Source organism: Hordeum vulgare, chromosome 2H (genome assembly GCF_904849725.1).
Source record: "Hordeum vulgare subsp. vulgare chromosome 2H, MorexV3_pseudomolecules_assembly, whole genome shotgun sequence".
In the NCBI taxonomy this organism is placed as follows: Eukaryota; Viridiplantae; Streptophyta; class Magnoliopsida; order Poales; family Poaceae; genus Hordeum; species Hordeum vulgare.
In genome coordinates, this window is record NC_058519.1 from 61,698,359 (window position 1) to 61,770,447 (window position 72,089).

Sequence of the window (72,089 nt, forward strand, 5' to 3'; positions counted from 1 at the left end):
CCCAACAGACACCTTTGAAGATACCTGTAGAACACCTTTATAGTCACCCAGTTATGTTGCGACGTTTGATAACACAAAAGGTATTCCTCCGGTGTCCGGTTCTTGCATGATCTCATGGTCATAGGAACAAATACATTGACATGCAGAAAACAGTAGCAATAAACTGACACGATCATATGCTACATTCATAGTTTGGGTCTTGTCCATCACATCATTCTCCTAATGATGTGATCCCGTCATCAAGTGACAACACTTGTCTATCTCCAGTAAACCTTGACCATCTTTGATCAACGAGCTAGTCAACTAGAGGCTCACTAGGGGACAGGGTGTTGTCTATGTATCCACACATGTATTTGAGTTTCCAATCAATGCAATTCTAGCATGGATAATAAACGATTGTCATGAACAAGGAAATATAATAATAACCAATTTATTATTGCCTCTAGGGCATATTTCTAAGAGTATCCCACTTGCACTAGAGTCAATAATGTAGTTCACATCACTATGTGATTGCAATGAATCTAACACCCATACAGTTCTGGTGTTCGATCATGTCTTGCTTGTGAGAGAGGTTTTTAGTCAACAGGTCTGAACCTTTCAGATATGTGTGTGTTTTACAAATATCTATGTCATCCTATAGATGCTGCTACCACACGCCATTTGGAACTATTCCAAATGACTGCTCCACTATACGAATCCGGTTTACTACTCGGAGTCATCCTAATTAGTGTTAAAGCTTGCATCAACGTAACCCTTGACGACGAACTCTTTTATCACCTCCATAATCGAGAAAATTCCTTAGTCCACTAGTTACTAAGGATAACTTTTGACCGTTGTCCAGTAATCCATTCCTGGATCACTTCTGTACCCCTTGACAGATTCATGGCAAGGCACACATCAGGTGCGGTACACAACATAACATACTATAGAGCCTACGTCTAAGGCATAGGGGACGACCTTCGTCCTTTCTCTTTCTTCTGCCATGGTCAGGCTTTGAGTCTTACTCAAATTCACATCTTACAACACAGCCAAGAACTCCTTCTTTGCTGATCTATTTTGAACTCCTTCAAAAACTTGTCAACGCATGCATTTCATTGAAAGTTTTTTAAGCGTCTTAATCTATCTCTATAGATCTTGATGCTCAATGTCAAGTAGCTTAATCCAAGTCTTCCTTTGAAAAACTCCTTTCAAACAACCCTTTATGCTTTCCATAAATTCTATATTATTTCCGATCAACAATATGTCAACCACATATATTTATCAGAAATTCTATAGTGCTCCCACTCACTTCTTTGGAAATACAAATTTCTCATAAACTTTGTATAGCCAAAAACTTTGATCATCTTATCAAAGTGTATATTCGAACTCCGAGATGCTTGCTCCAGTTCACATAAGGATTGCTCGAGCTTGCTTACTTGTTAGCATCCTTAGGATTGACAAAACCTTCTGGTTGTATCACATACAACCTTTCCTCAAGGAAACCGTCGAGGAAACAATGTTTTGACATCCTATCTGCAAGATTTCACAAATAATGCAGCAACTACCAACATAATTCCAACAAACTTTTAGCATCGCTATGAGTGAGAAAGTCTCATCATAGTCAACTCCTTGAACTTGTCGGAAACATCTTTGCGACAAGTCGAGCTTTCTTAATGGTGACTTTTCACCATCATCGTGTGTCTTCCTTTTAAAGATCCATCTGTACATAACAGCCTCACGACCATCAAGTAGTTCTTCCAAAGTCTACACTTTGTTTTCATACATGGATCCTACCTCGAATTTCATGACGTCCATCCATTCGTCGAATTCCAGGCCCACCATCGCTTGTCCATAGCTCGTAGGTTCATTGTTTTTCAACAATATGACCTCCAAGACAGGGTTATCGTACCATTCTGGAGCAGTACATGACCTTGTCGACCTACGAGTTTTGTAGTAACTTGATCCAAAGCTTCATGATCACTATCATTAGCTTCCACTTCAATTGGCATAGGCGCCACAGGAATAACTTCCCGCGCCCTGCTACACTCTGGTTGAAGTGATGGTTCAATAACCTCATCAAGTTTCCACCATCCTCCCACTCAATTCTTTTGAGAGAAACTTTTTCTCGAGAAAGGACCCATTTCTAGAAACAAACACTTTGCTTTCGGATCTAAGATAGGAGGTATACCGAACTGTTTTCGGTGTCCTATGAAGATGCATTTATCTGCTTTGGGTTCGAGCTTATTACGCTGAAACTTTTTCACATAAGCGTCGCAGCCCCAAACTTTAAGAAGCGACAGCTTAGGTTTCTCCAAACCATAGTTCATACGGTGTCATCTCAATGTGGTTCCCTACTTAAAGTGAATGCGGTTGTCTCTAATGCCTAACCCAAAAACGATAGTGGTATTTTGATAAGAGACATCATAGTATGCGCTATATCCAATAGGGCGTGTCTATGACGTTCGGACACACCATCACACTATGGTGCTCCAGGTGGCATGAGTAGCGAAACAATTTCCACATTGTCTTAACTTTGTACCAAACTCGCAACTCAGATATTCATCTCTATGATCATATCATAGACATTTTTCTCATCTTGTCACGACGATCTTCACTCTGAAATAGCTTGAACTTTTCGATATCTTGGACTTGTGATTCATCAAGCAAATACTCCTGTATCTACTCAAATTGTGAGTGAAGTAAGAACATAACGATATCCACTTCGTGCCTCTGCACTCATTGGATTGCACACATCAAAATGTATTACTTCCAACAAGTTACTTTCTTTTTCCATCTCACTAGAAAAACGAGGCCTTCAGTCATCTTTCCCACGTGGTATGATTTGCATGCATCAAGTGATTCAAAATCAAGTGAGTCCAAATGATCCATCTGCATGGAGTTTCTTCATGCGTTTATACCAATAGGCATGGTTTGCATGTCTCAAACGTTTCAAAAATGACCGAGTACAAAGATCCATCAGCATGGAGCTCCTTCATGCATTCTATACCAATATAACTCAAGTGGCAGTGCCACAAGTAAGTGGTACTATCATTACTACTTTCTATCTTTTGACATTAATATTATGAACATGTGTACCACTACGATCGAGATTCAATAAACCATTGAAGGTATTTATTCAAGCAAATATAATAACCATTATTCTCTTTAAATGAATAATCATATTGCAATAAACACGATCTAATCATATTCATGCTCAACGCAAACACCAAATAACAATTATTTAGGTTTAACACTAATCCCCATGGTAGAGGGAGTGTGCGATGTTTTGATCACATCAACCTTGGAAACACTTCCAACACATATTGCCACCTCGCCTTTAGCTAGTCTCCGTTTATTCCGTAGCTTTCATTTCGAGTTACTAACACTTAGCAACCGGATCGGTATCTAATACCCTCGTGCTACTAGGAGTACTAGTAAAGTACACATCAATATCATGTATACCCAATATACTTCTGTCGACTTTGCCAGCCTTCTCATCTACCAAGTATCCAGGGTAGTTCCTCTTGAGTGACTGTTCCCCTCATTACAGAAGAACTTAGTCTTGGGTTTGGGTTCAACCTTGAGTCTCTTCACTAGAGCAGCAACTGGTTTGCCGTTTAATGAAGTATCCCTTCTTGCCCTTGCCCTTCTTGAAACTAGTGGTTTTACTAACCATCAACAATTGATGCTCCTTTTGGTTTCTACTTTCGTGGTGTCAAACATCGAAAATAGCTCAAGGATCATCATATCTATCCCTGATATGTTATAGTTCCTCACGAAGCTCTAGTAACTTGGTAGCAGTGACTTTGGAGAACCATCACTATCTCATCTGGAAGATCAACTCCCACTCGATTCAAGCGATTGTAGCACTCACACAATCTGAGCACATGCTCAACGATTGAGCTTTTCTCCCTTACTTTGTAGACAAAGAATCTTGTCGGAGGTCTCATACCTGTCAACAAGGGCACGAGCATGAAATCCCAATTTCATCTCTTGGAACATCTCATATGTTCCGTGACGTTCAAAGCGTCTTTTGGCGCCTCAATTCTAAGCCGTTAAGCGTTACGCACTGAACTATCACGTAGTCATCAAAAACGTGCATGTCAGATGTTCGCAACATCCACATATGATGCTCGAGGTTTAGCACACCGAGCGATGCATTAAGGACATAAGCCTTCTGCGCAGCAATGAGGACAATCCTCAGTTTACGGACCCAGTCCGTATAATTGCTACCATCATCTTTCAACTAAATTTTCTCTAGGAACATATCAAAAACAGTAGAGCTACAACGCAAGCTACAACATAATTTGCAAATACCTTTTGACTATGTTCATGATAATTGAGTTTAGCTAATCATATTACTAATAACTCCCACTCAAATAGACATCCCTCTAGTCATTTGAGTGGCACATGATCCAAATTCACTAACTCAAGTCCGATCATCACGTGAGTTGAGTATAGTTTCAGTGGTGAACATCTCCATGTTGATCATATCAACTATATGATTCATGCTCGACCTTTCGATCTCTTGTGTTCCGAGGCCATGTCTGTACATGCTAGGCTCGACAAGTTTAACCCGAGTGTTCCACGTGTGCAACTGTTTTGCACCCGTTGTATGTGAACCTTGAGTCTATCAAACCCGATCATCACGTGGTGTCTCGAAACGACGAACTGTCGTAACGGTGCACATTCGAGGAGAACACAATTTTATCTTGAAATTTTAGTGAGGGATCACCTTATAATGCTACCGTCGTTCTAAGCAAAATAGAGTGCATAAAAGGATTAACATCACATGCAAATCATAAGTGACATGATATGGCCATGATCTTGTGTTTCTTGATCTCCATCACCAAAGCACCGACATGATCTTCATCGTCATCGGCGCCACGCCATGATCTCCATCATTGTGCCGCCATCGAGGTTGTCATGCTATCTATGCTATTACTACTAAAGCTACTACCTAGCAATATAGTAAACGCATCTGCAAGCACAAACGTTAGTTTAAATACAACCCTATGGCTCCTGCCGGTTGCCGTAGCATCGACGTGAAAGTCGATATTTAACTATTACAACATGATCATGTCATACATCCAATATATCACATCATGTCTTTGGCCATATCACATCAGATGCATACCCTGCAAAAACAAGTTAGACGTCCTCTAATTTGTTGTTGCATGTTTTACGTGGTTGCTATGGGTATCTAGTATGATCGCATCTTACTTACGCAAAGCCACAACGGTGATATGCAAATTGCTATTTAACCTTCTCTAAGGACCGCCTCGGTCAAATCCGATTCAACTAAAGTTGAAGAAACACACACCCGCGAGTCATCTTTATGCAACAAGTTGCATGTCAGTCGATGAAACTGGTCTCTCGTAAGCGTACGAGTGAAGTTGGTCCGGGCCGCTTCAATCCAACAATACCGCCGAATCAAGAACATACTAAGGAGGGCAGCAAATTGAACATCAACGCCCACAAACTCTTTTGTGTTCTACTCGATATTTCATCTACGCATGAACTTAGCTCATGATGCCACTGGTGGGGAACGTAGCATGGGAAACAAAAAATTTCCTACGCACACGCAATACCTATCCATAGTGATGATTATCAACGAGAGGGGAGAGTGAATCTACATACCCTTGTAGATCTCTAAGCGGAAGCGTATATAACGCGGTTGATGTAGTGGAACATCTTCGCGATCCAAATCGCAGCCTGTCCCGCATTCTCATCACGATCCGTCCCGCGATCCCATCACGATCCATCCCGATCTAGTGTCGAACGGGCGGCACCTCCGCGGTCAGCACACGTACAACTCGATGACGATCTCCGCCTTCTTGATCTAGCAAGAGGGGCGAAGAGGTAGATGAGTTCTCCAACATGGCGGCATGGTGGTGGTGATGGTGGAGCTATTCCAGCAGGGCTTCGCCTAAGCACCGCTGAAACTAGACTAGAGGAGAAACAGATCTAGAGAGAGGGAAGCACGTGGCTGTTTTTCTGTTTCTCAAAAACCCTCAATACCTCTAGTATATATAGGAGGGAGGGAGGGGAGGAGGCAGCCTCAAACCCTCAAGGTTTGGCCGAAATTGGAGGTGGAGGAGTCCTACTCCAGTCCTACTAGGAGTAGGATTCCTCCTTTCCACTTGGAAACCCTTTCCACCTTTTCCACCTTTGGGTTTTTTGCCTCTCAAACCTCATGGGCCTTAGTGGGAGCTTATGTAAGCCCACTAGGGGCTGGTTTGTATCCTTGCACAGACCATAAGGCCCCTCGGGGCGTGACAACCCTCCCGATGGTCCCTGGTATCCTCCCGACACTCCCAGTACACTACCAATGAGCCCAAAACTTTTCCGGTGACCAAAACAGGACTTCCCAATCTTTACCTCCGGACCATTTCGGAGCTCCTCGTGACGTCCGAGATCTCATACGGGACTCCGAACAACTTTTAGTTACCAACACCTATAACCCAACTATATCGAAACGTCATCGAACCTTAAGTGTGCAGACCCTGCGGGTTCAAGAACTATGCAGACATGACCTGGGACACTTCCTAGTCAATAACCAATAGCGGGACCTGGATGTCCATATTGGCTCCTACATATTCTACGAAGATCTCTATCGGTTGAACCTCTATGTCAAGGATTGAGTTAATCCCGTATGTTGTTCCCTTCATCCTTTGGTATGTTACTTGCCCGAGATTCGATCGTCGATATCTCTATACCTAGTTCAATCTTGTTACCGGCAAGTCTCTTTACTCATTCCGTAATACAAGATCCCGTGACTAACTCCTTAGTCACATTGCTTGCAAGGCTTATTGTGATGTTGTATTACCGAGTGGGCCCCGAGATACCTCTCCGTCACACGGAGTGAAAATTCCAGTCTTGATCCATGCCAACCCAACAGACACCTTTGGAGATACATGTAGAACACCTTTATAGTCACCCATTTACGTTGCAACGTTTGATAACACACAAGGTATTCCTCCGGTGTCCGGGAGTTGCATGATCTCATGGTCATAGGAATAGATACATTGACATGCAGAAAACAGTAGCAATAAAATGACACGATCATATGCTACGTTCATAGTGGTCTTGTCCATCACATCATTCTCTGTGATCCTGTCATCAAGTGACAACACTTGTCAATGGCCAGGAAACCTTGACCATCTTTGATCAACAAGCTAGTCAACTAGAGGCTCACTAGGGACAGTGTGTTGTCTATGTATCCACACATGTATTTGAGTTTCCAATCAATACAATTCTAGCATGGATAATAAAAGATTATCATGAACAAGGAAATACAATAATAACCAATTTATTATTGCCTCTAGGGCATATTTCCAACAGGAGCTCCGCGCTCTCTACCTCCACCGCCACCACCGCTCCTAGCAGCGAGCTATCTGGTCCTCCAGCCGCCCTCTCCTCGTTCGGCCGCCCTGGGCTCGTCGCCGGCTCCGGCCGCCCTCTCCTCTGCCCTTTCTTGCCGGCATTACCTACACCAAGTATGGCCCCACCCGACATCTGCTGCCGTCAGCCGTTCCTCGCGTGGCCCCGCTCGGATCCCGCCGCCGCCAGCTGCTCCTCGCCCGGACATGCCCGGATCCGCCGCCACGAGCTGCTCCCAGCTGCTCCTTGCCCGACCTGGCCTTGGCTGCGCTGCCGCTGGAGCTACCTCTGGCCGGCGCCCCTTTTCTCGTCGGACGCCGCTGCTGCTGCTTCCTGCAGCTGCCGTCTGGCATGCTGCTGCTGCACGCAGCCGTTTGGCCCCGCCTCAGGCTTTCCTGCCCCGTGGGTCGCCGCCGGCCGCTGGTCCGCTCGGGCCCCGATCCAGATCGGTATCGGCTGCCTCTGTGTAAAAAAAGAAAATGAAAAAGGGAGCAGAAGAAGAGGCAGATCAACATGTCCTCTTCAAGCTATATTGTTGTTCCTCAATGCTCGGTGATCTTCGATGGCACTAACTATGCCGAGTTTGTGGCTTCATGCGTATCCACATGCACAGTCTTCTGGTGTGGGGCATTCTCTCTGGTGAGATCCCTTGTCCGCCATGCCCTTTTGCTCCCGTGGCTCCTACCCTGCCGGTGCCGCCTGTTCTGGCTGCTACTGCTTGTCAGGCTGATCGGGATGCAGCCAATGCTCTTGATGATGTTGCGGTTGATGCTTATGATCAACATGTATTTTCTTATTCAAGTGCTCTTTCTATCTACCGGAATGATCTGTCTGTTTACACTCAGTGGTGCAACGATGATGCTCAGGCTGCTGTTGTTCTCACTGCAAGTGTCCTCCCTCAGTTTGCCTCGGAGTTCATGGGCCTCGACACCGTTGCAGCAATGTGGTCTTATCTTTGTCAACGCTATCAGCCCTCTGGTGATGCTCTCTACCTCTCTGTGGTGCATTAGGAGCATGCTCTAGCGCCAGCTTGACTCTCTTCGGACAACTGTTTGTGGCGCTTGCCGTTGTTGCTAAACTATCTAGTCTGACTTGGAGTTTCAACGTGTCCATGAGTTCTTAGCTCGCCTCCGCTCCGAGTTTGAGCCTAGACATGCTCACTTACTTGCTCAAGGCCATGTTCCTATTACAGAGGTTGTTGCTGAGCTGCGTGCTGAGGAGACTCACCTTCGTTATGCTGGGTTGCTTGCGGTTCCCTCTGTGCTGGCTGTCCGAGCTCCTGTGTCATCTGCTCATTCCACTGCACCGCCACTCCTGCCGACACCCGCAGTGATACAGTCGGTGGTCCTGCTCGCCCTCCTCGTGTTGAGAAGGGCCGATCGCGCCGTGATACAGTCTGTGGCTACTGCTCTAGGTCAGGCCACCCCGAGGCTGATTGTCGCCAGAAACAGCGATATCAGAGGCGTTCTTCCTCCAGTGTGAGTCTTGGATCTTCCTCGACTCCGTCACTCACTAACCAAGACATTATCCGGCTCAAGCGCCTCATGGCTTCTTCTGGCTCTTCATCGACGGGTTCCGCTGTGATAGATCCCACCCCTTCATCACCATCGGCACCTACACAGTCAGGTACATCTTCGTGGATTCTGGATTCTGGAGCTTCTTTTCATATGTCTTCTGATTCTTCCGTATTGTCTTCTCTTCAACCTCTTGATTCGCATGTTAATGTCCTCACTGTCGATGGCCCTCCTCTTCCTGTTGCTAGTCGTGGCACTCTTTCTACTCCGTCTTTTTCTGTTCCTAGTGTTTCTCATGTTCCCTGTCTTACCATGAATCTCTTCTCCGTTGCCCAACTTACTGATTCTGGTTGTCGTGTTATTCTTGATGCTGACTCTTGCTCTATTCAGGAGCTTCACACCCAGGCTCTGGTTGGTGCTGGCCCTCGGCGTCGTGAGTCGTAGGGTCTCTAGGAGGTTGACTGGCTTCATGTTCCTTCCGCTGCCACCACTTCTGCCAGTTCCCATGCTCTTGCTGCCTCCTCTTCTGTGACCTTCCAATAGTGGCATCGTCGACTTGGGCACCTATGTGGTTCCCGCTTGTCGTCGTTGGTGCGTCAGGGTGTCTTAGGGTCTGTATACGGAGATGTATCCTTACATTGTAATGGTTGTAGGCTTGGCAAACAGACTTGGGCACCTAGTGAGTCAGTATCTCAGTGTCCTTTTGACTTAGTTCATTCTGATGTATGGGGACCTGCTCCTTTTGATTCGAAAGGTGGACATCGCTACTATGTTCTGTTTATTGATGATTTCTCTCGCTACACTTTGCTCTATTTTATGAAATCTCGTAGCGAGGTTCTTTCTATATACAAACGATTTGCTGCCATGGTTCACACCCAGTTTTCCATGGCTATTCGCACTTTTCGTGCCGACTCCGCTGGAGAGTATATCTCCCAGATGTTGCATGTTTTTCTCACGGACCAGGGTACTCTTCCTCAATTCTCATGTCCCGGTACCCATGCTCAGTATGGCATTGCGGAACGCAAGCATCGTCATCTCCTTGAGACGGCTCGTGCGCTGATGATCGCTGCTTCTCTTCCACCTCACTTTTGGGCTCAGGCCGTTTCCGCATCCACCTATCTCATCAACATTCAGCCATCGACTGCCTTGCAGGGTGGCATTCCTATGGAGTGTCTCACTGGTCGTTCTCCTGACTACTCCGCTCTCCGTATGTTTGGTTGTGTTTGCTACGTCCTTCTTGCCCCGCGACAACGCACCAAACTGACTGCCCAGTCAGTCGAGTGTGTTTTTCTTGGCTACAGTGATGAGCACAAGGGCTATCGATCTGGGATCCTGTTGGTCGTCGGTTGTGCATTTCGCGTGACGCGACTTTCGATGAGTCTCCCTTGGCCCTGTGTGAATGTTAGTTGCTCATTCCGAACAGTCACCAGAATCATCCACAACATTATTTCACAAACATTTGAAGACAAATGAAGAAGCATTTAAACTAATAGTGGTGGCAAGGCACAGACAAATAAATTGCAGATAAAACTATTATCTGTCCAAACGGTTTTTTAGTTCATTCAAGAAATCCTACTACACCATGTATTAATCCTCGTGGTCAGTCACAACCCATAAGTTCTTTTGCTCTTGCCACAAGTTCAGAGAGAGGCGTAATGTACTTCATAAAGCCTTCATCACCTAAGAAGAACCTGTAGTTCTCAGCCTCTGATGGTGTTTGTTCAACCCTTGATAGTACTTCCGGTATCCTGATTTCTGTGAAGCAATCTGCATAGCGAGAATTGAACTCCATCAAGTGTATGAATTGCTCAAGTATAACCCTCCTGATCCCAGGACAATGAGCGCTAGGCTTCATATTTGCATTCACTGTGTCGACAAGCCTCTTCAGAAATCTCTGCTTAATCTGATCATTGTCTAGTTCTCGGGTAAAGTCTTCAGGAATAACTTTACATATCTGTGAAGTAAGCCCAATCAGGATCTCCAGTTCTGCCCCATCCGCATCCATTATTCTTTCCAACACCTGTAATGCGATGTATCTTATCAGTAAAAGATGATGCATAACTCTATCTATAATTCTATATAGCCCAGTGGTAATGATAAATGTTGTTATCCATCTCTAAATTGCACTTGTTGCTTGAATTAGCAGGGCTCACCTCTCGCAAGGTATAAGATAGCTCCTTCAGGTCTGACTCTCTGAGCTCGGATCGAGCGTGCAGGCACAGATTACGCATCAGGGTTGCCACCACATATATGTACTTTTTATCATGGATCAGGATCATAGTTTTGAGTTTCTTCATGAACTCTGGTTCCTTCAATATAACCAAGCAGTTTTGGACACTTTCTATTGTCAGCATTGCCAGCGCTTGCCCGGAGACCTTTCTTAGCAAGTAACTAGCATCGGTACTTGTGATGCCTTCTGCATTGAGAAATGCCTGCACCAGTCTGGTAATGATCAGTTGGAAGCGGCCAATGTCCTGCCTTGCTTTCTCATCAACGGCAATGTTTCTGAGGATTCCCGCCACCAACTTCCTCGATTCCTGGCTGCTCGTGTTGTCTCCAAGGATGTCTGAGAGGTTACTCAATATGAATGGGTGTTTTGATATCTTGTACCGCAGTGTGATGCCAATTTCCCTGCCAATGCTTGTGAGTCTTTGGAGCACCTTCAGTGATGACTCCGGCATGATCTTCTGTTTTTTTCGAAAAGGAGGCGTTGCCCCGGCCAGCAGGATCTTCTGTTGTGCCTCCGTTTTAATTGTGTCACTTCTGTAGCTTATGAATCCTATTATCTTCGGGATAAGGTCAGCTGATTTGCTGATCTCCACACAGTTGTCCTGATCACAACCAGCAAGACTCTCTACAATTGACATGGCCAGTGCAGGTAGAAGATCATGGTCTGTCAGCAGCTGCTCCTTGGGTATTGACCAGAATTCTGAAATGCGCTGCCAACATCTGAGTACGCAGGAGTTCTGTTCGTGGATGCCAACTTGTTGAGTTGAGCTGGTTTGTGTTTCCAACATATTTTCGATGTCCAGAAGTTGGCCTTCTATCTGCAATTGGCTGTCAACTGCCTCTTGATCATCTTCTGTGTTGTGAACTGGATCATGTCTTTCTTCGTGTTTATCATCTGTGTCTAGGAGTGGATTTCCTCTTTTCAGTCTGCTTTCAGCATCAAGCAGTGCCGATACAAGCTGCATTGTACCAGGGATAGTGACAACACGAAGGTTCTTTCCAAGTTCTACCATGACCTTTGCGGCATATAATCTGATAGTTGTATCCTTTGGACTTGTCCAACCCAACATTCCGATTATTCTGGTCATCGTCTTCGTAGAAGTGGTGAGTTTTGAAAGGAGCTGTCCCTTGGTTGGCTCACTTTGTAGAAAGCTGTGCATCGTTCGTATCCCGTAGAGCTGATTCTTGCATGAGTTCGAGCTCACCGAGTCCATGGCAAAGCTGCTGAGGCTGATCTTCTTGGGAGCAAGAACACCCCCTTGCATGCATTTGTCTGACGCATATGCATAATACATATTGACAGATTCCACTCCCCAGTGACCATTAAATCCACCACGGCGGACAAGGGATCTTCGAGGGATGAAAGAAAAGAACTCTAGCATGCAGGCCACGCCATAGAGTATTCCTTGTCCAAGCACCATCCCATAGAAGATTCTTAGAGACGCTTTAATGTTTTTTTGGCCATCCACACTTTCATTATATGCAGCAGACTCGCTATCATCTAGTAGTCCATCTAATGCTAGAATGACGCGCACAACTGCTGCTGGAATCTGAAAGTTTCCAAATGACACTACCAATAGTGCACATAATTGGATTGTGAGCATCATACCATCAAGCATGAACCCCAGCATACATAGAACAGCAATCATGCACACATTTATAACAACGTGGCGCCAAAATTCTTGTTTGCTGCCTAGAACACTGTCGACTACTTTACTGATTCTTGTGAAGCGCAGATTGCTTATTGTTGCAACGAGGACTGCCACAAGAAGTACTAGGAACACTGCCCATTCAATCATCGAGTGGTCGTTGGATTCTTTTATAGAGAGGGCTAGCAATACGATTGCAACTAATGGGCTCCATACTGATGCGGCGCGGCACATCGGAGTGCGTATGAGTAGTTTCAGAGCTCTTGGAGACAAAGCAGCTATTAACCGGCCAAGTGCAAGTAGTAATACCATCAATAAGAGCACCCAAGTGTCCAACAAGTCCTCCTTCCAGAGTATTTCCAGAACACCAGAAAAGCATGCAATCACAATCGGTCCACTCCAGCCAAGAGGCTTAAAAGCTCCTCGGGTATTGAAGAACACTTGATAATCCAGTCTGTTGTTGTCGCGGGTGAACATCCTGAAATATGTATATGGTGTCGTTAGACGTTAGGTAAAAAGAACATATGCTAGTTGAACTAGACGATGCCCCGTGTTGGAACACCGTCCATGGATAGATCACATCAAATCTCGACGAACATGCACGCACAAAACTGATAGCCAAAGACACGTGTCGTGCCTTCTCTTTCTCTTTATTTATTTTCTGTTTTCTCAACTCATGATACAACCCATTGTTAGACAATTGTATAGGATACGGTTGTTGGTTGTTGTAGTTTAAACCCGGTTCTATCTCTTCTCTGATCTCCCTTATCTCATGTAACCTCTTGATAAGATCTTGCCTTGTACTCTAAGATATTTGTGATATAAATACATTGCGGCCCGAGACAAAGGGTTCTACGCTTCATCACATGGTCATCAGAGCCCTTCCTCTCGACGCCTAGCTACCGAGAAGAGAAATCACTCCATCGATCGCAGAGAGAATCGACGATGACAGGCCCCGCGCTCCCCACCATTGCATCCACCCAAATCACATCCGCCGCGCCCACATCCTCCTCCAATACCTCGCTCTCTCTCGGTCCACCTCCATCAGAGAAGCTCACCAGGACGAACTTTCTTCTCTGGAAGGCCGTCGTGCTACCCCAGATCAAGGGAGCACAGATGGAACACTTCCTCGATGCCGCAAGCCCGACGCCTCCTGCCACCATCGCCATCACCAAGGATGGGAAGGAAGAGCAGGTCTTCAACTACGCCAGATCAATCTGGTATGCGCAGCAACAACAGGTACAAGGATACCTCATGGGATCTCTCTCTCGAGAAGTTCTCGCGCAAGTGGCGATGCTCCAGACGCCGGCCGAGGTATGGACTTCCATCCATGCCATGTTTGCTGCACAAACACAAGCCCAAAAGATCAACACAAGGATGGCCCTCACCAATCTGCAAAAAGGTAATCTAACCATGGCAGAATACCTTGGAAAGATCAAAACCCTCACCGATGAAGTTGCCTGCGACGGTGCACCGCTCGGAGATGCCGAGATCATCTCTCACGTCATCGCCGGCCTCGACATCGACTACAATCCCGTGATCTCGGCCTTGGCCGCGCGGGTCGAACCGGTCACGGTTCAAGAGCTCTACAACCAGCTTCTGAGCTTCGACGCCCGGCTCAGTATGCTGCAAGGATCCAATCTACGTCAATCCTCTGTCAATGCCGCCTCCCACGGACTTGGCCGTGGGCGTGGACAACAAGGGCGCGGACGCGGAAACGACGGTGGAGGACGCGCCGGACACCAGGGCCAGGCTCGCCCTAGTGGTGGTGGTGACCGCGGCGGGCGGCGGTGATCGCTGCAGTGGCTACACCAACGGCTACAACGACGGCGCCTACAACAACAATCGCCGACCAAGGTGCCAACTTTGCAAGAAGCCGGGCCACGAAGTCATTGACTGCTGGCACCGGTATGATGAGGACTACACGCCCGAAACATGACAAGCTGCTACCACCACACGGGAACACGATGGAGCCGATGGTGAGACGGTTTGGTACGCCGACTCCGGCGCCACAGATCACGTCACGAATGAGCTAGAGAAGCTGGCTCTCCGGGAGAGGTACCACGGCAACGACCAGATTCACACCGCAAGCGGTGGAGGTATGGATATTCTTCACATTGGGCAATCCTCTATTAATTCCCCTAGCCTCAAACGTGATATTGTTCTTAAAGATGTTCTCCATGTTCCACAAGCCGATAAGAATCTAGCTTCCATGTCCCGTTTGACATCCGACAACAATATTTTCTTTGAAACTCATCCTACCTATTTTTTCATTAAGGATCGGGCAACGAGGGAACTCATCCATCACGGTAGATGCATTGGAGGACTATACCCCATCACATCAAGAGTCTTTAATCGACAGCGTCGTCGCCAAGTTTACTCCACCACCAAGCCGTCACTAGCAAGATGGCACCAGAGATTAGGGCATCCTTCTTCAAATATAGTTAAGCAAGTAGTCAATAAAGGCAATCTTGCATTGTCAAATAGTTCCAATACAGAGTCTGTTTGTGAAGCTTGTCAATGTGCCAAGAGTCACTAACTTCCCTATCCTTTGTCAAATAGTGTCTCTCATGCTCCTTTAGAGCTTATTCCAGTGATGTATGGGGTCATGCAAGAGATTCTTTTGGTAGAAAGAAATATTATGTCAGTTTCATCGATGATTATAGCAAGTTCACATGGATCTATTTGCTTAAAAACAAATCTGAAGTTTTTTCTGTCTTTCAAGAATTCCAAACACTTGTGGAGAGACAATTTGATAAAAAGATCCTTGCAGTTCAAAGTGACTGGGGAGGAGAGTATGAAAAACTTAACTCCTTCTTTCGTAGCATTGGGATTATTCACCATGTCTCTTGTCCCCATGCTCATCTACAAAATGGTTCGGCCGAACGAAAACACCGTCATATTGTTGAAGTTGGCCTATCCCTTCTAGCTCACGCATCCATGCCACTTAAATATTGGGATGAGGCCTTCATCACAGCCACATACCTTATAAATCGTTTGCCTAGTCGAGTCATTGGCAACACTACTCCATTGGAACGTTTGTTTCATCAAAAACCAGACTACAATTCTCTCAAAATCTTTGGGTGTGCATGTTACCCAAATCTTCGTCCCTATAATCATCATAAACTAGAGTTTCGGTCCACACAAAGTGTGTTCCTTGGTTATAGTAATCTCCATAAAGGCTACAAGTGTCTACACATCTCATCCGGTCGTATCTATATTTCCCGTGATGTTATTTTTGATGAAACAATGTTTCCCTTTGCTAACCTCCATCCTAATGCGGGAGCTCTTTTGCGTGCCGAAATCTCCCTCCATTCCGAGCCTATTCCATCTTCCAGTCACGGGGTGAATTAATTAGGACTAATCATGTGAAAAATATCTTTGAATCTGCTGAAACTGACGCTGAAAATGCAGCTACAGGGCATTATTTCATGTCTCCTGATGCAACCAAAACTGTCGCGGAACTCCAAGCTGATCCGCTGGCTGCTGCAGCTCCTGCCGGCGGGCGATCCGAGGCTGCCAGTCTGCCCGACGCGGAGCCCCAAGCGGATTCTCCCGCGCCAACCGCCAGCGCCCCACGTGCGGCGCCCACCCGCGTCAGCGCCGCACCAACCGCCCGCAACCGCGTGGCCGACAGCGCCCCACCTGCGGGGTCCACCCGCATCGGCGGCTCCCACGCGCCAACCGCCAGCCGCGCCGCGCCAACGCCCGCGCCAACCACCTGCGTCGGCGGATCCGAGGAGGATCCTCCCGCGCCAACCGACAGCGCCCCACGTGCGGCGCCTACCCGTGTCAGCGCCGCCTTCGACGAGATCCCAGGCGCGGCGCCCATTGGCTCCACCAACAGTGGGCCACCTTCTGGCCCTGTTGCTGTGGGGGCCAGCCCGACCACGTCGATTGGATCCTCTGCGGCTGACTTCTCTGTGGACAGATCTGCCGCAACTATAGCCCCTCCTCGTCATACACGGTCTCAGTTAGGTATTGTCAAGGATAAGAAATATACAGATGGTACAGTCAGGTATGACACACACAAACGTGCTTTCCTCACAAGTACTGGTGAACAAATAACCTTGCATGATGCCCTTGCTCACAAGGAGTGGAAGAAAGCCATGGATGTTGAGTATGATGCACTAATACAAAATAAAACATGGCGGTTAGTCTCACCAAAGAAAGGTGCAAATGTGATAGAATGCAAGTGGGTATATAAAATCAAAAAAAGAGCTGATGGTAGTATAGACAGATACAAAGCTAGACTGGTTGCAAAAGGGTTTAAACAAAGGTTTGGTATTGATTATGAGGATACCTTCAGCCCTGTTATTAAATCAGCCACTATTCGACTTGTACTGTCTATTGCTATTTCCAGATGTTGGAGCCTACGACAGCTAGACGTCCAAAACGCGTTTCTTCATGGTGTTCTTGAGGAAGAAGTGTTCATGCGGCAACCACCACGGTATGAGAATAAGAACACACCACATCATGTCTGCAAATTGGATAAAGCTTTGTATGGGTTGAAACAGGCCCCAAGAGCCTCGTATTCCAGGTTAAGTACACAGTTACAAAAAACTTGGATTCACACCATCAAAGGCAGATACCTCCTTATTCTTCTACAGTAAGAACAATGTTACTATATTTGTCCTTGTCTATGTTGATGATATAATTGTTGCCAGCTCCAGTCCAGATGCTACAACTTGTCTGCTTAAAGATTTAAAGCTAGAATTTGCTCTCAAAGATCTAGGAGATCTTCATTACTTTCTTGGAATCGAGGTAAAGAAGGTAAAAGATGGCATACTTCTTACACAAGAAAGGTACACTACTGATATTCTCAAAAGAATAGGTATGGAAAAAATGTAAGCCAGTTAGTACACCTATCTCTACCTCAGAAAAACTCACCATTGAGAGTGGAGAAGCACTTGGGCCAGATGATGCAACAAACTATAGGAGTATTGTAGGTGCATTGCAGTATTTGACTCTCATACGACCTGATATTTCATACTCTGTTAACAAAGTATGTCAATACTTACATGCTCCTACTACTTCTCATTGGACGACAGTAAAAAGAATTTTGAGGTATCTTAAGTTTACAGAAGGACTTGGTCTTCAAATTGTAAAATCTCCATCTATGCTTGTGTCAGCCTACTCTGATGCAGACTGGGCAGGATGTGCTGATGACAGAAGATCAACAGGTGGTTTTGTTGTATTTTTGGGAACAAATATTGTGTCATGGAGTGCAAGGAAGCAAGCAACAGTCTCAAGGTCTAGTACTGAGTCTGAGTATAAGGCTTTAGCAAATGCAACAGCTGAGGTAATGTGGATTCAGACTTTGCTACATGAACTTGGAATCAAGGTGCCTCAGGCTGCCAGATTATGGTGTGACAATCTTGGTGCAACCTATCTCTCATCTAATCCTGTTTTTCATGCAAGAACAAAACATATTGAGGTTGATTTTCACTTTGTCAGAGAAAGAGTAACACGCAAATTGCTTGATATAAGGTTCATTCCAACAGGTGATCAACTTGCTGATGGGTTCACCAAACCTCTCATAATGAGGAGGCTAGATGATTTTAAGTACAATCTCAACCTTGCTAAATAGGGTTTAGATTGAGGGGGAGTGTTAGACAATTGTATAGGATACGGTTGTTGGTTGTTGTAGTTTAGACCCGGTTCTATCTCTTCTCTCATCTCCCTTATCTCATGTAACCTCTTGATAAGATCTTGCCTTGTACTCCAAGATATTTGTGATATAAATACATTGCGGCCCGAGACAAAGGGTTCTACGCTTCATCACACCCATGGCTTCATCACACCCATGGCCTTGAACTGACGACGTGCTGCATATATATGAGGCGTACCAAACCGACTCTAACTTGACTCCTAAGCCTACACGACCATGAACACAAACTGACTACTCCAACTCCTACTCGGACTCTATAATTCCTAACCGGACCTAGTAGTACTTCTAGCCAAACTACTAGTACATACACGACATGCAAGTCGAAGTCGTATAGTACTAATACACATTGCTATCCTAATCACCGGCCAGCTTGATATGATTATACTAAACCTATTAGCATTGGGACAAGATTACCTAATAATCACTTCCTAATCTTGACTTTTGTCTTTCCCTCTTCTCCCGTGTTGGCTGGTTCAAGATTCACCCCTTATCGACTCATCCATCTCGCATCACGACAAGTCAAAATTGATAGGCTTCATCGATCACAACAATCTCTCCCCAATTAACTTGACGAATTTACGGATCACTTCAAATATGTCTTGGACTACCCAGCCTCGCTAGTAACCTGTGGAACACACCATTCGGTGAACTACACCATCCACCCCAGCGAGATACATGTTGACTCCTTATGGATCACACCACCCCGTACACTACACCATGCACTCTAGCCTCATGTAGAGACATGGCCTCATTGAAGAGACTCACCTTCACTGGTTTACCGCCCCCACATAGTTGAACTTGATCCTCCCGTCGAGACATATAGACGACATGAGCTTCATCTTCAACACCTCCTCACAGAGATGAGCACTTGGTCATATCGACTCCGACACGATCACGACAACCGACCGACCGACCGTGCAAACCAGCACGACTCCTTGACTCCAACTCCCTTGGACGATGACCTTGATGGCTTCTCGGCACCGCACCTCGACACCATCACTCCCATCAACGATTTTCTTCCACCACCTTGCCGACGACAGCCCACTGTCCCTCCTTGCCGCTTCGCCGAACGACGATCTCCTGAACCTCTTCATCCGTCTCTCCACAAACGACTATTGCCCGCCGCTCCTCGTCGCTGCACCACCCAGCGACTATATCGCCCGCCCCGAGGCGCTAGTCGGGACGCCTCCACGGGGCAAGCACAACTTCACCTCAACCTTGCTCTAGATACCAATTGTTGGAACTCGTCCACGGGATCGATCACATCAAATCTCGACGAACACGCACCCACAAAACTGATAGCCAAAGGCACGTGTCGTGCCTTCTCTTTCTCTTTATTTATTTTCTGTTTTCTCAACTCATGATACAACCCATGGCCTTGAACTGACGACGTGCCTCATATATATGAGGCGTACCAAACCGACTCTAACTTGACTCCTAAGCCTACACGACAATGAACACAAACTGACTGGTCCATCTCCTACTCGGACTCTATAATTCCTAACCGGACCTAGTAGTACTCCTAGCCAAACTACTACTCCCTCCGTTCCAAAATATAAGACATTTTAGAGATTACACTAGAAGACTATATACGGAGCAAAATGAGTGAATCTATACTCTAAAATATGTCTATGTACATCCGTATGTAGTTCATAGTGCAATCTCTAGAAGATCTTATATTTAGGAACGGAGGGAGTAGTACATACACGACATGCAAGTCGTATAGTACTAATACACATTGCTAGCCTAATCACCGGCCAGCTTGATATGATCATACTAAACCTATTAGCATCAGGACAAGATTACCTAACACCCCGCGCGTTACGACGGGAACCTTGTTAAAAAATATATGGATACGTGGTACAAGACTAAAATTAATGCAAAAAATAAATATAAAACTTTCTTACATGACTTAATTTCCTGGGAAAGAATAATGCATGTGGTGGTCTACTTTGCATGAAGAGATTAATGGAAAAATTAACTTATGACTTGATGCATGACTTGATGATATGACATTGTTGCATGAAGAAAAAAATAACTAGTGGGTTATAGCTATTGAAGAATAGAGGATATGATTTTTCTTCCCGATTGCAGGATTTTTTAATTAATGTCTAGGTCTAATTGGATTATACTTATTCAATAAATACCTACAATTTCATTTAATATAAAAAACTAACAAATGGATTCTGAAAAAGTGACAAATTTGGACTTGTGGAATCCAACATTCTCATACTCTAGAAATCCAAAGATACACCAATAATTTTAGAGCATTTAGACCAATAATTTTACTAGTACCTCCGTCACGGTTTAGAAGGCACAGTTAAATTTACGTGCATTTCCATAATAGACAAGGTTTAAGGCGCATTGCATTTACTCCTATATGCTAATTAGTACTCCGTTGTACTACTTCTATATACATGCGTAGTGTGAATGCTATTTTTTATCCCATCTCACAACCAATCAATAATCATCTAGGTTTCCGAGAATTTTCAAGCATGTCTTCTAAACCGTGACAGAGGGAGTACATGTCTTGGTTAATAATATGCAATGACATAATTTACCAATGATGGAAACCCTTATTGCCTGTCACTAGTAAATTAGGCCCGATCCAATACACCCATGAGTGGCCTCTATAAAATATACCTAAGTCTAAGCGACACAACAATGATCCATGCGGGCCCGCTTCCCTCCCTCAAATTACCATCGGCGGCATGCCCCCCTCCCCCGATCCTATTCCTGTTCGTTCCCACTCACCAATTAACGTCGGTGTCCTCCCCCACCACCACCTATGATGGAACCGGCGACATCTCCCATGAATGGGATGGCCATGACAAGTCGTTGCGGGACAACCACAATCGTCGGTCGACGCGGTGTGGCCACATATGCCTTATGTAATGCATCCATGTTTGCCTTGCATAGAATGACCATGACAAGAGTGGGTGAGACCCCCATTATTGTCAAAAGTGGTACAGTTATGTCGAAAACTGATGTAGTCCGCTCGACGATGGACAACTCTCGCTGCAGGGTGGCCATTGCTGCCAGTGAGCTAGCGTTTAATCCTTTGTGATAAACTAGGGTTTGAGCTAGGTCACTCCTACGGATTTAGTTAAAATATTATGCTTAGTTGAATATGCATGATAGTTGCTACTGTTACCGTAGCTACAATTAATCTATATATCTTTAATCTCTCCCTAATAATAGAGCACGCATTGCTTCTTCCGTCCGTCGTGGTTGTTTTGCAGAAAACTCCTTGGAGTTTTCCGAAATCAACCCGCAGTCCGGATTTAAGTGAGAAACGAATCATTTTTTCTGTTTTTACAGGAAACCCCATGTGCTTTCCCGAAATCAACCCGCAGTACATAATACAGTGAGAGAACGAATCATTTTTTTGTAGAAAGCTCCTTCAGTTTTCATAAAATAAACCCGCAGTACATATTTGAGTAAAAAAACCAATCATGTTTCGTATGTTTTCAAAACACCCCTACAGTTTTTAATTAATTAATCTGTAGTTCAATTATAAGTGCAAAATACTTTAAAAATTATATCTTTTAAACGGTAATTCCAATTTTACATTATTATATATGAAATTTTATTAGAAAAATATGTAGAATCTGAATATAATGTTAGTTTATCTATTTAATTTTTTTAAAATCTGTTTATAATGTTATTTTAATCAATAGTGATGCGCACAATCTAAATATAATGTTATTTAATTTATTAATTAATTTTTAAATAAATATTTATGCTGTAATTTTAATCAATAGCGTACAATCCATTTTTCATAACGAGGCCGATCCATGTTGTTAATAAATCCGCGGTTCAATTATAATTAACAAATACTTTAAAAAATATACCTTTTAAACTGTAACTCCAATTTTAAATTATTACATATGAACTTTCATTCAAAAAATGTGATGAATCGAAAGCTAATGTATCTTACCTATTTAATTTTTTAAAATTCTATTTACAATATAATTTGAATCTATAGTGATGCGTATAATCTAAATATGATGTTATTTTATTTATTTAACAATTTTTAAATTCTATATATGCAGTAAGTTTAAATAAAGATCTCAAGTAATGATTATTAGGTTAAGACGTGTTGTATGGTTTGCTTCCGTTGCAACGTACGAGCTCTTTTGCTAGTGATACTAAAGCGGCTATGACTTCTGTGGGAAAACCTGTCGCAACAGTTTTACAAAAACACTCATGCAGTTTTATGTATTCAACCTGCAGTCCCTATGTAGGTGGATCTGCAAAAAATGTTTCGATTTAGCAAATTAACACTTGCGTTATGTAATAATTCCGCCCGTGCTCCTTATCCACTGGCAAACAAGGTGGAAGGGGTGGGGGCGCGAGGAGGTCCATGGCGATGCAAGGGGCGGTGGCCATCCATGGCGGCCTCCCTGAAACGGAGAACAAGAAGGCAGACCTCGTGGGCGCGTGCTCAGGTAAGGGAGGCCACCCTTGTTGTGCTCGTGGGCGTTGATGAAGGGTGGAAGGGGGACAGATTTGGGTGGGTACGCTCGTCGCCGGCATCTGCCGCGAGCACGCGCCGCGGCGGGGCTTGCCGACGACAAGGCGGAGAAGGAGCGCGGAGGACCGCTTTCTTCGAATTCGTCTATAACTCGCACACCTGTGGGAGCAAAGTAAAAGGGGATCGATGGAGTTTAGGTCACGTCCCCCGACCTAGAACCCCGCCCCTACCGATCTGGCTTGTGAGAAAGCTTTGCTGATAATTTGTGCATTCGAGCTAAATGAACACCTCATAATTCCACCCAGCTTTGTAGTACGAATATTCACTCGTATCTTCAAGCACTATTGCATTTCATGATTTTGACAAGTGCAAAATTCCGCACTTATTTCCTTTTTTTTCGAAATGGAGGCTGAGCCCCCGCACTTATTTCCTGATCTCCATGTTTTCATTACTTCTCTGTTACATCGTTTCCTGTATTTCAGTGAGATCTAAATGCCGGCGTACAGTTTAGTTCAACATTGACAAAGTTTATTGTTTCATTGATTGAATTTTACAGCGTCTCCTAAGACGGGAAATCAGCAGGCAGAATTTCGGTTTCTCGCTACTTTTCGTGCTCGTGGCCACTATTCTGGGCATCCTACTAGGCTTTTTCATGAAGAGATGAGCTTGTGTAATAAACTAATAATGCAGGTTTTTTCAGTTCTCTGTCAAGACCTGAATATAATACGTGCTCCCGGTCTTGTTAAACATATGTACAACTCATGGCCTCTTATCTTAGGATCTGGTGCCTCTTATAATTTTTTAATTCATATTAGCTGCTGTAGCGAGTCAATAAGTAGCCTGTCACCCTAAGCTCTTGGTATTTGTCAGCTTGTTAGTGCCCCGATGGTTTAGCCTATTTGATTAGGAAAATATTACTGTATGGCTAATTATTTGCATCTTTTTTGAACCTGTAAACATAATACTTCCTCCGTCCCAAAATAAGTGTCTTAACCTTAGTACAACTTTGTACTAAAGTTAGTACAAAGTTGAGACACTTATTTTGAGACGGAGGGAGTAGTTGCTTTGATACTATGGCTTGCAGTATATGTGCATACTGTATTATATGGAGAGGTTCTCTTGTTACTTTCATCATATGACAACTGCTACAGTATGTCTTTCAGACATCTTTCACTTGAGTAGTAGAAACTCAGACTGGTGTGTGGTTTGCCCAACCCAGTATGTTCATTTTATGCTAAGGTTTGTCCTGGTTGGAACCTTGAAAGAGGGCATTTGGACCTAGCCATAATCTCTATGGAGTATTGACCCACATGATCAGCAATTGAGCACTTGTAGTTCTTGAATTCTGCTGCTTCCTCGTTGAGAATTCGTATATCATGTGGTTATCAGTTTGGTTAATGTGTGTCGATGCGCAGTCGCTGTCCCGTTGATATATGCTGACTTTGATACATAGATGCTCCATTTTTTCTATTTTATTAAACCATAAACTGAATGCTAGAACAAGAAAAAGGTGTAATGTTGCTTACGCTGAAGTACAGTACAAAAAGACACACAAGTCGGCAAGGCAAACAGAAGTATGAGTACAATGTCAAAAAAACCAGAAGTATGAGTAGGCCTAGCTTTCCGTGCTAATACTAAGCTCCTTGAGAATGAAAAAAATGCTCTAAATGTTCAAACACATGCAAAATTGTATGTAACTATATCATACTTTAAACTTCTGCACTTGAGGAAGCAAATAGTCCCTCCGTTTCAAAATAATTGAAGTTTTAAATTTGTCCTAAGTCAAATTAGTTATGCATGTGCCAGAACCATAAGTTGGCTTCGAGATCTTATGCAACTAGCAGAGTTTCTTATTTTCATCAATTGGATTATGACCGAAGTGAAGAACTTATGTGGACAGTCTGGCAGATTTCAGTGGCAAGATTTTTGTACAATTACAGTGGAAGATTTCAGAGGAAGATTTTTGTACAATTATAGTGGCACATTTCAGAAATGTGTAGAGCACATGATTTACAAAAACAACATATTCTGTGAAGCTGTGTACATCTTACCCATTGCACTAATCTTTTGCTTTGAGCGATTGGCTAAAAGAAAGTACTTCCTTTGGAATAATCTTTTGTGCACTCACAAGTAAAATCTCTTCATTTCCTTATTTCTTGTTCTTCCGTCAGTAGTATTTCTTTTAGCTACTATTTGCCCTTGGATAAATCACTCAGCTATTTTAGTGAGGTTTATTCTAGCCATTTGCTCACGAGAACAAAAACATTTTATCTGTTTAATGTGGGTCATAAGTCAAACAACTACTCGTGTAATAGGTTACGGGGTGTGATGATCTTTTTTTCCGATGCAATGCACGGGCATTTTTGCTAGTCTATATCAATATAAAAAGACCCAATGGGGCGATCTAACAAATCTCGACCATCATACCATATCAAACGACTGATCTATATTGCTTCACTTAACATGTTTAGCATCCAATTAATATCATACTAAATATCAACGTCTACACTATCCACATTAATAACACATAACTAATATCGTACCTAATATTAGCATCCAATTAATAATTTTCTCTCTGACATCAACTGCATTGCTCGTACATACATAATTACTAGTAGTTATGATTAGTTAACAATCATTATTATTGTTGCTACTATTTCAGATAATAATTATGTGTAGTTGATAATAGATGGAAGTTGCTATTGTACCCCTAGCTACAAATAATTATTCTTAGTTAAAAATAATTATGATAGTTGAACTGTTTTAGTTAATTAATATGCTTAGTTGAATATACAATAATGCTTAGCTGATATTATTTGTAGTTAAATTTACTTCATAGTTGGTGTTGTTTACTAAATAAAGTATGTTCTTTTCTTTAATTACCTAATTATAGGTAAGCATCTGCATGCCGGGGGGGGGGGGGGGGGTGAATTATAGAGGTGCTTGCGTCATGGCCCTGCCACTAGCGGACCCTGGAGTTTTGAGTTAGGGTTTCTGATAGCTCTAGTCGTGCATCTCTCTCAAATAGGAGGATATCCTTCTTAGAGATATCATTCAATCTTCTGGGGCTGCCATTTGCTAGGGATATGCATTTTAAGGATGATGATGTACCGTGTGTCCGTGAACCATCTTTAGCCAATTCCTTTCCCTTTAACTGGCTTGGGGATTGGATCATACCCCTCCTTCAACGGGTTAGGGTTTTGTTTGACCATTTTCCAGTCAACTGGTGACGCCGTTCTAGAATTCCTTTCCGTTTTATCTCCTTTGAATAAAATAATGTATACTTTCTTATTGTGATAAAGTGGAATGAAATTTTTATTTGTGTAGGTTTGATGAAATGGAACTAAATGTGTGTGTGTATTAGTCTTGTTTTGTTGAAACGGAATTAAGTTTCTATATTTGCATTAGTGTGTGGTTTGCTATAATTGGTTCAATTGGTGTGTCTTGCTTTGATAGTTATGCTTTTTTTAATTTTATTTTCTAATTCCAGCGAATATATAGCGACTAGCATGGAAGGGTTGTGATTGTGAGTCACTAATAAAATAGTTACCAGTGACGTGTTGGGCTTTGCGCTCGTCATCGAAGCGAAAAATGCGCCTATCACCGGTAGCCTATAATGTTGTATTGGCAGACGTGCCGGCCATTTATGTGCTTTTTTGGTCTAGTCATTGATAAGTCCTTCTACATTAGTGATATTTGTTTCCAATTTTGTATAAACTTGTGAAGTGAAGAAATAATATCTGGATATATAGGTTGCAAATGGAAATAAGGTGGAGATATGCATTTCTAGGAAGTTAAAATAACTTGCTACAAATAAGATGTCAGATTTTTAAGCATACTAAATCAATTTTTTTGTGTGGAAATTTTTCTGTCACGAGGATGACATTTTCCTTTAGCAAGCATGATAATATCATGACAAAAACTGAATATGGCAAGGATTTACATTGCTTGCCATCCTCGAGAAGATATAATTTTCCATAATAATGTTTATTTTTTGTTGTTGCAAAAAGGTATTTTATAAAAGTTCATCGAAGTACAAAACATCTCATGCATAACAAAAATTACATCAAGATTTCAAGACCACCGAGCGACCACTACTATTGCTCCGAACGAACCGCCGACGTGCCTCCATCGCTACCTACCAGAGTCAGCTTGACCTTATCGATGACAGTCAAGAAGTCTTTGCGCACGTGCCCTTGAGGACCAGCGCCCTGGAGCCACAATTGTTGTCATTGAACCATTGCATAGATACGAAGCATTTGACACCAAATCTTGCCACACGACGAGAAATCCTACCCTCACCGTCCCAAAGTGACAATAAGAATCTATGTCAGAGCTCCGTCGACTACGTATAGATGGACAAACTTGAGGAGGATCGAAGTCTAGAAGACAAACTCAAACAAGAAGCACCACCATCGGCCCGAGAGCCTCACCGAGGACTACAAAAAATCTAACCTAAACTACTTACCTGAGCGGAGACACCAAGATTCCCCTTCCCGTCACCAGCCACCGGAGCGGCGGGTAGAGGGGAGGCGAATCCACAGACTCGTCGACGAAGCGTGTTGAGAAGATTTTGTGCTATCTGCCTAGGGTAAGGGAAGGAAGAAGAGAAGTCTATCTCTCGTTATGGAACCATTAACAAGAACTTTTGATTTTACAATTCACAGATAATACTATGCACCAATGTTGGATGGGGACATTTATGGAGTCAGATCCTCTAGCTTACAGAAGGAAAGTCACGATGCTACAGTGCTCGTCCAGCGTAAAATGAAGAAGGAATGTTAGGACCTATTAGCATGTTATTTACTATTGACAATTACTATAGATATAAAAAAATCAAAATTAATTTTATTACGCCATCAACTTGTTTGTATGTAATTATTATGAATGTACACATTAGACATGTAATTTAAAAAATAATTATAGTCATTTGAACATTAATTGTATGAATTAAAAGAAGACAAGTTAGGATACTCTAACTTTTTTAACATCCCTTGTTTATGTTAGAGAATCCAGTTCCGACATTTATAAGACGAGCCGGCGTTAAAAATCTCTGGTACAATTAGATGGCCTAATTAACCCCGTGAATCGGATAAAAAAACTAGATAGCTTGACAACTATATCTCTTCTCTCCTACGTAAGATTCTATCGTCCACTCATGTTCCCTCTTGTTTTTTATTGACTTATCTTTCTTGCTTAAAATGAACGTGTTGTCTTCCTCGTCCTTCGTCCAATATTCTCTCTTCCCTCTCGTTTTTTATTAACTTATTGAACAAAATTATTGACAAGACAATAAGTTCTTACCAAATGAAATCCTGAAATTCTTTTAGATAGGTAAATCACATCATGGTTTATTAAATAATTGTTTACACAATCACGCTATTTTGAAGATAATCATGAGATAGTATCATATAAAATATTTACACACGTTGCAACTTACGGACAATTATCTAGTTTAAAAAAAAATCGTCGGTCATGTAATTCTGTTGCCCATGCGCTTGGGCAATATGGGTCACTATATTTTAGCTAGGTTCAAGCCCCAGTTTTGTTTCAGACATGGTATCTAGCGAATCTGCTGATCGTTCCGGCTAATGAAATTTTATGTCTTAAAAAAAAGACCAATTTTCAACGCTGCTGAATTGCTGTAGCGCTCCCATATACCCTCCATTCCTAAATATAACTATTTTTAAATATTTTACTAGAAGAATACATACGGAACAAAATTAATGAATCTATATTTTAAAGTATGTTTATATACATTCGTATGTAATCTTTTATGAAAACTTTAGAAAAAATTATATTTAGGAACAAAGGAAGTACTATATAGTAGTAGATGTTTGATGACACCGATGCAGGAAGGATGTAAGAGTAATTAATAGAATAAATAACACACGGCATATATATAATACATACCTTGCGGCCTCTATGAAAAATATAGCCGTCGCGGACGGAAAATCTTCATCTGAGCTGAGCTTGCTGGCGTAGCCGCCGAGCAGGACGACGGTGGCCCATGTGAATGCCAGTGTGCCAAGCGCGTTGCCCACTCTCTCGATCAGCACGACGGCACGAACAAAGCGATTCAGCCACTTCTCCGGCGCGGCGACCTTGCCTTGGCCGGCGCCACCAGCACTCATCTGGTGCTCACCGCCAGCCATTGACCCCTTTAGCACCTCCGCTCAAGAGAAAAAACCTATTGCACTAGTGTAATCTGGCTTCACTGAATGGGCTGAGCAGCTTCCTTGGAATATAAAGGGCCTTGGATCCTCTCCAACACATGTCTCTTTTTCCTTTTTCAGAATCCGTACTTGTCTGTTGCGACGACTCATCAGTCAATGGGCTGGCCCGCGGGACTCATCTTGTTCCTCCATCATTGGTGTCGCGTAACTGTGGAAGACGAATCTACTCAAAAAAATAAAAATAAAACTGTTGAAGAAAAACGGACGTGCACAGCTTGCGTCACAGGTACTTTGCCTGGAGCCACTAGTTAGTGGGCCCTTCTTTGAAAGCCTCCCAACAAGCACTCCCGCGCGTCATCATTTGACGCATTCTGAACCATCATCACGTGTTGCGCTTTGAGCTTTTTTTTTGAATTTCATTTTTTTTATTTTTTCACACGTGTTTTCGGCTTTTTAGATTGGTTTTTATAAAAAAATTCCGTGTTTCGGGTTTCATTGGTCTTTCTTAGTTTTCTAAAGGAAAAAAAATTCCCGAAAAACCACGTTCTCTATTTTTTTGCGGGAGGCATAGTTTTGCTTTGCGAGAGGCACGTGTCTCTCGGAAACGAAAAAACACGTTTTCTATTTTTTTACGAAAGGCTTGATTTTGCTTCCACGAGAGGCACGATTTTGCCTTCGCGAGAGACATGGCCATGCCTCTCGGAAAGGAAAAAGATCGCGTTTTTTATTTTTTGTGAGAGCCATGGTTTTGCTTCTGCAAGAGACATAATTTTGCCTTTGTAAGAGGCACGTATGTGCCTCTTGAAAAAAACACGTTTTGTCACGAGAAGCATGATTTTGCTTCCGTGAAAGACACGGTTGTGCCTCTCAGAAAGAAAAAAAAGCGAAAAAACCTATCAACCAATTTTTTTTCTATCATGAGAGACACATTTTTTTGGCTTTTTTGTAAAAAAAAGTTCGTCAAAACCTATCAACATGGGATCTAGTTTTGAAGACCCCGACGCAAGAAATCCAACGATGAAAAAGGTTTCAGATTTAGACGTACAATTTAGGAGATAAAACATTTTGAAAATACAAATATCGAAAAAAAAACTGCGAAGTTACACAAATGGCATGCATGCAGTGTGTCACTTATCGAAACCCGAAAAGGTAGAAGTGATCTTTAAAAGGAGTACTCATTAATTAATGATTTGATACTTTGCCTTCGCTGCTGAATTACCAGCGTCTCATGCTGTTGCAGGCCTCGAACTAGACCTGACCATGGAAAACCGACCTGGTTGGCCCGGCCTGACCTTACCCACGCGCCAAGTTCAGACCTAGATTTTGAGCCTGATGGTCGGGCAGGGCCAGGCCAGGGCTTGATGTTTTCGCGGTTTAGAAAAGAAGCCCGGCCCGAGGCCCGACGGACTTGCACCAATGAGTTGGGCTTCGACCTCAAATTCAGTTTTGACGGGCGGACCCGACCGGGCACGGGCCTGGTTTTTTATCATGAGCTTTGTCAGGCCTGGTTCGAGGTATAGCCAGTTATACCTCAAACTACAGATGCATGACAATTGACCCTGAGAAAAACGTAGAAGGGAAAGTAGTGGCTGCAACTAGTTTCCATGCATCCACACAATGAACAGTAAATTCAAAAAAAATATAGTATAAATAAAAAAAAATCTGAAATTTGGTGAATGTGATTATGAGCAAATATTTTTGGAGTTTGTAAAGTTTGGTCATAAAAAAACATCAAATGATCTCCACACATAATGAAATACAAATGATGTTTTACATCCATGTCAAATGTTTTCAGCATATTTTTTTGTATAGAGCTCCTCCGGTATCATCTCGCTACCAGATTTTTCAAGCATCTAAAATATTTTATCATAATCACATCCACAAAGTTTTTGATTTTTTTTTAATATTTTACTAAGATTTTTATCGTGGATGTAATGTGTGTGGATGCAGAAAAACCACTCTCAAACACAAGAATCTCAACCACATTTTGAATTCCACCACATCAGTTGCAGATCCCACCGCCTTGAGTGAGAGTTAATGTATATTCCATCGCCCTTTCTGGCTACCTCGAGTGGAACACTGTTTTGTTTCAAGAATACGACCTCAAAAGATGTATCTTTTTTGAGAAATTCTATCTAGATGCGCCTCACCCCGGTGCAGCGATTTGTGTGTTCTCTTGCATGTATGCATACAATGATGTCATGAGATTCGTTTTAAATGATCGAAATTCAAATTTTTTATCTCTTAAACTGTTAATTCGATCGATGATCTGTTTTCACCGTTGACTTTATTTCGACGAAATCTTTAAAACTAGATCCCATGTCGACATGTTTCGACAACTTTTTTTCTCATAATTACCACATTTGTTGTACTTACTTATCATATTAGTAGGTACTTACTTGTCTGGTAAAAAATAACTTAATCGCCAAACTTTTGAAAATTGCGTGTAAATATGACATCTTGACGTAATCAAAATGACAAACACAAACAACTTTTTGAAGTGATTACACGTAAAAATATGACAACTTAATATATTTAAAATTGATGACCACAAAAAAATCTTTTTTGGTCATCGTTTGTAAATATGACAATTTGACATAGTTAAACTAGCATCTTGACAACTAAGTTTTTGTAAAATTGGTAATTATGCAATTTTAAACTACTACTAGTAGTACTAGTACTAACCAGATGCATTTAGCTAGTGAATAAGGTCTGCCAACTCATGTTTTGTGTGAGACACTTTTTCCACCGATTTTCTATGTGACGCTTTGCATGCAATGCATATTTTTATGATGCCATCTGCATATCCTTCTAGCACACGCTGCTGTGTGCTGCAATATGGATACATGCGACACATGATTCACATCGAGAAAAAAATGGCAAGTAAGTTATTTTCTTTTGGACAAGTAAGTGGTTAATAATACGACAAGTAAGTCTGAAAATGTGGCAATTATGGACAGAGAAAAAAGTTCTCAAAACATGTCGACATGGGTCTAGTTTTGAAGATCTCGTCGCGACAAAGCCAACGGTGAAAACGGATTGTCAATTAGATTAACGGTTTTAGAGATAAAACTTTTTAAATTTCAAGTCAATAGAGAGAATCTTGATGACGTTATTGCATGCATGCATGATAGAAGATGGAATTAGCAGCATGCGGCGCCGCTGTGTAGTTAAGTCTCTTTCTTATATAAAAAAAGCAAAAGTTACCACATCGTCTTCTACAACGCAAATTCCTGGCATTATGTCCTCTCTTTTTTGTGCGAAAGATATACTTGTATTACTCAGTCACAAGGTCTTTACAATCATAAAGAACTATCTCCGGTACCTCATCAGGAGCAGACCAAATCCATATTATAGTCTACCTTCTCTTGTATCAAAATTAGTTAAGGGCATTTCTAACCGATCCTTTATAACCGTTTAGTGGTGTATATTTTACTCCACTAACTAGCGCCTAGCTGATCCTCAATCCGGTCTAACGGAGTATAATTTTACTATTCTTTCTACAATTTTTCCTATTTATACTTACTTTTTCCTTCATCAAGTAAAACGACGCGACTCTCCTATGCTGCCTTTCCCTTCCGTTCCGCGTTGCATCTTCGCCCCCGCCGCCCCTCCTACCCCTCTCCCCTTCCCGCCAGCACCGGCTCGCCGCTAGGAAAGCCTTGTAGGCCTCCGGCGCTGTCCTCCACCACCTCCTCGCCCCGCCGTCGGCCAAAAATCGAGGGGATCTCCAGCTGTCGTCATCACCGCAGGATTTGGCTTTTTCGACCGGCGGCGGCTGCGCCTTGCCATGGAATGACCGGGAAGCGGCCCACACAACCCCGACAAAGCCTCTGCGCCTCATGCAGGTACTAGCTCTTCCTCTAGCCACTCAAATCGGTCCCGTCGTTGGTTCGCCGGCAAATACATGGCCTCCCGTCGCCCGAGCTCGGCGTTCGCGTAGCTGCTCGCTGATGCTTGTGATTTGCGTTGTGTTTTCTATGAAGAGGAACGGGTAATTGCAGCATAATGCGGGTAAGTATTTCCATCAGGTAAGAAACCAAGGTTTAATGAACCAATAGGAATATCAATCCTCAACTGTCTTTAGCGGCTGCACGCAAAAGAGCAAACAACTTGCACCCAACGCGGACAAAAGGGTTGTCAATCCCATTGATGTCATTATTTGCAACCAAACGAGGTGTGTAGATAATTGTAAATTGCAAAATAAAATGAAAGACAAATAAGAATAGCAAGGTAAATATAAGCTATATGAATACATAAGTGAATAGACCCCGGGGCCATAGTGTTCTCTAGTGGCATCTCTCTTGAAAACAACATTTGGATGGTAAACAAATTATGTTGGGCAATTGACAGAAAAGCAGATAGTTATGCGATGTTCACGACAATGATCATGTGTATATTGACATCATGTTCATAAGCAAATATGCGGACTCCTTCCTACACCTACTACTATTACTCCACTTTAAGAGCACTTCTATGCTTGCCTCTCTACATATTATGTTCATGACAAACAGATTAATGATTGGAAAATGATGGCATGATCTAGACAAAGTAAACCCAATCAATATGAATAAACCTCATCATTTTATCCTTAGTGACAACAATAGAAAGACGTATCTTGCCCCTTTTGTCACTTGGATATAAAAACCGGACAGGTTGAACCCACTACAATGCACCCCTCTCACCGAAGAAATACCAAACTACTTGGCCAAAGCAATTCAATAGATTAGAAAGAATTACGAAGCTATGATGATCATGCAAATAAGAATCATACTAATTTCAGATAAGACTCAAATACTTTTCATGAATAATCTGAACATAAACCCACAATTCATCGTATTTCAACAAATGCACCATATAAAAGAATTATATTAAATAGATCAAAGTGAAGATGTGATGATCATTATATTGAAGATCAAGAGAGAGAGAGAGATGGCCATCTAGGTACTAACTACGGACCCATAGGTCCGTGGTGAACTACTCACACATCATCACGAGGGAAACAAGGTTAATGAAGAGGCCCTTCATGATTGATCCCCCTCTGACAGGGTGCCGGAACAGAGCTCTAGATGGTATTACCGTGGAACAGAGTCTGGCGGCGGCGGGAAAAGTGTTTCGTGATGTTCCTTAGGGTTTTGGAATAGATGTGAATTTATAGGCCAGAGAATGGAGGTAGGAGGGCCGCCAGGGAGGGACGAGCCATCAAGGTGTTGGAGATATGCCCTAGAGGCAATCATGTCCGATGATATTTCCTATGCGTTTATGAATAAAGATAGTCCTTGGACATTATCAATGATGTGTATCGACAAGTATGTGACTTGTTTGTGAGACTATGCATTGTATGATGAGTGTCCTAAATGGTCCCTAGTCGAAACGGTTGTGTGGACGCGCAACCAGTTAGACTAGCATATGACACGGTGGATGGTCCGGTCTCACTGACCATGTAGCATTGGATGCTAGCCGGATAATATGGACTCAGAAAGATCTGGTCGGATTCAACGTACTCGGATCCGAGTCGATATAAGGTCTGAGTTGGAGAAACCCAACTATGAGCCGCAACGATAGGTCATTTGTGAGTCTCTAGTACAACATACTTTCTATGTCCTAAGACCTGAGCTGGCGCATGTACTCGGGATGATGATGACTTGCTTTAGGATGACCAAATGCTACTCCGTGACTGGGTAGTTACAAAGGTAGGTTTCGGGCTTGTCCAGACCCATGCTACGAGACATGCATGGTTGAGCAAGATCGGATTTGCCCCTCCGATCATGAGAGATATACTCTGGGGCCCTCGGGTGATCTGAACTGGATAAGCATGGCCATGCGATGAGGATTATGAGATACCCCGAATGTTGGTCAGATTCACCAGAACGAGAAAGAGGTCGTGCAACAACAAGGATGACCATGTTGCCTTGAGCACGACAACGCATATCGTGTGGCAAAGGGAACAGAAGTATGAAGTACAGGTTCGCCTAACCAGCTTCATCGGACACTTGGAGTCGGCACACCTTGCTAGAGGCCTCTACCGACTAGCTGAGTCGTACGTGGTCTGACTTGCGACCAAGTGAACGAGAACCTAAAGGGTCGCACGCTTAAGGAAAGGAACACGTGGTCTTTAGGGTTTGTGCAAGGCCCAAGAGTTGAGCCTGCGCCAGACGCCTATATATAGTGGAGGTGTGGCACACTTATCCAATTGATCGCTTCGGCGCCGTCATTAGGGCTATGCATGTGTTGCACATAGCCACCTCCACTCGCCATCGCCAACCGTGTGATCCGGACCTAGCAGTCTGCCGCACGGTGTTCCTCCTGTACGGACGAATACCGTTAGAGGCGGTTCACCCGCGCCACTCAGACGAACCTCTACGTGGGATACAACGATCAACTATTCGAGTGAGACGATCCGGCGATCGACTGTTCGAGGAAGATCCGACGAGGAGGAGACGGACCACGCGGACGTGCTGCCCCAACTCTACTTCTGTCCACGGCACTACGCGTATAGTGGTAATGATCTGTGATCCATCTCCGTAGCATGTTCTTGGATGTTCTGCGTGTAGGAAATTTTTAATTCACATGCGATGCACCTATGGTAGAACCCAACAGTGGTATCAGAAGCTCTGCTATAGGATTCGATATTCAGATCGGATGCATATTTGATATGTGGAGGCGGCGGATGAGATCCGTCGTTGTTCTTGAAATCGGCTAAGTGCATGGTTGATGTGACCAATTGCACATCAGGATCGTTGAGGCTTTGTTTTCTGTCAACCGGAATAGATGAGGTCGTGACACAAGATATCCCTACCGATTGGTTTCCGCCATCGGGGTTAACAGTGAAACGTAAATATGAATCGGGTTCGTGATGATCGATGAGATCGGCTGATAACCCACAAGTATAGGGGATCAATTGTAGCCTTTCTCGATAAGTAAGAGTGTCGAACCCAACGAGGAGCTAAAGGTAGGACAAATATTCCCTCAAGTTCTATCGACCACCGATACAACTCTATGCACACTTTACGTTCGCTTTACCTAGAACAAGTATGAAACTAGAAGTACTTTGTAGGTGTGATAGGATAGGTTTGCAAGATAACAAAGAACACGTAAATAAAAACTAGGGGCTGATTAGATAAAGAAACAATTACGTTAGTTTAACGAGTGTGGAAAAGTGGTGGTAGGAGTTGCGGAATTATCCCTAAGTAATTGACTACGTTACTAGACCGATATCAAGTTTTATGTGGGAGAGGCCAGTGCTAGCATGACATCCCTTACTTGGAATTCTATGCACTTATGATTGGAACTATTAGCAAGCATTCGCAACTACTAACGTTCATTAAGGTAAAACCCAACCATAGCAATAAGATATATTGGTCCCCCTTCAATCCCGTATGCATCAATTTCTATGCTAGGTTGATGTGACATCCTCGAATTTTGCTACAGTAGATATTGTAATTAAGCTACAGTGATCACCCGCAAATGATGCCACATCATCGAGAATTACCGTCGTTGACCCGCATTGAATTTCTATCGGGATTCAGAAATTGAAAACAAAAGATAATTATATTTATAAACTCATATTAGCTATTAAAGAAAGAAAGTATTAAAAATAATAATGATAAAAGAAAGAAAAGAAATAAAAAATAAAATTAGAAAGAAGATATAATAGAAAAGGAAAACAAAACAAAACAAAACAAAACAAAAAAAAGGTAAAGAGGAAACCCCCCATCCCCCTAGCCGAGCCAGCCCACCCCGCGCCCCCCTCAGACCCTAGGCGAGGGAGCCCCTCCCTGCCCCGCTCCCTCCCTCCCCCTTGCGCCGCTGCCAGGGAATCCTTTCCCTCGTGGGGGCCCCACCCCCACCGACAGCCCTCCTCTCTCGTCTCCCCTCCCCACGACAGAGCCCCCCCCACGACCGAGAGACCCCCACGCCCCCTCTCTCTCGGCTCTCTCCCTCCCCAGACCGACTCCCTCCCTCACAGCCCCACGAGGACTCCAGATCCCACCGCCAGGCCCTCCTCTCCACCTCGCCCCCACCCCGGCCGGCGAGCTCCCCCACCACTGGCCTCCTCCTCCAGCCGGCAGCAAGGCCCCCTCGGCCCTCCACCCCGCCGGCGAGCCCCTCCCCCATCGGGCCTCCCCTACATCTCCACCTCCCTCTTGGCCCCACCCCCCCCGTCGGCCTTCCTCCCGCTCGGTCCAGGAGGGACCGGGCAGGGAGACATCTCCACCTCGCCGGATCCGGCCGGCCTCACCTCGGCCGGCCCCTCCTTCAACGCCGCCCCCTCCGGGAGGGCCTCTTCCTCACCGGCACCACCGTCACCACCGCGCCATCACCGCCGTCACCTCCACCTTCCCGCGAACTCCGGCTTCACCGGGCCGTCTCATCAACGTTGGTGAGCCCCTCCTCGGGCTCCTCCCACCGTCGCGTTCCCCTCACCGTCCCGGTTCCGTTCCGGCAAACAGGACTCCGATCCGTCGACGGTAGTGACCGGTAGGAGGTTTTGAAGAAGGTGTTCTTCTATGTTGAGTTAGAGCACAGAGTTGTTCTTTGTCTCTGTGTTAACAAAGAGAGAGATGAGAGTGCTAAGAGTTAAATGAAAATAAAACAAATGATGTATTAGATGCCGTATGTATGTATGTATGAGATGCGATGTATGTATTTGCGTATATAGATATTTGGAGGAATACGATATTTGCACGATTATGTATCTGTGATTAAAATCGAGTATTTGGCCTAAGGTCACTTACCGATGGGGCCAACGCACCCGCTGTCTATGACAGGGAGGCCCCACACGATAATTAAATAAATTAAGATGATGTTAATGTTTTTATTAAATAAATAAATAGATATATATTAGTTAAATTAATTGATTGGATAATTAGAAGAATTAGAGTATGACACGTGGGTCCCCCACTAAATTAATCTGATTAATTAATATTTAATCTTAATTAAAACTTGTGCCTATGACGTTCGGGACTCGCTGGTCAGTTGACCAGTCAACTGTTGATGTCAGCATGACATCATGCTGATGTCATAATAGCTTTTTTTATTAAATTACTCAAATCTGTTTTTAATTCCTAAGTATTGAATAAAACTTTAAAAATTAATATTAAATAATCCGTAAGTCAGATCAAAATATTTTCAACATGAAAGTTGATCAACAGAACAAGACGAACCCGGATACACGATCCATTTGTCTGTCACGCGTCCCTAGCATAGCAAACATGGAACTTTTCCATCGTTTCAAGTATGACCGGTAGTAGCCCGAGACCCGGAAAATATCGTCAGATATTCTTCCGACCCGTCTATGACGGATGTTGGTGCGTTAGCTCATGTCTAGCCTGCATCTTGCCATGTCATGCTTTGTGTTGCACCGTTGCTATTATTTATTGTTTCTTCCCCCTCTTCTTACCGGTAGACCCCGAGACTGACGCTGCTGCCGGGTACATCTACAACCCTGCCGATCAGTCCTTTGCCGCAGAGCAGCAAGGCAAGCAAACCCCCCTTGATCATTCCTATATCGCCTATGTCTTTCTTCCTACTGCTTGCATTAGTATTTTGCTACTGTTGTAGTTAGCTCCTATATCTGATGCATAGCCTGTTTTTGATGAACTGCTACTTTCAGTCCTGTACCTTTAATATGCTTAGTATAGGTGGAGCAGTCATCCCCTCTGACCCCGTAGCCCAGTTGCCCCGCTTGTTTTCAAATCTCGATCTCTGATCGACGAGCCAGACCCGACACAACACATACACCCCCCTTCGTTGTACGACGCTACAGAGATACTATCGGGTACCGAGGGTGACACCTCGCTAAGTACTCCTGATGATATCTCTGTAGTATAGCTAGTCGGTCGTGGTTATCGAGGGTGATTCCTCTTTCACCATTCCCGATGTCGCCTCTGTCGTGCAACCCCTCAAGTGTGGGACCCCCGAGGGTGATTCCTCTAAGCCCACATTGACGGGTACATCGTTCGGAATCCAACGAGGGTGATACCTCGGATTCCCCCCCGATGTTACAACCACACAGTTACTCGACCTTGTTACTGGGATCATTGGTGATTAGTTGTAAGACGGGTGGATTCCCGTGAGACTGTGTTGCTGGCCTAATTAAAATGTTAATGGATTTGGGTATTTGATCTGGGTTGGTCGGAGACCTTTTCGCACTAACCGGCTACGCGGGAAGAATTATGGGTACTCGGCGTCGCGATATCAGCCGAAGCTTTTCAAATGTCAGCAATCGTAGTGGCGCGCGCCCGAGTGGTCCCGAGATGCATTGCGCTTGTGGTTAAGGGATGCTAGGACCGACGTCGGCCGCCCTCGCATCGTGCAGGAGCGCGGAGGGGAACTGGGCCCATGACCCCTTTGCGCTTAGGATTTAGACCGGCGGGTTGGCCTCTCTGATTAGTCTTAGGTGGGGCTGCGACGTGTCGATATTCCGAGGCCGGGCAGGACCCAGAAAAGTATGTCCGGCCAGAGTGTTATCGAGCGTGACGGGACATGTGGTGCACCCCTGCAGGGATGAAAATTAACTATTCGGATAGCCGTGTCCACGGTTACAAGACGACTTGGAGTTGTGCCCCGATCTTTTACAACTACAATTGTTACTTAACTGGAATTAGTTTGCCTTGGGATTGCTTCCTCGCAGGGAGTCGAGGGAGGATCTTTAGGCGTGACCTCACTTTAATTTTGCTGCAACAATATGACTATTAACGTGTTACCCCTGTGCTACTCTCGTCTATTGCTGCAAGACCCTGAAGATGCTAGTCTTCGCTAGGACTAGGCCTCCTCTCTCTATTCTCGCATTGCTGCAGTCAGTCCACATATAACCCCCTTCTTTGATATTGATGCATAATTAGAATAGTTCTGATGTGAGACTTGCGAGTACTTTGGATGAGTACTCACCGCTGCTTTGCTCCCCCCTTGTCCCCTTAATCCGTTGCTGTGACCAGATGATGGAGCCCAGGAGATGGAGGTCCCCGCCGCCGACGACTGCTACCCCGACGGTGCCTACTACTACGTGGAGGCCGCTGATGATCAGGAGTAGTTAGGAGGTTCCCAGGCAGGAGGCCTCGCCTCGTTTGATCGTTGTATCTTTTGTGCTAGCCTTCTCTAAGGCACCCCATGTTTTATGTCTGTACTCAGATATTTGTTGCTTCCGCTGACTCGTGTGTTTATCGAGCTTTCGTATTCTAGCCCTCGAGGCCCCTGGCTTGTAATATGAAGCTGATGTTATTTTATTTGTGTCTAGAGTTGTGTTGTGATATCTTCCCATGAGTCCTTGGGTTTGATCGTACGCATTTGCGTGTATGGTTAGCGTACGATTAAATCGAGGGCGTCACAAGTTGGTATCAGAGCTGACTGACTGTAGGTAGCCCCCTTTCCAACTCCTTGGCCGAAGTTGAGTCTAGTGTTTGAAAAACTTTACTAACCCTGATGTTGCGGCTTACGGGCCCACATCTCAATTGGGTGGTATTAGTATCTTTTACTCCTTTCCTATACTCTGGGCTCTACTCTCTCTTCTCCTTCGGGTCAAAGATTTTACTAACTCTAACATTAGGTTCTCGAATCGTATCGACCCGGAGCGCTGGACTATCTACTCTTTTTCTCCTGAATATGTATTACACACACTGTCATTGACATCCGTCAATCTTGTTTTCAGATGCGTCCCGCAAGACAGCACGTGCGCCTGACACAGGCCACTGAGACGACTGGGTTCCCGACCATTTTGGTCGATCTCCTGACCAGGCTGGGATATCGCTGGTACCCCGAGTATACTGTGTTCGAGGATTTCCGCGAGTACAACTAGTACCAGTACCAGGCTGAGGTTCGCATCTTCGACCGGAGGGGCGGCGAGACCCTCGAGCGCCACGTCTTCTGTGGTATTGGAGTGTCGGTCGAGATGGCCGTCCATGATGCGGCCTACATCCCCATCACCCGTCTCCGTGGAGCGTACCCTCACCTGGAGGAGAGCCCTTTCAGATACATCCCGCATGCTCCTGCTGGGGATGAGACTGGGTCTGATCTCACTGCCTACGCTTCTGACGTTCGGGAGCGCAGCGACCGTTCCTACGTCGCTGTCTGCGCCCCCTACGTGACGTGTCGCTACGACGCGCGGGTTCTGGTGCAGTACACTGAGGCAATGGATCGTGCCTTCCGAGCTCTGACTATGGAGCTGTATGCTGCGTGCGCTCGTCTTTACGACGCGTTGACAGAGCTGCAACCATCACACTGCCCGAGGGTTCCCCCTATGCGCATCCGCGAGCCGAGCAGGACAGAGCTACCATCAGCTCTCGAGTGGACTGATGTTGGGGGTAGAACCCCTGCACTTGGACCTCAGCTCCTCGACTCGATGCGGTACCCTCACCAGAGTCACAACGGGACACATGGTCGTGTCCCTACCTTCTATCACCGCCAGCTACCAGGATTCGATCGTCCTCTCCGACGTTGATGTAGCCTTATCGCTACATCTCATTGTGGTACTCTTCCACCACGTGCCTGCGCGCCGCCTAGTGAGTCCAGGGTATCGTCTAATGCGTCCGGGCTATCGCCAAATTTCGAATTTGTAATCGTTAGTCTGTAATCGAACTTATGTATGGGTCTGTATGTCGAACTCAACTACTATGGAGTATCTATCGCATTTCCCTTTCATTATGCTTAATTACTTCATGAATGCGTGGGATGCCTTTGCAATTACTTTAAGCTAAACTACCCCTGCTAAATATTTAACAGGATGGTTAGACCAGCTGGCCGCCCGCGTGCCCCTGCCAACGATGCACCACCCCCGCCTCCTGAGTATATGGCGGGGATGATCCAACAGTTTGAGCTGAACCGCCATTTATGCAAGGGCTCATGGATCAGTTCCAAAGGCCGAACATGAACCAACCGCAAGGCATGGCACTGCAAGACTTCTGCCGTCTCAACCCTGCGATCTACCGCAGCTCAACTCAGCCTCTTGATGCTGATGATTGGCTCCGTGACATTTCTTATGAGCTGTAGTCTGCCAATGTGCCCCTGGCGAGCTATGCCAACTTTGCCGCCTACTTTCTGAAGGGTCCCGCTGCTCAATGGTGGGACAGCCACAGGCGCTCTCAGCCCGATGGAACTATCATCACTTGGGCAGAGTTCAAGGCTGCTTTCCGTGCTCGATACATTCCCCAGGGAATCATGGACCGGAAGAAGCGTGAGTTCCGCAACTTGGTCCAGGGCAACAAGACTGTGGATGCTTATCAGCGGGAATTTCTAGAATTATCTCGCTATGCTGAAGAAGACATTGCGACTGATGCACGCAGGCAGGAGAAGTTCCGTGAAGGCCTCCACCCTGATATCAAGCTGACACTCCTCGTTCAGGACTATGCTGATTTCGCCACCCTAGTGAACAAGGCTATTCAGGTTGAGACTGGTCTGCAGGAATACAAAGATAGAAGCAAGCGCAACCGTGACATGGGCTCATCTTCGGGCTCATCTGCACAGAAACGGAAGATCTGGATTCCCAACAACATGTACCATGCACCTGCTCCTACTCCGAGGCCGTCCTATGCTGCACCTCGCCTGCCTCCTCCACCACCTAGGCAGCCGAGGCTTCCAGCTCCACCGCCTCGAGTTCCTCCTTCCCGTCCTGAGGACGGGCTGTGCTTCAAGTGTGGCCGTCCAGGTCACCGTGCTAGAGACTGCAGGCAGAATCCGAATCAGCTGACACTTCCCGCAACTCGCAGTGGCAACAACCAGAACCGCAACTTCAACGCTAAGCCTGCTTATGTTCGTGGTCAGGCCAACAACATTGATATGGATCAAGCTCAAGACCAGCCTGCTACCGTGATGGGTACACTTCTCGTTAACTCAGTACCTGCTTCTGTATTGTTTGATACAGGAGCATCGCATTCCTTTATGTCGGAAAGTTTTGCATTCATGCATGGCATTAAGTACGAAGAGATGAACATCCCAATAGTGGTAAACACCCCCTCGGGCCAATGCCGACCCTCCATGGTCTGCTCCAATGTCCCCATTGAAATTGAAGGAATGGCGACAATACCTTGTCGGTAATCGCTGTGAAATCTACACCGACCATCAAAGTCTGAAGTACTTGTTCACTCAACCGGAGCTGAACCTACGTCAACAAAGATGGATGGAGCGTATAGCAGATTTTGACTGTAGTATATCATATACCCCTGGCAAGGCTAACGTAATGGCTGATGCCTTAAGTCGCAAGTCATACTGCAACCACCTCCAGGTTCATCAGGTTCACGATCGTCTGCATGAGGAATTCCGTAAGCTGAACCTCCACATTGTTCCTCAGGGTTACCTTGTTCCCCCTCCTGAAGAGTGTCAAAAGATGAACCTTCGTGTTGTTAATCAGGGTTCCCTCAGTAACCTAGTGGTTGAACCAGATCTTGTGAGCTCCATAAAGAATCTGCAAGACTTTGACCATGATGTCGACAGGATTAAGAGCTATATTGCGAAGGGTAAACCCTCCTTTTTCACTGTTGATGAAGGTGGCGCCTTGTATTTCAAGGGTCGCCTATTCGTCCCAAATAAGAAGGAAAACCTCAGGATGACTGGGAAGGTGATGGAAGAAGCTCATGACACACCATTGTCTATTCACCCGGGTAGTACCAAGATGTACCAAGACATCCGGCAAAGATTCTGGTGGCCCAATATGAAACAAGACATTGCACGCTATGTGGCAGAATGTGATATATGCCGGCGTATCAAAGCAGAACACCAAAAGCCTGCTGGGACTCTGCAACCTATCTCTATTCCTGAGTGGAAATGGGACCATGTTGAAATGGACTTTGTCACTGGTTTTCCCAGATCTCAGAAAGGTAATGATGCTATTCTTGTCGTCATTGATCGACTGTCCAAAGTTGAACATTTCCTGGCCGTCAAAGAAACGATTAATGCTAGTCAGCTGGCAGATCTTTATATGTCAAGAGTTGTTTCACTTCACGGTATTCCGTTGGTAATCAGTTCGGACCGTGGCAGCTTGTTCACTTCAAAATTCTGGGAAAGTTTTCAGAAGGCTATGGGGACTCATCTGTCCTTCAACACTGCATTCCATCCTCAATCCCAGGGACACGTTGAACGAGTCAACCAAATTCTCGAGACATGCTTCGAGCTTGTGTCATTTCTTTCGGTAAGAAATGGGAGGAATCTCTCCCGTATGCCGAGTTCTCTTACAACAATAGCTACCAAGCTAGTCTGAAGATGGTCCCTTTCGAAGTATTGTATGGGCGAAAGGTGTCGAACTCCTCTGAATTGGTCAGAAACTGGGGAACGATCACTCTTCGGTCCGGATATTATTCAACATGCCGAAGATCAAGTCCGCATTATTCATGAGAATCTGAAGGCTGCTCAGTCTCGTTAGAAGAGTCAGTATGACCGTCATCATCAAGATATGGTCTATCAACCTGGCGAAAAGGCTTATCTTCGTGTCACACCAATGAGAGGTGCACACCGTTTCGGAATCAAGGGCAAGTTAGCTCCTCGTTATATTGGTCCTTTCACTTTTCTCGAAAGGCGTGGAAGAGTGGCTTATCAATTGGAACTGCCGGCGAACCTTTCTCAGGTTCACGATGTCTTCCATGTTTCTCAGCTCCGTCGCTGCTTCAAGGACCCTATTCGAGCAGTGGATCACGATATGCTTGAGCTACAACAAGACCTCTCTTATAAAGAGCATCCGGTCCGTATTCTCGAGCAAGCTGAACGTAAGACTCGTCGCCAGGTCACCAAGTTCCTTAAGGTGCAGTGGTCAAATCACTCTGAAGATGAAGCCACTTGGGAACGCGAGGATCATCTTCGTGATGAATACCCCGGGCTCTTTCCCTCTACCTCTTAATTCTCGGGACGAGAATTCTTGTTAGTAGGGGAGAATTGTGACATCCTCGACTTTTGCTACAGTAGATATTGTAATTAAGCTACAATGATCACCCGCAAATGATACCATATCATCGAGAATTACCGTCGTTGACCTGCATTGAATTTCTATCGGGATTCAGAAATTGAAAACAAAAGATAATTATATTTATAAACTCATATTAGCTATTAAAGAAAGAAAGTATTAAAAATAATAATGATAAAAGAAAGAAAAGAAATTAAAAAATAAATAAATTAGAAAGAAGAAATAATTGAAAAGGAAAACAAAACAAAACAAAACAAAACAAAAAAAAGGAAAAGAGGAAACCCCCCACCCCCCTGGCCGACTAGGCCAAATTGGCCCAGCCGAGCGAGCCCACCCCGCGCCCCCCTCAAACCCTAGGCGAGGGAGCCCCTCCCTGCCCCGCTCCCTCCCTCCCCCTTGCGCCGCCGCCAGGGAATCCTTTCCCTCGTGGGGGGGCCCCACCCCCACCGACAGCCCTCCTCTCTCGTCTCCCCTCCCCACGACAGAGCCCCCCCACGACCGCGAGACCCCCACGCCCCCCTCTCTCTCGGCTCTCTCCCTTCCCAGACCGACTCCCTCCCTCACAGCCCCACGAGGACCCCAGATCCCACCGCCAGGCCCTCCTCTCCACCTCGCCCCACCCCGGCCGGCGAGCTCCCCCACCACCGGCCTCCTCCTCCAGCCGGCAGCAAGGCCCCCTCGGCCCTCCACCCCGCCGGCGAGCCCCTCCCCCATCGGGCCTCCCCTACATCTCCACCTTCCTCTCGGCCCCAACCCCCCCCCCCCCCCGTCGGCCTTCCTCCCGCTCGGTCCAGGAGGGACCGGGCAGGGAGACATCTCCACCTCGCCGGATCCGGCCGGCCTCACCTCGGCCGGCCCCCTCCTTCAACGTCGCCCCCTCCGGGAGGGCCTCTTCCTCACCGGCACCACCGTCACCACCGCGCCATCACCGCCGTCACCTCCACCTTCCCGCGAACTCCGGCTTCACCGGGCCGTCTCATCAACGTTGGTGAGCCCCTCCTCGGGCTCCTCCCACCGTCGCGTTCCCCTCACCGTCCCGGTTCCGTTCCGGCAAACAGGACTCCGATCCGTCGACGGTAGTGACCGGTAGGAGGTTTTGAAGAAGGTGTTCTTCTATGTTGAGTTAGAGCACAGAGTTGTTCTGTGTCTCTGTGTTAACAGAGAGAGAGATGAGAGTGCTAAGAGTTAAATGAAAATAAAACAAATGATGTATTAGATGCCGTATGTATGTATGTATGTATGAGATGCGATGTATGTATTTGCGTATATAGATATTTGGAGGAATACGATATTTGCACGATTATGTATCTGTGATTAAAATCGAGTATTTGGCCTAAGGTCACTTACCGATGGGGCCAACGCACCCGCTGTCTATGACAGGGAGGCCCCACACGATAATTAAATAAATTAGGATAATGTTAATGTTTTTATTAAATAAATAAATAGATATATATTAGTTAAATTAATTGATTGGATAATTAGAAGAATTAGAGTATGACACGTGGGTCCCCCACTAAATTAATCTGATTAATTAATATTTAATCTTAATTAAAACTTGTGCCTATGACGTTCGGGACTCGCTGGTCAGTTGACCAGTCAACTGTTGATGTCAGCATGACATCATGCTGATGTCATAATAGCTTTTTTATTAAATTACTCAAATCTGTTTTTAATTCCTAAGTATTGAATAAAACTTTAAAAATTAATATTAAATAATCCGTAAGTCAGATCAAAATATTTTCAACATGAAAGTTGATCAGCAGAACGAGACGAACCCGGATACACGGTCCATTTGTCTGTCACGCGTCCCTAGCATAGCAAACATGGAACTTTTCCATCGTTTCCAGTATGACCGGTAGTAGCCCGAGACCCGGAAAATATCTTCACATATTCTTCTGACCCGTCTATGAAGGATGTTGCTGCGTTAGCTCATGTCTAGCCTGCATCTTGCCATGTCATGCTTTGTGTTGCACCGTTGCTATTATTTATTGTTTCTTCCCCCTCTTCTTACCGGTAGACCCCGAGACTGACGCTGCTGCCGGGTACATCTACGATTCTGCCGATCAATCCTTTGCCACAGAGCAGCAAGGCAAGCAAACCCCCCTTGATCATTCCTATATCGCCTATGTCTTTCTTTCTACTGCTTGCATTAGTATTTTGCTATTGTTGTAGTTAGCTCCTATATCTGATGCATAGCCTGTTTTTGATGAACTGCTACTTTCAGTCCTGTACCTTTAATATGCTTAGTATAGGTGGAGCAGTCATCCCCTCTGACCCCGTAGCCCAGTTGCCCCGCTTGTTTTCAAATCTCGATCTCTGATCGACGAGCCAGACCCGACACAGCACATATACCCCCCTTCGTTGTACGACGCTACAGAGATACTATCGGGTACCGAGGGTGACACCTCGCTAAGTACTCCTGATGATATCTCTGTAGTATAGCTAGTCGGTCGTGGTTATCGAGGGTGATTCCTCTTTCACCATTCCCGATGTCGCCTCTGTCGTGCAACCCCTCAAGTGTGGGACCCCCGAGGGTGATTCCTCTAAGCCCACATTGACGGGTACATCATTCGGTATCCAACGAGGGTGATACCTCGGATTCCCCCCGATGTTACAACCACACAGTTACTCGACCTTGTTACTGGGATCCCGTGAGACTGTGTTGCTGGCCTAATTAAAATGTTAATGGATTTGGGTATTTGATCTGGGTTGGTCGGAGACCTTTTCGCACTAACCGTCTACGCGGGAAGAATTATGGGTACTCGGCTTCGCGGTATCAGCCGAAGCTTTTCAGATGTCAGCAATTGTAGTGGCACGCGCCCGAGTGGTCCCGAGATGCATTGCGCTTGTGATTAAGGGATGCTAGGACTGATGTCGGCCGCCCTCGCATCGTGCAGGAGCGCGGAGGGGAACTGGGCCCATGACCCCTTTGCTCTTAGGATTTAGACCGGCGGGCTGGCCTCTCTGATTAGTCTTAGGTGGGGCTGCGACGTGTCGATATTCCGAGGCCGGGCAGGACCCAGAAAAGTATGTCCGGCCAGAGTGTTATCGAGCGTGACGGGACATGTGGTGCACCCCTGCAGGGATGAAAATTAACTATTCGGATAGCCGTGTCCACGGTTACAGGACGACTTGGAGTTGTGCCCCGATCTTTTACACCTACAATTGTTACTTAACTGGAATTAGTTTGCCTCGGGATTGCTTCCTCGCAGGGAGTCGAGGGAGGATCTTTAGGCGTGACCTCACTTTAATTTTGCTGCAACAATATGACTATTAATGTGTTCCCCTGTGCTACTCTCGTCTATTGCTGCAAGACCCTGAAGATGCTAGTCTTCGCTTGGACTAGGCCTCCTCTCTCTATTCTCGCATTGCTGCAGTCAGTCCACATATAACCCCCTTCTTTGATACTGATGCATAATTAGAATAGTTCTGATGTGAGACTTGCGAGTACTTTGGATGAGTACTCACCGCTGCTTTGCTCCCCCCTTGTCCCCTTGATCCGTTGCTGCGACCAGATGATGGAGCCCAGGAGATGGAGGTCCCCGCCGCCGACGACTGGTACCCCGACGGTGCGTACTACTACGTGGAGGCCGCTGATGATCAGGAGTAGTTAGGAGGTTCCCAGGCAGGAGGCCTCCCTCGTTCGATCGTTGTATCTTTTGTGCTAGCCTTTTCTAAGGCACCCCATGTTTTATGTCTGTACTCAGATATTTGTTGCTTCCGCTGACTCGTGTGTTTATCGAGCTTTCACATTCTAGCCCTCGAGGCCCCTGGCTTGTAATATGAAGCTGATGTTATTTTATTTGTGTCTAGAGTTGTGTTGTGATATCTTCCCGTGAGTCCTTGGGTTTGATCGTACGCATTTGCGTGTATGGTTAGCGTATGATTAAATCGAGGGCGTCACAGTTGAAGATTCTGTCACCCTTGCCCTCCAATACATAGTCCTATCAACATACTACTAACCCTATGGTGTGATCCACGCACGCGCTCATATGATGGGCACCAAAGGACAACAACATAACTACAAGCAAATTTAACCAATCATAGCAGTTCATCAATCACCGATAGGACAACGAAAATCTACTCAGACATCATAGGATGGCAACACTTCATTGGATAATAATATGAAGCATAAAGCACCATGTTCAAGTAGAGGGTACAACGGGTTGCGGGAGAGTGGACCGCTGAATGTAGATGGGGGAAGGTGATGGAGGTGTTGGTGAAGATGACGGAGGTGTTGGTGTAGATCGCCGTCACACGATGATGTACCGGGCGGCGTTCCGGCGCCGCCGAGAGAGAGAGAGGGAGAGAGCCCCCCTTCTTCTTCTTCTTCCTTGATCTCCTCCCTAGATGGGAGAAGGGTGTCCCCTCTGGTCCATGGTCTCCATGGCGGCGGAGAGGCGATAGCCCCTCCGAGATTGGTTCTCTCTTTCTGTGTCCTTTTGTTTCTGTGCTCTCAGATTCTGGACTTTCACCGTTTCTTAAATTCTCGGAGATCCGTAACTCCGATTGAGGTGTCCTTTTAACACAATTTTCTTCCGAATATTAGCTTTCTTGCGGAGAAAGAAGGGCCCCAACCGCCTTAGGGGTTGGTCACGAGCCTGCCAGGCGCACCCCCCCTGGGGGGGGGGGGGGGTAGGGCGCGCCACCTGGGCTCGTGACCCCCTCTGGCATTGTTTCGCATTGATTCTTCTTCCCAAAAATCATAAATATTCCAAAAAATCCCCGTAGGTTTTTTATTGCGTTTGGACTTCGTTTGGTAGGGATATTCTGCGAAACAAAAAACATGCAACAAACAGGAACTCGCACTAGGCACTAGGTCAGTATGTTAGTCCCAAAAATAGTATAAAAAGTTTCCAAAAGTATATGAAAGTTGTAGAATATTGGCATGAAACAATAAAAAATTATAGATACGACGGAGACGTATCAGCATCCCCAAGCTTAATTCCTGCTCGTCCTCGAGTAGGTAAATGATAAAAAAGATAATTTTTGATGTGCAATGCTACCTAGCATAATTTTGATCATATAATCTAATCATGGCATGAATACTAAAACAGGAGTGATTCGAAGCAATTGTCTATCATTTGACATAAAGACAATAATATTTCAAGCATACTAACAAAGCAATCATGTCTTCTCAAAATATCATGGCAAAAGAAAGTTATCCCTAAAAATCATATAGTCTGGCTATGCTCCATCTTCCCCACACAACGTATTTAAATCATGCACGATACGTCTCCGTCGTATCTACTTTTCCGAACTCTTTTGCCCTTGTTTTGGACTCTAATTTGCATGATTTGAATGGAACTAACCCGGAGTGACGCTGTTTTCAATAGAATTGCCATGGTGTTGTTTTTGTGCACAAATAAAAGTTCTCGGAATGTCCTAAAAATTTACGGAGATTTTTTCTGGAATAAAAGAAAAATACCTGTGCAAAGATCCACCGGAGGGGGCGTGCCAGTGGGCCATAAGCCCACAGGCCGCGGCCACCCTCTATGGCCGCGCCGTGCAGGCTTGTGGGGCCCACGTGGCACCACCGCCCCAAACTCAGCTCTATATCTTCCGTTTCGCGTGGAAAAAAAATCAGAGAGAAGGTTTCATCGCGTTTTGCGACACGGAGGCGCCGCCACATCCTGTTCTTCATCTGGAGGGCAGAGCTGGAGTCCGTTTCGGGCTCCCGAGAGGGAAAATCGTCGCCATCGTCATCATCAACCTTTCTCCATCGTCAATTCCATGATGCTCTTCATTGTTCGTGAGTAATCTCATCATCGGCTTATTGGACGGTGATGAGTTGGATGAGATCTATCATGTAATCGAGTTAGTTCTTGACGGGGATTGATCCCTAGTATCCACTATGTCCTAGATTGATGTTGCTACTACTTGGCTATGCTTAATGCTTGTCACTAGGGCCCGAGTGCCATGATTTCAGATCTGAACCTATTATGTTGTCGCCAATATATGTGTGTTTTATATCCTATCTTGCAAGTTGTAGTCACCTAATATGTGTTATGACCCGGCAACCCCGGAGTGACAATAGCCGGAACCACTCCCGGAGATGACCATGGTATGAGGGGTTCATGTATTCACCGCGTGTTAATGCGTTGGTCCGGTTCTTTATTAAAAGGAGAACCTTAATATCCCGTAGTTTCCATTAGGACCCCACTGCCACGGGAGGGATGGACAATAGATGTCATGCAAGTTCTTTTCCCTAAGCACGTATGACTACATACGGAATACATGCCTACATTAGATTGACGAACGGGAGTGCTACTGCGACAACAGACCTTCCCTGGCAACGGCGCCAGGAATCCTTCTGTCACGGGCTACGCCTATAGGGACTTCCTTGGAAAATATGCAAAGGATTTTCCCGCGGCCTTGGAGCCTTGCGTTGGTGTTCCCTTGAAGAGGAAAGGGTGATGTAGCACAACGGCGGTAAGTATTTTCCTCAGTTTTGAGAACCAAGGTATCGATCCAGTGGGAGGCGCTCGTCGAGTCACAAGTACCTGCACAAACACAAAGAGCTTGCACCCAACGTTATGAAGGGGTTCTCAATCCCTTATAGATTGTTTGCAAAGTGAGAACTGAAAGCAAAAAGTAAACAAAGCAAAGTAAAAGCGAAAGTGGAGACGATAGTTTTGAATAGACCCGGGGGCCGTAGTGTTCACTAGTGGCTTCTCTCATGAAAGCAAGTAGACGGTGGGTGAACGAATTACTGTCGAGCAATTGATAGAACCGCGCAAAGTCGTGACGTCATCTATGACAATGATTATATCTATAGGCATCAAGTCCAAAACAAGTAGACCGATACTTTCCGCATCTACTACTATTACTTCACACGTCGACCGCTATCCAGCATGCATCTAGTGTATTAAGTTCATAAGAACAGAGTAACGCCTTAAGCAAGATGACATGATGTAGATGGACAATCTCATATCTACGATAAAAGCCCATCTTGTTACCCTTGATGGCAACAACACGATGCGTGCCTTGTTGCACCTTCATTCACTGGGAAAGGTCACCACACGGTATGAACCCAAAACCAAGCACTTCTCCCATTGCAAGAATCATAGATCTAGTTGGCCAAACAAAACCCAAGACTCGGAGAGACTTACAAGGATATCAAATCATGCATATAAGAAATCAGCAAAGACTCAAATATAATTCATAGATAATCTGATCACAAATCCACAATTCATCGGATCTCGACAAACACACCGCCAAAGAGGATTACATCGGATAGATCTCCATGAAGATCATGGGGAACTTTGTATTGAAGATCCAAGAGAGAGAAGAAGCCATCTAGCTACTAACTACGGACCCGTAGGTCTGAAGTGGATTACTCACGAGTCATTGGAGAGGCGATGATGTTGATGTAGAAGCCGTCCAACTCCAAAGTCCCCTCCGGCAGGGCACCGGGAATGGTCTCTAGATGAGATCTCCCGGAAACGGAAGCTTGCGGCGGAGGAAAAGTATTTTCGTGGATGCCCTGATTTTTTTCTGGATTTTAGGGAATATATAGGCGCAAGAGCTAGGGAAGGGGAGCACGAGGGAGGCCACAAGCCTGGTAGCCGCCGCCCCCTGGTGGCGGCTACAGGGCTTGTGGGCCCCCTGTGGCTCTCCTGCCTTGGCCCTCAAGTCCCCCGATCTTCTTTTGTTTTGGAAAAATTTATTTCGAGGGTTTTTTCCGTTTGGACTCCGTTCCAAAATTAGATCTGAAAAGAGTCGAAAACACAGAAAACCAGGAACTGGCACTTGTCACTGAATTAATAAGTTAGTCCCAAAGAAGATATAAAAGGTACATAAAACATCCAAAGTTGACAAGATAACAACATGAAACCATCAAAAATCATAGATACGTTTGAGACGTATCAAGCACCTCCAAGCTTAACCCCTGCTCGTCCTCGAGTAGGGAAGTGATAAAGAATGAATTTTTGATGCTTTCATGCTACCTAGCATAGATGTCCTTTGTAACTCCTCTTATGTGACGTGAATGTTCAGATCCATTAGATTCAAAACAATAGTTTGCTATTGATGTGGAGACAATAACAATTCAAGCAAACTAGCAAGGTAATCATGAACTTTCAAAATAACAAGGTCGAAAGAAAGTTATCCCTACAAAATCATATAGTCTGGCTATGCTCTATCATCCTTGCACAACGAATTTAAATCATGCACAACCCCGGTATTGGCCAAGTAATTGTTTTCACACTTTTACTTTCTCAAACTTTTTCAACTCTCACGCAATACATGAGACTGAGCTATGGTTTTAGCACTATAAGTGGAATGGAATGTGGTGGAGGTTGCAAGATAAACAAGGAGAAGATGGTCACATTAACTAGGCATATCAATGAGCTATGGAGATGCTCATCAATAGATATCAATGTGAATGAGTAGGGATTGCCATACAAATGATGCACTAGAGCTAAGGGTAAGTGAAAGCTCTCAAAGAAAACTAGTGGGTGTGTATCCAACTTGCTTGCTCACGAAGACCTAAGGCAAATTTAGGAAGCCTATCATTGGAATATACAAGCCAAGTTATATAATGAAAATTTCCCACTAGCTATATGGTGGTGGCAAAACGAGAGACTCTCAATCATGAAGATCATGGTGCTTAATAAGCACAAGTGTGGAAGGATAGTAGCATTGTCCCTTCTCTCTTTTTATCTCATTTTTTGGTGGGCTCTTTGGCCTCTTATTATTATTATTATTATTATTATTATTATTATTATTATTTATTTATTTTGGTGGGCATCTTTGGCCTCTTTTTGTATATGGGCTTCGCTGGCCTCTTTTATTTCCTCACATGGGACAATGCTCCATCAATGATGATCATCACACTTACAACTCAAAAACTTAGAGCAATGATGACTCTATAAGGAATGCCTTTGGTAGTGTACCGTGACAATGATCTAGCATGGCATTGACATCAATGGAAACATCATGCTAGATATCTTACGACCATGCAATGGCAATGTAGAAGTGGTGGCACATGTCATGGTGGCAGTTGCATGGCAATATATCTCGGAATAGCTTTGAAAAAGCCATAGTAGGTACGTATGGTGGCTGTTTTGAGGGAGGCTATATGGTGGGTTTTGTGGACCGATGAAAGTTGCATGTCACTAAAGAAGATAGTGATGCTGGAAGGTGAAAGTGCATCTAAACCATGGACTCAACATTAGTCATGAAGAACTCATATACTTGTTGCAAAAGTTTTAGTAGTAATCGAAAAAAGCATTCAACGCATACTCCTAGGGGAAGGGTTGGTAGGTATAAACCATTGCGCGATCCCGACCGCCACACAAAGGATGACAATCAATAGACTAATCATGCTCAGACTTCATCACATAGCGGTTCACCATACATGCATGCTATGGGAATCACTAACTTCAACACAAGTATTTCTAGATCCACAACAACATACTAACAAGACTTAAATATTACCACAACCACAACTATAAACTATTTGAGAGGAATCAAAACTTCTCTAACTATTCAAGGCACATGAAGGTGGAAGTTTTCATTTCCCTTTGGATAACTACCCCTTTTGAGACTACTTTCAAAGCATAGATCAACTACCAAGCCACGCGCTTCCATGCTCTAAAAGATATAAGTGAAGCACACAGAGCAAAATCAACTAGCTCAAAAGATATAAGTGAAGCACATGTGAGCTGAATTGTCTAACCAAAGGATATAAGTGAAGCTCGACAAAATCATGGTGAGTGCATGTCTCTCTCTCTAGGTGTGCAGCAAGGAAGATTGTGACACAACAAAAATAAAAGACTCCTACAATACAAGATGCTCCAAGCAAAACACATAACATGTGGTGAATGAAAATATAGTCCCAATTAACGTTACCGATGGATTGAAGACGAAAGAGGGGATGCCTTCCCGGGGCATCCCCAAGCTTAGGCTTTTACGACATCCTTGAATCAACTTGGGGTGCCTTGGGCATCCCCAAGCTTGAGCTCTTTCCACTCTTTATCTTTTTGTCCATAAGAACTTCACCCAAAACTTGAAAACTTCACAACACGAAACTTAAACAGAAACTCGTGATAACATTAGTATAAGAAAGCAAACCACCACTTCCTTAGGTACTGTAGCAAACTTAAATTCTACTTATGTTGATGTTGGGTTACTGTATTTTCAATCTTCCATGGCTAATACCCCCCGATACTATCAATAGTTTCATCAAAATAAGCAACCAACTCAATAAAAACAGAATCTGTTAACAGCAGACCAGTCTGTAGCAATCTGTATACTTCGTATACTTCTGGTACTTCAAAAATTCTGAAAAATTACGACAGTCTGAAGAATTTGCGTAGCAATCAGAAGCAAAAAGAATCAACTCAAAATCTCTTACAGAAAAAATGAAAATTCTTTTTGTGAGCAGGAAGTTTCTGTCTTTTCCAGCATGACCAAACGATCATCCCAAAGACTAATCATAACGGTTTTACTTGGCACAAACGCAAAAAGAAACAAAAAAACACAATCATAACAGAATTATGAAAGTGTGGAAAACACAAAACAGAAAGAAAAAGGATAGATTCGTTGGGTTGCCTCCCAACAAGCTCTATTGTTTAACGCCCTTAGCTAGGCATCAACGATGCTCACACAAAAGACAAGAGTTGAAGCACAACGAGAGCATCATAAAGCATGTGAAAATCACATCTAAGTCTAACATACTTCCTATGCATAGGCATTTTATAGGAAAAAAAATTGGCAAGACAACCAATAGTTACCAAATGCAAGGAAGAAGAAAGAGACAATAGCAATCTCAACATAACGAGAGGTAATTTGGTAACATGAGAGTTTCTACCACAATATTTTCCTCTCTCATAGAAATTACATGTGGGATCAAATTCAAATTCAACAATATAGCTCTCCCATAGGATATTATTTTCATGATCCACATGCATGCAAAGTTGACGCTCTTCAAAAATAGTGGGATTATCATCAACTAAAGTCATGACTTCTCCAACCCCACTTTCAATATCATTGCAACAGGTAGAGGACATAGCAAAACTAGCATCCCCAAGCTTAGGGTTTTGCGTATTTTTAGCATGATTGTCACTAATAGGATTTATAGTGAAACCATTGCAATCATGCTTTTCATTCAAGGAGCCCTCGTGAATCACTTCATAAATTTCTTCATCACGATTTTCAGATTCACGCATCTCAACAAAAACTGCATAAAGATAGTCAAGTGCACTCAACTCACTAGCAACTGGATCAACATAATTGGATCTCTTAAAGAGATTAGCAAGTGGATGAGGATCCATATCACTAGATTTTCAGCAAGCGAAGATGCAAGCATATTGAAGGCACATAGCACACAAGCAATGGAAAGGCAAACGAGAGAAAAGGGCGAACGAAAAAGGAAAACGAAAAAGGCAAAAAAAACGGCAAAGGAGAAAGGCAAAAAGGCAAATGTTAAGTGGGGGAGAGGAAAACGAGAGGCAACTGGCAAAAAAGGTAAATGCAATAGATGAGTTTGTGACACCTACTTGGATAGATCTTGACTTCATCTCTCATCGGCAAGCGATCCTCCTCCCCAGCAACGGCGCCAGAGATACTTCTGCTACTGGACAATAGACCTTCCCTGGCAACGGCGTCAGGAATCCTTCTGTCACGGGCTACGCCTATAGGGACTTCCTTGGAAAATATGCAGAGGATTTCCCCGCGGCCTTGGAGCCTTGCGTTGGTGTTCCCTTGAAGAGGAAAGGGTGATGTAGCACAGCGGCAGTAAGTATTTCCCTCAGTTTTGAGAACCAAGGTATCGATCGAGTGGGAGGTGCTTGTCGAGTCACAAGTACCTGCACAAACACAAAGAGCTTGCACCCAACGCTATGAAGGGTTTCTCAATCCCTTATAGATTGTTTGCAAAGTGAGAACTGAAAGCAAAAAGTAAACAAAGCAAAGTAAAAGCGAAAGTGGAGATGATAGTTGTGAATAGACCCGGGGGCCGTAGTGTTCACTAGTGGCTTCTCTCATGAAAGCAAGTAGATGGTGGGTGAATGAATTACTGTCGAGCAATTGATAGAACCGCGCAAAGTCGTGACGTCATCTATGGCAATGATTATATCTATAGGCATCACGTCCAAAACAAGTAGACCGATACTTTCTGCATCTACTACTATTACTCCACACGTCGACCGCTATCCAGCATGCATCTAGTGTATTAAGTTCATAAGAACAGAGTAACGCCTTAAGCAAGATGACATGATGTAGATGGACAATCTCATATCTACGATAAAAGCCCATCTTGTTACCCTTGATGGCAACAACATGATGCGTGCCTTGCTTCCCCTTCTATCACTGGGAAAGGTCACCACAAGGTATGAACCCAAAACCGAGCACTTCTCCCATTGCAAGAATCATAGATCTAGTTGGCCAAACAAAACCCAAGACTCGGAGAGACTTACAAGGATATCAAATCATGCATATAAGAAATCAGCAAAGACTCAAATATAATTCATAGATAATCTGATCACAAATCCACAATTCATTGGATCTCGACAAGCACACCGCCAAAGAAGATTACATCGGATAGATCTCCATGAAGATCATGGAGAACTTTGTATTGAAGATCCAAGAGAGAGAAGAAGCCATCTAGATACTAACTACGGACCCGTAGGTCTGAAGTGAACTACTCACGAGTCATTGGAGAGGCGATGATGTTGATGTAGAAGCCCTCCAACTCCAAAGTCCCCTCCGGCAGGGCACCGAGAAGGGTCTCCAGATGAGATCTCGCAGAAACGGTAGCTTGCAGCGGCGGAAAAGTATTTTCGTGGATGCCCTGATTTTTTTCTGGATTTTAGGGAATATATAGGCGCAAGAGCTAGGGCAGGGGAGCGCCAGGGAGGCCACAAGCCTGGTAGCCGCCGCCCCCTGGTGGCGGCTACAGGGCTTGTGGGCCCCCTGTGGCTCTCGTGCCTTGGCCCTCAAGTCCCCCGATCTTCTTCTATTCTGGAAAAATTTATTTCGGGGATTTTATTCCGTTTGGACTCCGTTCCAAAATTAGATCTGAGAAGAGTCAAAAACACAGAAAAAGATAGGAACTGGCACTTGGCACTGAATTAATAAGTTAGTCCCAAAAAGATATAAAAGGTACATAAAACATCCAAAGTTGACAAGATAACAACATGAAACCATCAAAAATTATAGATACGTTTGAGACGTATCAGGGAGCTAGTTACATATCTTTCCGTGTTATAGCTGTTACATGATGAATCACATCCGTCATAGTCATCCATCACCGATCCACTGCCTACGTGTATTTTACAACTGATCCTCGCTACGTTAGTTTGTCTAGGCTTGTCCCTTGCTACAAAAGGGATTGGGCCACTTTGCTGCTATTGTTACTTGTTACTTTGCTGCTGCTGGTACTGCTGTTCCTTGCTACTTCGCTACTACTTGTTGCAAGACTTTTCTGGAGCCGTAGTCGGGGAAGAATTCTTCTTATGAATAACCCCCCGTCAACGTGCTAGCGCCATTGATACAACAATTAGGAATAGTCTGCCGTCAATAGATCGTTTCTGGCACCGTTGCTATCGTACTACTTTGCTACTGATACTTTGCTTGCAGACACTAATCTTTCAGGTGTGGTTGAATCTGACACATTCAGCTACTAATATTTGAGAATATTCTTTTGCTTCCCATCGTGCGAACCAACAAATTTGGGTTGAATACTCTACCCTCGAAAACTGCTGCGATCCCATACGCTTGTGGGACATCAAGGCTTTTTCTAGCGCTGTTGCCGGGGAGGCAGAGCTATATTCTCTGAGTCTCTTGGGATTGACGTCTGCTGATCACTATGAGGAATCCGAAAGATCCAAGAACTAAAATCCCGCCTTCCACTACGAGGAGAGGTAAGGAACTGCCATCTAGCTCAGCACTTGATTCACCTTCAGTTTTGAGTAAGTTTGCGACATCACCTCCTTCTAGAAATCTTGATATGTCGTCTGTGCTTGATGATGCTACTTCTGCTATCCATGATGCTATGCTTGATACTATGCCTGATGATGCTATGCTAGATACTTTGCCTGATGATGCTATGCTTGATACTATGCCTGCTATGCTTGATACTGCTTTGCCACTTGGTGCATTCCTTGATGCACAACTTGCTAGAATTGCTGCTAGATGTGATGATACTTCTGAAACTGCTGATACTATTGAAGTAGAACCTGCTTCTACGCCTGTTATGCCTGATACGCGCTATGTTATGAAGGGACATATAACTGAGGATTTTCTGTAAGGATAGCTATGATGTTGAGAAATTACTGCGCAAGTGGAAAGAAAAATCTGTGAACGCTAGGATGAAATACGACCCGAAGTTTGCCACTTTGCCTATCTTTGTGACCGATACGGATTATGAATTCTCTGTCGAGCCTGAGTTAATCACTGTAGTCGAATCTGATCCTTTTCACGATTATGAGTCTGAAACGGTTGTAGCCCATCTTACCAAACTGCATGATATAGCCACCCTATTCACTAGTGAGGAAAAGATCCGCCACTACTACATGCTCAAGCTGTTTCCTTTCTTGCTAAAGGATGATGCTAAGACTTGGTTCACTTCTCTTGCTCCTGGTTGTGTGCGTAGCCCCCAGGATATGGTCTACTACTTCTCTGAAAAATATTTCCCTGCCCATAAGAAGCAAGCTGCCTTACTGGAAATATACAACTTTGCTCAAGCTGAAGAAGAGAGTCTCCCACAAGCTTGGGGGAGGCTTATCCAGCTACTGAATGCTTTGCCTGATCACCCTCTTGAGAAGAACGAAATACTTGATATCTTCTATAATGGACTTACCGATGCTTCCAAAGACCATCTAGATAGTTGTGCCGGTAGTGGTTTTAGGGAACGAACTGTAGAACAAGCTGAGATTCTACTGAACAATATCTTGTGCAATGAGAATGCTTGGACTATTCCCGAACCACCTCCTAAGCCAACCCCGAAGAAAAGAGGTATTATGTTCCTCAGTCCTAAAGATATGCAAGAAGCCAAGAAATCTATGCAAGAGAAAGGCATTAAATCTGAAGATGTCAAAAATCTTCCACCTATCGAAGAGATCTATGGTCTGATAACCCGATACACGTAGTAGAAGTAAATTCTCTGCGTAGGTTTGATGAGAGTGATATTCCTTTTGATAAACCTGCTAGCTTATGCATGGATGAATTTGATAACTTGGTTGCCAAACAACAGAGTTTCAATGATTATGTTAGGTGACAATTGGAAAAGAATGCTCGTATGCTTAGTCATTTAAGTGCTTGTGTGGACAGAAATGTCAATGATCTCAAACTTCTGAGTAAACATGCCTCCATGGTTACTACTCAGGTAGAACAAGTACTTAAAGCTCAGAATGACTTGCTCAATGAGTTGAATGACAATTCTGTTAGAGTCGTCACTAGAGGCGGTAGAATGACTCAGGAACCTTTGTATCATGAGGGTCATCCCAAGAGAGTTGAACAAGATTCTCAAGGAGTTAGCACTGATGCACCTAGTCATCCTAGAAAGAAGAAGAAAGATGATAGGAACCTACACGTTAGCAACCCTCTTGCTGCTACACCTGAGAGGCCAAACGAGGCCTCTGTTTCTGATGCTGAAACACAATCTGGCGATGAACATGAGCTTAATGATAATATCAATAGTGATGTTCATGAAGATGCTCAACCTAGCAATGAAAAGGATGTGGAGATTGAACCTAGTGTTGATCTTGATAACCCACAGCCTAAGAATAGAAGATACGATAAGAATGACTTCGCTGCTAGGAAGCACGCTAAAGAAAGGGAGCCATGGGTTCAGAAACCTATGCCCTTTCCTCCCAAACCATCCAAGAAAAAGGATGATGAGGATTTTTGAGTGCTTCGTTGAAATGATCAGACCTGTCTTTTTGCAAATGTGTTTGACGGATATGCTCAAGATGTCTCTGTATGCTAAGTACATGAAAGATATTGTGACTAATAAGAGGAGGGTACCTGAGATTGAGATTTCCACCATGCTTGCCAACTACACTTTCAAGGGTGGAACTCCGAAGAAACTAGGTGATCCCGGTGTGCCCACTATACCTTGCTCCATTAAAGGCAACTACGTTAGAACTGCGTTGTGCAACCTTGGAGCCGGTGTTAGTGTTATGCCTCTCTCTCTTTATCGTAGACTTGAACTGGATAAGTTGACACCCACTGAAATATCTCTGCAAATGGCCGACAAATCAACTGCTTTCCCTATCGGCATTTGCGAGGATGTGCCTGTTGTGGTTGCTAACACCACAATATTAACACACTTTGTTATCTTGGATATTCCTGAGGACGATGCCATGGCTATCATCCTCGGAATACCCTTTTTAAACACTGTAGGGGCTGTTATAGATTGCAACAAAGGCAATGTCACTTTCCATGTCAACGGTAATGAGCATACGGTGCACTTTCCGAAGAAACAATATCGAGTACATTGCATCAATGCTATCGAAAAAACTTCATCGATTCTTATTGGGAGCTTTGAATGCCCTATTCCTCGTGTCAAGATGAAGTATGACTTGCTTGTTGGGGATATACACATCCCCATTTAGGTGACCTAGTGACTGTTCGAAAATTCTTCGTCTTCTTTTGCGATTCAAGAAAGTTTTGTCGAGGGGATTTGATCAACCCCATTGACGGATTTCTTTCGATGACCATGAGATGGATGAATCAATGAGTCACAAACCTCTACTCCAAGCTTTCACTTTAGGTTGCTTAGAAGAAAAATGATAGGTTTAGTTTAGCTTTCCCTGTTTCTTGTTTTAGCGTCCGGTAGAAAAGTACCCCGAAAATCAAAGTTCTCCGAACGCTGTGAAAATCAAATATGATTTTTTCTGGATTTTTTGAAAAATACTAGGACAAAGAGTCTGTCTGGGGGCCACACTAGTGGGACACAAGCCCTAGGGGCACGGGCACCCCCTGGCCGCGCCACCCAGGCTTGTGGGGCCCACATGCACCCCCTGCACTCATTCTTGCTCTCATCTGGTTCTCCTACCTCTAGAAAAAATCGTTTCGTAGCTCAGACCCGTGTTACTGCTCCTATTGCTGGGATTTTTGATCTCTTCGCTCAAATCACCGTTCTCCGAGCTGTTTTTGGGAAATTACTCCTTGGTAAGTGACTCCTCCATTGGTCCAATTAGTTTTTGCTCTAGGGCCTTATACTCTGCGTATTTTTGCTGCCTTGGTGACCATGTTCTTGAGCTTTGCATGCTAATTCTAGCTGGTCCTAAGTAGTTTTGATGCGTAATATGGTCTCTACGCACTTGTGGGAGTAGTTGCTACGAGTTTTGTTGAGCCTTGTTCACTTTTCCTTAGAGTCACTAAAAATTTCAGAATTTTTCAGAGATAGAAAAGGGAAAAGATGAGGAGGTTCTCAAGAGGATCGTCAAGCCGTAACCCCAAGGATGATGGGAGTGAGAAGAGGCCCAAGTATTTGGTCCCTCAAGCCGCGGAAGTTCGAGCCTGCGAGTGGCCAAGCGAATTGTTCTTACGCGCCGTTGGAATTTATGAGGACTTTTACCACTTGGTGGAGAACGCAGGCCCTACCGCCTTCGTTGAAGATAAGTGTCCGCAATACCTCCTCCTCACTAATATCTTCGTACAAAGCTTTAACTTCGATCCGAGGAAGAATCCTCCTATGGTTGAGCTTAAACTTTATGATATCCCCAGCGGATGTCACTCCAGGATTTTTGCAATGTTTGCAAATTACCTTATGTTGGGGATATTCATGAACCTCGTCCACGGGACTTGGAAGCTTTCATCTATACAATTGCTGTAGGAGAGGATAGAGGAGTGTCTTGCGCCAGAGCTGCTAGCATTCATTTTCCCGTGCTTCGGTACTTCTCATTATTTGTGGGAAAATGTTTGATTGGCCGTGGGAAAGCTGGGTCACTTAGTTCCCCAGATCTTGCGGTCTTGCGTGAAGCCCTTTATAACGATAAAACTTATAGCTTGGGCGCTTTAGTAGCTCAACGGTTGATCCTGACCCGCTCTAAGGGTGTTGTCTATGGAGGTATCTACGCTACTCGTCTGGCTAGACACTTTGAGATACCTATTAGACTGGAGGAGGAAGAAGAGATTCTTCTTCCCGAGAGATATCTAGATTACGATAGCATGGTTTGCCATGACTTACTTGATAGAGATAGAAATAGAAGGATGATTTATAACCTGGTATTTAGTCAGGGTACTCGTGAGACTATTACTTGGTCTGCTCCTTCTTTGTTCAATCTTCATGTAGGCAGGTACACTATTATGCCCTCGGACATCTACGCATATTGGGGCTTAGCCCAACCACAGGTGCCCGTGCCCGAGCCGCTAGTCGAGTACCAGACGCCAGTTTATTAGTGGGAGCCAGAGGAGCTCGCACGGCAGTGGCATCCTCAGTCCACTCCGGAGTACCCCGGAGCTGGTTATTTCCCTCCTTGGGAGTAGACCAAGTTAGGCCAAAAGCCTAAGCTTGGGGGAGTACGTGTTCTCACCGACTTTACATTCTTGCTTATGCTTTCACTTTGTTAGCTGGTGTTCACACTTTGCCACTGTATCATCCATGCTAGTTTATTTTCTTTTTCTCGTTTTATTTTCGTGTGTCTGTCTAGTTTGAGAAAAACCAAAAAGATTTCCTTTTTCTTATTTTGCTTGTTGGGAGCTTTCCCATGTAGATAGTTTTCTTTTTCTTTGGGTCAAGGTAGAAGATATTGGTTACAATGTTTAGTGGCTCTTGCATGCATACCTTTGTGTTTGCCTGCAGATTCTAGCTTTAGTCCAATGCACGAGCACTCTTATTATTGTTCACATCGTTCGGTCGTGCAAGTGAAAGGCAATAATGACAATATATGATGAAGTGACTGAGCCTGGAAAAGCTGATATGAACTCGATCTATTTTGTTTTTGTAAATATGACTAGCTCACTGTTCCTAGTTCAACTTTGTTGTGAGAGAAACATGTTTGCAATGAAAACTTAGAGATCATAGTTGCTTATGCCATGCTTACTTAGCTAGGAGCTTATAATGGTTTGTCTTGGTTGCCAACATGAATGTTGAGATGACTATGATGTAGTATGATAGGATGGTATCCTCCTTTGAATGTTTCAAGTGGCTTGACTTGGCGCATGTTCACGCATGTAGTTGAAACAAAATCAACATAGCCTCTATGATGTTCATGTTCATGGTGATTTATGTCCTACTCATGCTTGCACTCAGTGTTAGTTAATCTCAATGCATTTTGATGACTATTGTCGCTCTCTAGTTGGTCGCTTCCCAGTATTTTGCTAGCCTTCATTTGTACTAAGTGGGAATACTACTTCTGCATCCACTTCCATAAACCCAAAGTTGGGCCATATGAGTCCACCATACCTACCTATGTGTGGTATCTACTTGCCGTTCCAAGTAAATTTGCATGTGTCACTTTCCAAACCTTCAAGAAATAATCTGTTTTGCATGCCTGAACTGCTCATGTGGTGACAACGGGCTAGGCGTGTTATCCTCGACATGTGTTTATTCACTATCATTCACGAGAAAGGGGCCGTTAATTGGAATTCCCAGTTCCTTGCTCAAATCGAAAAGATAATTACAAACAAAACTCCCCCAGGATTGATGTTGGTATGGATGGTACTCGAGGATCAGCTAGCCGTGGAGTGTGATTGATTGGTGGTGGGGGAGTCAAAACTTCACTTTTCTGTTTGGGAACCACCTATAGCATGTGTAGCGTGGAAGATGTTGAGAACTCTTAGTCATTGTGTTGACAATGAAAGCATGCCACCCAAAATTATTATATCTGTTTTCAAAGCTTGAGCTCTGGCACCTTTGCAAATCAATGCTTCCCTCTACGAAGGGCCTGTCTATTTATGTTCCTGTTGAGTCATCCTCCTCTTACAAAAGCACCAATTAGAGAGCACCTCTGTCATTTTTATGCTTTGCTTTTAACTGTGTTGAGTATGACTATGACTGGATCTTCATTGCCATGAATTACAATGTTTAGTCAGCCCTTGGTCTTTGAAGGTGCTCTGCATTTATGTTTTGCGGTCTTAGAAAGAGCTAGCGAGATACCATCTATTCGTACCGCTTCATGTTGTTTTGATTGACGTGTTGACACTTGAGGCTTATTATTATTTGCTCGCTAGTTGATTATGCCATTGATATGAGTTTACCGTGAGACCTAGATGTCATTTGTTTATGTGGTTTGATTGTGATCTTGCTGAAACTCTGGATATGAGTTAGACATAGTTGCAACAACAAGATCAAAGAGAGTTCATCAAAGTTCTTCTTTTGTCTCTTTCAGTTTGTCAACTAAATTGCTTGAGGACAAGCAAGGCTTTAAGCTTGGGGGAGTTGATACGTCTCCGTCGTATATACTTTTCTGAACTCTTTTGCCCTTGTTTTGGACTCTAATTTGCATGATTTGAATGGAACTAACCCGGACTGACGTTGTTTTCAGCAGAATTGCCATGGTGTTGTTTTTGTGCAGAAATAAAAGTTCTCGGGATGTCCTGAAAATTTACGGAGATTTTTTCTGTAATAAAAGAAAAATAGCTGCGCAAAGATCCACCGGAGGGGGCGTGCTAGTGGGCCACAAGCCCACAGGTCGCGGCCACCCCCTATGGCCGCGCCGTGCAGGCTTGTGGGGCCCACGTGGCACCACCGCCCCCAAACTCAGCTCTATATCTTCCGTTTCACATGGAAAAAATCAGAGAGAAGGTTTCATCGTGTTTTGCGATACGGAGGCGCCGCCACATCCTGTTCTTCATCTGCAGGGTAGATCTGGAGTCCGTTTCGGGCTCCGGAGAGGGGAAATTGTCGCCATCGTCATCATCAACCTTTCTCCATCGACAATTCCGTGATGCTCTTCATCGTTCGTGAGTAATCTCATCGTAGGCTTGTTGGACGGTGATGAGTTGGATGAGATCTATCATGTAATCGAGTTAGTTATTGACGGGGATTGATCCCTAGTATCCACTATGTTTTAGATTGATTTTGCTACTACTTGGCTATGCTTAATGCTTGTCACTAGGGCCCGAGTGCCATGATTTCAGATCTGAAACTATTATGTTGTCACCAATATATGTGTGTTTTAGATTCTATCTTGCAAGTTGTAGTCACCTACTATGTGTTATGACCCGGCAACCCCGGAGTGACAATAGCCGAAACCACTCCCGGAGATGACCATAGTATGAGGAGTTCATGTATTCACCGCGTGTTAATGTGTTGGCCCGGTTCTTTATTAAAAGGAGAACCTTAATATCCCGTAGTTTCCATTAGGACCCCGCTGCCACGGGAGGGATGGACAATAGATGTCATGCAAGTTCTTTTCCCTAAGCACGTATGACTACATGGAATACATGCCTACGTTAGATTGACGAATGGGAGCTTGTTACATATCTCTCCGTGTTATAGCTGTTGCATGATGAATCACATCCGTCATACACATCCATCACCGATCCACTGCCTACGAGTCTTTTACTACTGGTCCTCGCTATGCTAGTTTGTCTAGGCTTGTCCCTTGCTACAAACAGGATTGGGCCACTTTGCTGCTGCTGTTACTTGTTACTTTGCTGCCGCTGCTACTGCTGTTCCTTGCTACTTCGCTGCTACTTGTTGCAAGACTTTTCTGGAGTCGTAGCCGAGGAAGAATTCTTCTTAAGAATAATCCCCCGTCAATGTGCTGGCGCCATTGGTACAACAGTTAGGAATAGTCTGCCGTCAACAGATCATTTCTGGCACCGTTGCTATCATACTACTTTGCTACTGATACTTTTCTTGCAGACACTAATCTTTCAGGTGTGGTTGAATCTGACACATTCAGCTGCTAATACTTGAGAATATTCTTTCGCTTACGGTCGTGCAAACAAACAAATTTGGGTTGAATACTCTACCCTCGAAAACTGCTGCGATCCCATACGCTTGTGGGACATCAATGCACAACTCGGTTTTAGCCAAGCAATTGTTTCATACTTTAGTGTTCTCAAACTTTTCAACTTTCACACAATACATGAGCGTGAGCCATGGACATAGCACTATAGGTGGAATAGAATATGGTGGTTGTGGAGAAGAAAAAAAAGGAGGAGATAGTCTCACATCAACTAGGCGTATCAACGGGCTATCGAGAGGCCCATCAATAGATATCAATGTGAGTGAGTAGGTATTGCCATGCAACAGATGCACAAGAGCTATAAGTGTATGAAAGTTCAAAAAGAAACTAGTGGGTGTGCATCCAACTCGCTTGATCACAAAGACCTAGGGCAATTTGAGGAAGTCCATCATTGGAATATACAAGCCAAGTTCTATAATGAAAATTTCCAACTAGTATATGAAAGTGACAACATAGGAGACTCTCTATCATGAAGATCATGGTGCTACTTTGAAGCACAAGTGTGGTAAATGATAGTAGCATTGTCCCTTCTCTCTTTTCTCTCATTTTTTATTATTTTTTCTCCTTTTTTTGGTGGGCTTCTTTGGCCTCTTTTTTGGGGCTTCATTGGCCTCTTTTATTACTTCCTCACATGGGACAATGCTCTAATAATGATGATCATCATACTTTTATTTACTTACTACTCGATATTTAGAACAAAATATGACTCTATATGAATGCCTCCGGCGGTGTACCGGGATGTGCAATGATCTAGCGTAGCAATGACATCAAAAAATGGACAAGCCATGAAAACATCATGCTAGCTATCTTACGATCATTCAAAGCAATATGACAATGATGGTGCGTGTCATAATAAACGGAACGATGGAAGTTGCATGGCAATATATCTCGGAATGGCTATGGAAATGCCATAATAGGTAGGTATGGTGGCTGTTTTGAGGAAGGGTATATGGTGGGTCTAATGCATCACCGAAAGTTGCGCGGTACTAGAGAGGCTAGCAATGGTGGAAGGGTGAGAGTGCGTATAATCCATGGACTCAACATTAGTCATAAAGAACTCACATACTTATTGCAAAAGTCTATTAGTCATCGAAACAAGGTACTACACGCATGCTCCTAGGGGAAGGGTTGGTAGGACTTAACCATCGCGCGATCCTGACCTCCACACAAAGGATGACAATCAATAAATAAATCATGCTCCGACCTCGTCACATAACGGTGCACCATACATGCATGCTATGGGAATCACAAACCTTAACACAAGTATTTCTATGAATACACAATTACTCACTAGCATGACTCTAATATCATATATTCATGTCGCAAAACTATTGAAAGGCATCAAACATATCATATTCAGTGATCTACAAGTTTTATGTAGGATTTTATGACTAACCATGTGAATGACCAACTCCTGTTAACTCTCTAAATTGGTATAAGTGAAGCATGAGAGTTTAATTATTTCTACAAAAGATATGCCCCGCTGTAACAAATATAAGTGAAGCAAAAGAGCATTCTACAAATGGCAGTTTTTTATGTGTAGGGAAACACGCAATCCAAACTTCAAATGATATAAATGAAGCACATGAAGCATTCTATAAAGACATACTCAAAAGATATAAGTGAAGTGCAAAGAGCATTCTATAAATCAACCAAGGACTATCTTATACCATCATGGTGCACAAAAGAAAAAATAAAAAGAAACACAAAAGACGCTCCAAGCATTTGCACATATCAGGTGACGGATAAAAATATAGCTCCGAGTAAAATTACCGATAGATTGTAGACGAAAGAGGGGATGCCTTCCGGGGCATCCCCAAGCTTAGACGCTTGAGTATGACTTGAATATTACCTTGGGGTGCCTCGGGCGTCCCCAAGCTTAGGCTCTTGCCTCTCCTTATTCCTTCATCCATCGTGGTCTCACCCAAAACTTGAAAACTTCAATCACACAAAACTCAACAAAACCTTCGTGAGATCCGTTAGTATAATAAAGTAAATCACCACTTTAAGTACTGTTGTGAACTCATTCCAAATTCATATTAGCATTATATCTACTGTAATCCAACTTCACCATGGTTCATACCCCCCGATACTACCCATAGATTCATCAAAATAAGAGAACAATGCATAGAAAACAGAATCTGTCAAAAACAGAATAGTCTGTAGTAATCTGATACTGCAGAAATTCCGAAAAAATTATTATAATTAAGGCAATTTGTATATCAATCAACAGAAAAAATAATCAACTCAATAGCCCTCTCTGAATAGAAATCAGAAATGATTTCGTGAGTGCAAAGTTTCTGTCTTTTTCAGCATGATCAAACAACTATCACCCAAACTAATCATAAAGGCTTTACTTGGCACATTATTTTTATAATACAATGGAATTGTACAAGGGGATAATTATTTTTGCGAGAAACTTCGATGAAAAATTCTACATTGTTTCGATGAGCATGAACACAAGTGTTCAAGGTCGACCCTCACTTCCGCAATGCATCACCTTTCAATCGCTTCTCTTTTTGAAAAAGTTTTAAGTTCCCCTCTATATTTTTTTGTTTTTAAACTATATAAAAGCACTCAACTGAAATAAATGACTCTCTAAAACTTCCGGATTGTCTCCCAGGCAGCGCTTTCTTTAAAGCCATTAAGCTAGGCATAAAGTGCTCAAGTAATGGATCCACCCGGATCCCAAGGTATATCAAAGCCAATTTTAATTAGCAATGATTTGTAATTTAGTAGTGAGCACAAGGTAACATATATCATGCAATGATGGATTCTAAATCTCTTCCTATGCATTGGCATGTCATAAAAGAACAATTCATGCACATCAAGTAAAGGCCAATACATAGCATAAACAGTTTCTTGCAATTTTATCGTATTGGAAACATAGAGAGGTGGAGTTGTAGTTCCTCTCTCATAATAATTGCAAGTAGGAGCAGCAAGCACATGCATATCATATTCATCAAAATCACCATGTATAATAGTGGAAGGCAACCCATCTATGTAATCCCTAATAAGAGCAAACTTCTCCGATAAAGTGTAGTTGGGAGAGTTCAAAAAGATAATAGGACTATCATAAGTGGGTACGATAGCAAAAATTTCATGTTTTACATAAGGAACTATAGCAAGTTCATCTTCATAAGCATCATTCATATTGGCATCATGGCCACAAGCATAGCAAGCATCAAGTTCATCAAAAAGGGATATTTCAAACGAATCCAAGGGATCATAGCAATCAACATAGCATTCATCCTTCGGTAAGAATGAAGGAAATTAAACAATGTATGAGTTGAAGAGTTACTCTCATTAGAAGGTGGGAACGGGTAGCTAGTCCGCTCTTCCTCCTTTTGTTCTTTGCTCTCCTCGTCATCTTTTTCATCTAATGAGCTCATAGTTTCAGCATTTTCTTCTTCCTTAGTTTCCTGCAAAATATTAATCTCTTCTTGGACAGCAGAGAATTTCTCCATAAATCGATAAATAGGGGCATTGTATTCATAATTAGTATAACAACAACGAAGCATAACCAAATTTTCAGATCGGTAAACATCATCATTATCATCACACTTTTTAAATAGAGCTTCAATTTCATAAGCACCCATAAAAGCAACAAACACTTCTATTTGTTCCACATCATAGTAATCATATATACCATTAGCATAAGAAGCCAAGGTTTCATTAGCATTAAATTTACAAGAAAAGGGAAGGTGTTTAGCCTTCATCCTAGAGCAACAAGTAATATCATATCTCAAGCATAGTTCCCAAGCATACCATTTCAACATATGAATTTGATCCCATAATAGTTTCCCTTTTTGAGTCAAGAGATAATCCCTAAAGTATTCGCATTGATCCAACGTGTATACCATTATATAATTGAATGGGATTTTCTCAGGATTATTAAAGAAGTGCATGATATTTTTCACATAACGAGCATCGAGGGTTTTAGGAGGTTCCCCATGTCCATGAGTAGCAAGTACACCTAATTTTTTGGGTATTTCGTGTTCCATATCCATAACTAAAGATAGAGAACAACTTAGAATAGCAAATAAATCTACTTAGTGATAAAGCAAACAAGCACACACGAGAATATTCACCCCACGCCATGTCTCCCCGGCAACGGCACCAGAAAAAGGTCTTGATAACACACAAGTATAGGGGGTCAATTGTAGCCTTTCTCGATAAGTAAGAGTGTCGAACCCAACGAGGAGCTAAAGGTAGGACAAATATTCCCTCAAGTTCTATCGACCACCGATACAACTCTACGCATACATTACGTTCGCTTTACCTAGAACAAGTATGAAACTAGAAGTACTTTGCAGGTGTGATAGGATAAGTTTGCAAGATAATAAAGAACACGTAAATAAAAACTAGGGGCTGGTTAGATAAAGAAACAATTACGTTAGTTTAACGAGTGTGGAAAAGTGGTGGTAGGAGTTGCGGAATTGTCCCTAAGCAATTGACTATGTTACTAGACCGATAACAAGTTTTATGTGGGAGAGGCCACTGCTAGCATGTCATCCCTTACTTGGAATTCTATGCACTTATGATCGGAACTATTAGCAAGCATCCGCAACTACTAACGTTCATTAAGGTAAAACCCAACCATAGCAATAAGATATATCGGTCCCCCTTCAATCCCGTATGCATCAATTTCTATGCTAGGCTGAAGCTTCTGTCACCGTTGCCCTCCAATACATAGTCCTATCAACATACTACTAACCCTATGGTGTGATCCACGCGCGTGCTCATATGATGGGTGATAAGTCTCCAACGTATCTATAATTTTTGATGGTTTCATGCTATTATCTTGTCAAACTTTGGATGTTTTGCATGCCTTTTATATTTTTTGGGACTAACTTATTAACTCAGTGCCAGGTGCCAGTTCCTGTTTTTTCCATGTTTTTGACCCCTTTCAGAGGAGATTTTGAAACACAGTCCAAACGGAAGAAAATCCCCGAAAAGATTTTTTCCGTAACGGAAGAAGATCGTGAAGCTTGAGAGCCAAGGCAGGAGAGCCTCAGGGGCCCCACAAGCCCCCACCCCGCGGCCAGGGGGGAGGTCGCGGCCCACAGTCTTGTGGGCCCCCTGAGCGCCCTCTCCCCTAGGGGTCGCACATATATATTCCCTAAAAATCCCCGAAAAATCAGGAGATCATCGAAAGTACTTTTCCGCCGCCGCAAGCTTCTGTCTCCGCAAGATCCCATATGGGGCACGTTCTGGTGCCCTACCAGAGGGGGGATTTGGATACGGAGGGCT

General features: G+C 44.1%; 2 protein-coding genes and 1 non-coding gene across 3 annotated transcripts; 2 read left to right on the top strand and 1 right to left on the bottom strand.

Annotated features, from left to right (window-relative positions):
- Positions 1-10,334: 10,334 nt before the first annotated feature.
- On the bottom strand, positions 10,335-29,320 carry LOC123424988. The gene is made up of 3 exons (XM_045108667.1): positions 28,816-29,320; positions 11,030-13,232; positions 10,335-10,896 (listed from the first exon to the last, which is right to left on the bottom strand). Exons 1-3 carry the CDS (start codon positions 29,055-29,057, stop codon positions 10,477-10,479), a joined length of 2,865 nt encoding a protein of 954 aa, XP_044964602.1. The 5' UTR covers positions 29,058-29,320; the 3' UTR covers positions 10,335-10,476.
- LOC123433752 lies at positions 14,228-14,366 on the top strand. Its single transcript, XR_006625078.1, has one exon. It is a non-coding gene; the product is annotated as a small nucleolar RNA Z247 (small nucleolar RNA).
- On the top strand, positions 22,738-23,845 carry LOC123424989. Its single transcript, XM_045108668.1, has 2 exons — positions 22,738-22,876; positions 23,459-23,845. The coding sequence occupies exons 1-2, from the start codon at positions 22,792-22,794 to the stop codon at positions 23,752-23,754; spliced, it is 381 nt and encodes a 126-aa protein (XP_044964603.1). The 5' UTR covers positions 22,738-22,791; the 3' UTR covers positions 23,755-23,845.
- Positions 29,321-72,089: the final 42,769 nt, after the last annotated feature.

What these genes read in the sequence shown, in the direction of transcription:
- LOC123424989 (XM_045108668.1), top strand. Translation starts at nt 22,792, where the DNA reads ATGGCGATGCAAGGGGCGGTGGCCATCCATGGCGGCCTCCCTGAAACG. An exon ending in CCTCGTGGGCGCGTGCTCAG is followed by an intron (nt 22,877 to 23,458) that starts GTAAGGGAGGCC and finishes TGAATTTTACAG; the next exon opens with CGTCTCCTAAGACGGGAAAT.
- LOC123424988 (XM_045108667.1), bottom strand. Translation starts at nt 29,057, where the DNA reads ATGGCTGGCGGTGAGCACCAGATGAGTGCTGGTGGCGCCGGCCAAGGC. An exon ending in TTTTTCATAGAGGCCGCAAG is followed by an intron (nt 13,233 to 28,815) that starts GTATGTATTATA and finishes TACATATTTCAG; the next exon opens with GATGTTCACCCGCGACAACA. An exon ending in TATCTTATACCTTGCGAGAG is followed by an intron (nt 10,897 to 11,029) that starts GTGAGCCCTGCT and finishes ATCGCATTACAG; the next exon opens with GTGTTGGAAAGAATAATGGA.